This window comes from Hemiscyllium ocellatum, chromosome 2 (genome assembly GCF_020745735.1).
Source record: "Hemiscyllium ocellatum isolate sHemOce1 chromosome 2, sHemOce1.pat.X.cur, whole genome shotgun sequence".
In the NCBI taxonomy this organism is placed as follows: domain Eukaryota; kingdom Metazoa; phylum Chordata; class Chondrichthyes; order Orectolobiformes; family Hemiscylliidae; genus Hemiscyllium; species Hemiscyllium ocellatum.
In genome coordinates, this window is record NC_083402.1 from 49062903 (window position 1) to 49134991 (window position 72089).

The 72089-nt window shown below is 39.6% G+C and overlaps 1 protein-coding gene across 1 annotated transcript; it reads right to left on the minus strand.

The window, feature by feature from the left end:
• Nucleotides 1-530: 530 nt before the first annotated feature.
• Nucleotides 531-44374, minus strand: ccnh (cyclin H). Its single transcript, XM_060844137.1, has 10 exons — nt 44291-44374; nt 37282-37424; nt 30708-30824; nt 30289-30362; nt 28333-28543; nt 14832-14995; nt 11140-11210; nt 5813-5924; nt 2752-2812; nt 531-974 (listed from the first exon to the last, which is right to left on the minus strand). Exons 2-10 carry the CDS (start codon nt 37396-37398, stop codon nt 936-938), a joined length of 966 nt encoding a protein of 321 aa, XP_060700120.1. The 5' UTR covers nt 37399-37424; nt 44291-44374; the 3' UTR covers nt 531-935.
• Between the last annotated feature and the right edge of the window lie 27715 nt (nt 44375-72089).

A 72089-nucleotide genomic window follows, 5' to 3' on the forward strand; every position in this document is an offset into this window, starting at 1 on the left:
TTAAACAATCAATTTCACACAAGCTTGATTGTAAAAAAAAGTTGTGTATTATTTCAAGGATACAATTTGCATCCAAGCCAACAATTCTGTGGAATGTATATCTGAGAAAAGAACAAAAGCAAAATCCTTTATGGGTGGCACGGTGACACAGTGGTTAGCACTGCTGCCTCATAGCGCCAGAGACCCAGGTTCAATTCCCGTCTCAGGTGACTCTGTGTGAAGTTTGCACAGAGTCTGCGTGGGTTTCCTCCAGCTGCTCCGGTTTCCTCCCACAATCCAAAAAACAAATGTGCAGGTTAGGTGAATTGGCCATGCTAAATTGCCCGTAGTGTTAGGTGAATGGGTAAATGTAGGGGAATGGCTCTGGGTGGGTTGCTCTTTGGCGGGTTGGTGTGGACTTGTTGGGCTGAAGAACTGTTTCCACACTTTAAATAATCTAAAGTAATCTAATCATATTCTCACTCAATTTCTTGAAACAGAAAACAAAAGGGCATATTGAAAAAATGTTCCAAGCTTACGTCATGGAGATAATAATTTTATTTCAAATATGGGGAATGAAAATAGGACACAAAACATACTTCCAAACAGATTACATGCTGATATTGACAAATCAAACACCTCAGCAATGCAATCAATTAAAATTTCCTTTAAAGTTTGTCACAGTACATCCAGTACCTAATTTATTTTTTAAGTAAAAAAAAACAGACCATCAAATGTCAATTGCAGAAAAAAATCTTGTATCTTATGTATTGTCTGCTCATATGGTCTGCAGCTTCAGTTTACCTCATTAGGCTTCTGACTCTTCTTTCCAAAAGAACAACCTGGTTGTCTCCAGACTCACATCTGAATGTTATGTCTCAGAATAATTGTCAAATCAGAGTACCACAGCAGTTATTTCTCCATGAATATTTCCAAAATGCAAGTTAAGAAGCAATTTACATTGCATCAGCTAGATCGTCATCACTCCATTCTTCCTACAGATAAAACAGAAAAGAATGTTTACATGTCTGATGATACCAGAATATTAAAAGTAGATAAATAAAAGCAACAAATCATTAACATTTTACTTAAAATATTGATGGAGGAGAGGCAGTAGGACTTAGGAAACAAGACAAGTACAAATTGTAATACAGTGGGTCTGGATTTCAAAAATCCAATTTAGGCGAACACTCGTACTTACGCATGCAGGAGTATATGAATAGTAAATTTAAAAGGTCCGACATACAAATATTTCCTCATACATACAAGCGACAATTTTATATTGTCCCAAATTGAGTTTTAGCTGGTTTATAAATTGACTTATGAGTGGATTTAATAATGGAACTACTTGCAACTGGAGGCTGCCTATAGTGTATTATCCAAAGCCAAGGATAGTTGTTGAAACATGTTGTAGCAGTGAGAGCAGGGTTTGCAAGTGAAGACATTTTTTTCAATTCATTGAGGGGCATTGGAGATAGTGGTATTGGGAAATGTAACAATACGCAATCAACTTAGTTTGAGAGTAGTTGGAATCAGTCAATTCTAACAAAGAAAACATTTAAAAAATTAAACTAAAGTTTAACAAAGCAAATAGATAAAGATTTCAATAATTATGGTATGAGCAATATTTGAGATCATAAATGTCTAGTAAAAAACAATTTCACACAAGTTGATGTTTTTTTTTCCTAATCAGATGCAGAGATGGATTCAGAAGCATAGAAATTAGCCCAAATTATGATTTACTGAGTTAATAGAGCAAGTAATAGCGTAATTAGCTAAGTATAACCCTAGCAAAATGCACACAAAGGCTCAGCATGCAAATAGTCTAACATCCGAATAGTACTGACCTAACTTCTCCAATTAGTGTTATTCTATACAGCCCTAATTCGAGAGATTACTGCTGCTAATGAATGACTTGAGTAGTTCTGTATTAGTCCATCTCAGAAGCTTATTGGTTCTGTTCAATACAGAGGAACCTTGATTATCCAGCACTCGATTGTCCAAATTTCGGATTATCCAGCAAGATCACAAGGTCGTGATACTTGGCTAAACTGTGTTATCCAGCATTCGATTATCCGAACATTCAATTATCCGAACATTCAATTATCCGACAAAATACTCCCCACCTGTGTTACTCAGATAGTGGAAGTTCCTCTGTATAGAGGTAGTGATATATTAAACGTACCCCATAGCACAGTCCTCCTATAACTAGAAACTAAATTGTTTCCACTGCTGTAGTAATTTTTCTTCCTTGTCAAACCTATGTCTAAAGCTGAAGGACTTTGCTCATGATCTATCATCTTATGATGAGTGTTTTCCATTCACTTTTTAATCTAGTCAACAAAGCAATGCAATATGATTAGCAGTTTTGATGATCCCAAGGACCAGCCTAATCTGACTACTCACAACTGATGCTGTTTGATCTAAAGCATACTACAATGAACAAAGCATACAAACTAAGAAAACAAGCTGTCGATATTTCACATCATTTTGCACATTCTTTAGTGATACAATTTTTATGTTAATGTAAAAATACTGAGCAAATATTATAATTGAACCAAAACAGATTGCTGGAAGAGCACAGCAGGTCGGCAGCACCTTGGATAGAAATCAAAGTTATCTTTTCAGAGTTAACTCAGTTTTGAGGAAGAGTCACTCAACTCAAAATGTTAACTCTGATTTCTCTCCACAGATGTCAGACCTGCTGAGCTTTTTGCTTCTAATTTACAGCATCTGCACTTGACTTTTACTTTACAAATAAATTTTACTAACCTCTTCCATTTTTGGTTTTTTGGAAATTGTTCCATCTTCCTCATAACCTTTCCTCTTCTTTCTGTTTTCAACAGAGAAGCAGAGTTGGATAACAAATACTTACTAACTGTGCACTGTAATGTGTAAATGGAAAACAAGTATAAAAATCTCCTCCAGCTGCAGTCAAAATGTAAAGTAAATATAACTGTCTGAACAAAACAGTGCAATTATTATTTTATATGCCTCAATTGTAATTTGAGTGTCAGATAACAAACAACACAGATTTGATGGACAAGTAAAAGCCCCGGTGGTTCAGTGTCCCACACCTCATGCCAGTTGACGCATCATGACCAAGTATTTCCCATTCAATCTCTAACAGCAATGTAATCTCACAGAAATAAGGAAACACAAAATCTCATGACTGGCAGAAAATAAATTGGTTTTGATTGCTTAGAATTTTTAATCTAGACAACAATATATTAGTTATCTAGTCATCCACTAATTTTCTTCATGATGTAATCTTTGTTCTCGTTAAGCATTCTAAGAAATGCAGAGTCATCACTTTACATTATTCAGCATTAAATTGCTCCAATATGTACCCATTCCATTAGCCTCTGCACTCTTGAAGTCTACCATTACCCACTTTATAGTTCACAATACTTTCAAATATTGTACATCTGCAAATTTTGACAATCCCTCCTGCACCCACCTCTAGGCTGCTAATATACGTTGAGAAAGGTAGGGATTCAAATACCAGTGTTGAAAAATGTGGTGCTAGAAATACAGAGGCCAGGCAGCATCTGAGGAGCAGGAGAATCGATGTTTCAGGCATAAGCCCTTCTTCAGGAATCCTGATTCCTGAAGAAGAGTTTATGCCCGAAACGTTGATTCTCCTGCTCCTCAGATGCTGTCTGGCCTGCTGTGTTTTTCCAGCACCACATTTTTCAACTTTGGTCTCCAGCATCTGCAGTCATCACTTTCTCCTATTCAAATACCAGTAAATGGGAAACTTTAAAATATAATCATTTAACACCAACTTCTATTTACTGTCACTCTACCAACATTGCACCATGCTGCTACTGTTCATTATATTGTATGGACTTCAACTTCACCAATAAGTCTGTTATTAGGCACTTAATCAAATGCATTCTGAAAATTTATGTTCAAAGCCAGTGCAGGCATGAGCCGAATGGTATCATTTTGTATCAAATTCTGTGAATTGTGAATCTGCAATCAACGCACACAACTTTAATCAACATCTTGTTCCTTATTCAAAAAAAATGCAATGAAATTGATCCCTTAATAAATCAGTTCTGTATTTTCTAACCCTTCATGAATCTGAAGTTGCTCTAGTAACTTTTAATTTTGTGATGCATTATACTTTGTAAAAACTTCCTCATTACCCAGATGAAACAGCCTGGTCTGTTTCCTGGGCTATCCTTAACATCCCTTGTTTGAACAAACATGTAATTTTTGCATATTTCCACTCCTCTGACACCATTCTACATCTAAGGAGGACTAGAGGATTATGGCCAATGCCTCCACAATTGAATGCACCTCATCTGGTCTGGGTGAATGATTAACTTTTAAGTACAGCAAATTTCCTTTATCAATTTTTTAATCATTTCAGTACATGAATTCCAACCTCTTTCACTATGACTTTAGAAGCATCTTCCTCCTTCATAAAGGGAGATGCAAATTACAAATTATGCTTCAGTAATATTGGGCATTAGTAAGACCACATGAGAATATTGTGCATCATATTGGTGGAGTTACTGAGGAAGAACGTAAATGTGTTGGAAGAACACAGGGGCAGCACTGTGGATCAGTCGTTAGCACTGCTGCCTCAGTGTCAAGGGACCTGGGTTCAAATACAGCTTCAGGCGACTGTGTCTGCTGTTTGCTCATTCTCGCTGTGCCTACGTGGATTTTCTCCAGATGCACCAGTTTTCTTCCACAACTCAAAGATGTACAGGTTAAGTAAACTGGCTACACCAAATTGCCCATAGTGTTCAGGGATGTGTAGGTTAGGTGCATTAGTCAGGGGTAAATGTAAAGTAATAGGTTAGGGGAATGGGTTACTCTTCAAAGGGTCGGGTGCACTTATTAGGCCGAAGGGCCTGTTACCACACTTGTAGGCATTCTATGATTGAGTACCTCAGCAATGTCATCTGCTTCCATAGGTAACTCATCTTTTTGGTGATAACAGTTGGCAATATTCTTATTACTTGTATGTCTGTGGAAGACATTTAGATAGGTTTCTATGTTAGCTGCCATCTCCTCTCATATTTTATACGTGATCATATGAATTAGGAGCAGGAGGAGGCCATTTAGTCCCGAGAGTCTACTCTGCCATTCAATAATATTGTGAACTGCCCTGATGACTCAATTTCCATCTATTTCTGATATCTTTCACCTTGCTTATCAATACTCTATCCATCTCTACATGAAGAATATCAAAGATTCTGCAGCCATCTCCCTTTGAGGAAAATTTCCAAAGATGGTCAATCTTCAGACAAAATAAAAATCCTATGTCTGAAAACTGACAACCCTTATTTTTCATCAGCAACACCTAGCTTTAGATTCTTCTACAAGATGAAACAGCCTTTCCACATTCATTCTGCCAAGACTTGTCAGGTGCTTACATTTTCCAATTAAGACATTTCTTCTTCTTCTAGATTTCTAACACTACAACCCTAGCCTGACCAACCTTTCCTCATAAGACAACCATCCCATTCTAAGTATTACTCTATCAAACTTTCTCTGATATTCTTCTAACGTATTTACATTCTTCCTCTATAACTGAAGCGTAATCTACCCACTTTTGTATTGATTTACCCTCAAAATAAACAATAACATTCTACTAACAGTTTTTTTTCAAGCTATCTTAATTTCCTTTCATACTTCCCCTGACGTTCTATGTTCAGCCTGGTTCTCACTTAACTTTCTTTCTCTCTCCTCCACTGCTCAATTAGAATTTTGTCTACCATCTTTTACTTAACCAACACAGCTAAAATCTAGCTGACTTTCATGAAATCACTGAAACTTGACTGATTTTACTTTTTTCCTTGTTAATACTTACAAACTTGTAATGATGCCAAGATCCAAGCTATGTAAGTGTTCGAGTTTCTGCTTCAGCAGGTTTACTTCTTCAGGTCTGGGAGGATCATATTTCTTCACTAGAGTCTTTATACCTGCTCAGTATTAATCATCATACAATGTAATGGCATCAGAAGTCTTTCCCAAGTTTAAAAAAAATCATTACAATGCAAACTATAGGACTTCATTTTAAAAAATGGAATTAAACTACCAGATGAAAAATGGCATTTCTAAGAAAACATGTGCATGTGTTTTATATGGATTTGTTATAGTATACCATATGAAAAGACTTATAACAAAGACAATGGAACGTGGAATATAGAGTGCAAGTTGATGGATACTAGCAAAAGATAAAAAGCAAAACAAAAGGTTCCTCAAAAGGTGTTTCTCACAGGTGCACATTCTGGGTTGCCCTTATTTACAATATGAATAAATTATTTGGACATGAATATTGCAGGGTGGGAGAGGGCAGAAAGCCAAGATGTTCCAAAATGGTTTATGTAAAACTGCTGAATGTAGGAAGAATTGCAAGTTGAGCAGATACAATGCAATTTAGAAAACATGAATTCATAATCTCCATATTAGGTCTGAAATATATATAGAACAAGGTGACATTAGTTCACAGATAATACAACCTTCCAATGCATCGCATAGGAAAGGCAAATAGATTATTGGCACAGATTACAAATGCATGGACTTAATAAAACCACTCATGTTAGGTTGGCTGCAATTAGCATTACGATTGTTGGGAATCCACTGCCTGAAACAATGGACAAAGAATCAAACTGGAATTACAAAAACACAATGCAAAAGGAGGCTTTTGGTCCTTCATGCCTCTCCCAGCTTTTCTTAGTTTCACTCTTTTACTTTCTTCCCATAGCACTATTTGTATATTTACTTGAAAAGGGATGCAGTGTTTTTCCAAAAACTAGTGAATTCCAGATTGCATTAATATGTGGCATTTAAACAGTCATCTCCTCTCCAGTGCTTACTATGCAAAATGTGTATCCTTCAGTAATTGTCATCCTTCCACTTTGATAAAAAGGCTTCTCCTTTTTTTCCATTAAAATCCCTCACAATTTTGTCATGACCACAGATCATAACCCTGGACCACCTATGGACATACTGGACTTTTAATTACAAAACGTATTTTTTAAGAAGAGGAGCTACAATCAAAAGAGGACAACAAATATATCCAGCGGCCATCTGGGTGAGGCACGTGGTTTCCCCTTTGAAGAGTACACATGGATAGTGTTTCAATCCTGGTCTGTGTGAGATAGGATGAAGTACTCCTATGTACTAGCATGCATTCAAACACAAGCGTGCTGTGAAAGTCATACACTGGTCACCATGTGGCAGGTAAAGAACTCTCTCAATCAGTCCTGAAAGTCAACTAGAAGGTTGGTTAAAATGGAATTGGGACAAAATTTCAGCTAACAAGTGAAACATTTTGAAAACACATGCTCAATTATCAACATTCCACTATCTGCTGTCCTTGAACAACCTAGCAACTGACCTTCTAATTTAGCTTCTTTTGGACTCATTTTTCATGTGTCTACGTGCATGCACGTTATTTCTTTTTTCCCATTTTATGCTCTCTTTCATTGATTCAAGCAAGTTGGATAAAATTGGTTCCTTTTAAAACAGAAATTAACTTGGCCTGGAAGAAATGCATCTGCATGGGAGAAAAATTCCTTACAACCAATCTTGTTGAGACCAACCCAAACGGCCATGCAAATAAGAGTGCCAGTTCATCTCTCACCATTAATAACCTGAGGATTTTAATAAACTGGGGAACTTACCTGGTTTCTGGTCATTACAGTTTTGAACACAAGTATTAAAATTCTCCTTGATCATTTGTGCTCCAAGCACAATACAACTTCTCCAGTCTCTCTACTCAAATAAATACCTTCTTCCCTAATTCATCCTGATAAGCATTGTCTATACCTTATCAAAAGATTGTGATATCCTTTCTAAAGTGCAATGGTTTGAACTGGCCATATTAACACTAGCTGAGGCCTACCTGAAAAATTGTAAAGGTTTAGAATGGCTTCCTTGGTTTTATATCCAATGTCCCCGCTTACAAAGGTAAGCGCCACATTACTTCTACGTTAAAAATATCATCAGCCCTGTATTTGATCATTTCAACAGTGAATGCTCTCTTGAAGTCAGTTAAATCTCTTCTCACTGTGCAATATTTTTGAATTTCATATCATCCACAAAGCTTAAAATTGTGCCCTTTATATCTAAAGCCAGGACATAAATACATATTTAAAAAGAGCATTAATTTCTCTCAATCTCTTAGGAATGTCACTATAAACCTCACTTCTATTTATAAACAAATCAGTATTATTGTCCTTAATCTATCCCTACCCAAGCTGTCAATGCCCCAGTAATCTCACGGGCTTCAAATTTTCTAATGTCTATCGATTCATTAAAATGAGGATAACTAGGGAGAACTAGATAAATAGGACCACTCAAGGCAAAAGGAAGGAACTTACACTTGGAGGCAGAGATTGTAGGCATGATCCTAAATGAGTACTGAACTTTAGCATTCACACAGGAGAAGGATATGGAGAATAACAAGTGTTTGTAGGGCATGATAGGGTATTTTGAGATCAAGAAATTCATGGTGCTAGGTCTCTTGCAAAGCATTAAATGGGTACGTTCTCAGGGCCCGACAGATAATTGAGAGAGGCTACAGAAGAGAATGCTGGGCCTTGACCAAGATCCTCAATCCTCACTAGCCACTGGAGGAGTCCCAGAAACTGGCAAGTACCTAATCTGTTCCTCTGTTCAAGGAAAATAGGAACACTCCAGGAAAGGATAGACTAGTGAGTCTCATATCAGTGGTGGAGAGCTATTGGAGACAATTCTTAGGGATTGAATTTATACACATTTGGAAAAGCATAGCCTAGTTAGGGACTGTCAGCATGGTTATGTGCAGGACAGGTCATGTCTTACTAACTTGATTGAATTTGGAGAGATGGTGAATTCGGTGATCGATGAGGGTAAAGCAGAAGATGTTTACATGGATTTAGTAAGGTTTTCAACAAAGTCCATCATGGTAGGCTCATCCAGAAGATTTATGGGATCTATGGTGAATCGCCTGCGTAGATTCAGAATTGACTTGCCCATACAGGGCAGACGGTAGCGATGGAAGGGTGTATTACAGGCTGGAGTTTGATGATTATGGTGTTTCATAGGGATCCGTACTGGGACCTTTGCTGTTTGTTATATAAATACATGATTTAGATGAAAATGTAAATGTGAGAGTAAGTAAGTTTGCAGATGATATAAAAATCAGTGGACTTATGGATAGCATAGAAGGTTGTCAAAGCTTACAGTGGAATATAGATGAGTTGCAGATATGAGCGAAAAAATGGCAGGTGGAGTTTAATCCAGCTAAGTGTGAGGTGCTGCACTTTGGGAGATCAAATGTTAAGGAAAAGTATGTAGATGATGACAGGGCCCTGAGCAGCACTGAGGTACAGAGGGATCTTGGGGTTCAAGTCCATAGTTTCCTGAAAGTGGCCACAAAAGTAATAAAAGGAGGCATATGGGAAGCTTGCCATTATTGGTCAGGGAACTGAGTACACGAATCAGGACATCAGGTTGTAGTGTGATAAGACTTTGATGAGGCCTCACTTAGAGTACTGTATTCAATTCTGGTCGCCACATTACAGGAAGTACGTAGCGGCTTTGGAGAAGGTGCAGAAGAGGTTTACCAGGATGCTGCCTGGATTAGAGGGCGTGAGCTATAGGGAGAGGCTAGAAAAACTCAGATTGAGCTGGCGGTCAGTATCCTTTTCCCCAGTGTTGAAATGTGTAAAGCCAGGGAGCATGCCTTTAAGGAGAGAAGGGTAAGTTCAAAGGAGATGCGAAAGGAAAGTCTTTCTTTTTAAAAAGACAGCAAGTGGTAGGATTCTGGAACATGCTGTGAGAAGTGGCTGTGGAAGTAGATATGATAGGAGTGTTTAAGGGCCTTTTCAATAAGCATATGAATATGCAAGGAATACAGGGATATGGACCAAGGGCAGGCAGAAGGGATTAGTTTGATTTGGAGTTATGTTCGACATAACACACTCCAAATCAAACAGCATGGTTGCCCAGTGGGACAGCACAGTGGCTCAGTGGTTAGCACTGCTGCCTCACAGTGCCAAGGGCCTGGGTTCGATTCCAGGTTCAGGCGACTGTATGTGGAGTTCGCATATTCTCCACGTGTCTTCATGGGTTTTCTCTGGGTGCTCCGGTTTCCTCCCACAATCCAAAGATGTCCAGGTTAGGTGAACTGGCCATGCACAGGAATGTGGAGGTTAGGTACATTAGTTGGGGTAAATGTAGAATAATAGGGTATGGGAATAGGTTTGGGTTAGATAATTTTCAGAGGGTCAGTGTGGACTTGTTGGGCTGAAGGGCCTGTTTCCACGCTATAGGGATTCTATGATTCTAGCATCGTGTGCCAAAGGGCCTATTCCTGTGCTATGGGATTCTTTGTTGGAACATCTTTCAAAAATCCACATGTGCAATTTTTTTAATGCTTTCACCAACTAACAACCATCTTCATTGTGAAATATTTTTCTTTACACACAATTGTAGGAGTATAAGGAAAGAGCAGAGAGAGTAGGACTTATTGGATAGCTCTTTCAAAGAGCTGCCATATGTACCACAAATTTCATGGCAACCTTCTGATTCCATTGTAATCTGAGATAGGAAAGATATAAAAGAATTTTAATAGGTGCTGGGTAGATTGACAAACAAACCAGAGATAAAAAGTTATAGTTCTAAAGTTTGACTTGAAAAATTGTGACTGATTTCACTGGAGATGATAAAAGTTAAGAGTTTAAAACATTATGAAATTGGGATAGGGTAAATAGTGATAGTCAGTAAGACAATAATACTAGAAAACAAAGATATTGTAGTTGAAAAAAAGAATAAAGATTGAAACAAAATATTTATTCAAAGGATGTTAAAGATTTGGACTTCTCTACTGTAAATTGTTGTAGTAGCATCGTGCAGACATTCTATGAACACTGAAAATAATTTCTTAAAATCTAAGTGAAGCAAAGCAAAATAGAAATTAGGATTAGGCAGACTTTATGGCTCATTGTGCTTTAGAACTCTAATTCTATAACTGTTGGGAGGATGATATTCCAAATACTATAACTGAACTTTTAAAACTTCTCCACAAGATTAGTTTCCACTAAGCAAAACCTGTCAAATTACACAACTAATTAATCTCAATTTACCAATAACTATTTCAAGTAATATAAAATCAATCTACAATAGAAACTATGCAAGATTACTTACGCCTGATTACTTCAACCAGTTTTGACAGGCATTCATTGTTGTCTTTTAGCATAAGGCATTCTGTCAAGTAGCTAAAGAATGAAATACAAAATTAAAACAAAGTTCGATACAATAGTTAAATGATCTCTAGGATATGAAATTTAATTTACTCATGTCAATACAATACTGTCAAACACAGCAAGCCCAAATGCCTCCAACAGTGACAAATAACACAACATTATAAGGAAAGATTTCAGCAGATTGATCAGAATCTATTGCTTCCAAAACAAGGTTACATCTTGCAGCTTTTATACCCCTTAGAAGTGATAATAACTCCTTATAAAAATCCATCCACGCAACTTGCATTACCATTGTCTGAGTAGTCTCAGAGTAAAGAAGTGTCAGTTTAAGACTGAGATAAGGGGGGAATTTCTACTCTGATGGTTGTGATTCTTTGAACCTCATTGCCACAGAGAACTGTGGAGGCAGAGTCATTATGTATATTTAGGGCTGAGATAGACAGAATCTTGATCAATAGGAGAAATTGAGGGATACTGGGAAAACACAACAAAATGAGTGTGGGGAATGTTGGATCAGCCACGATCCTACTGAATTGTAGTGCAGGCTCCAGAAGCCAAATTGCCTAATCCTGTTCGTGTCTTTTATGATTTTAAATATTCTATAAATTCTTTTATTTAGCACACTGTTGTGACAGAGAATTATAAAAACAGTCCTATATTTCTTAGGTACAGTCATCCGCATTGTGTTACAACTGAGGTTGGAGGAGTGTATAGTTTCTTCTAGACTCACTACTTCATGGCTAACAATATAAATGCTTTACCCATTTCCTGAAATGGCTAATTTTTGACTTTAGCTGCATTAGGTGTATGACAAAAAGATCCACCAACTAGGTTTCTTTGACAAACAAGTGCTGTTTTATTGTGAAAACAAGACTTAATCAGCTTCACATCTTCGTTGAATAAGAGTTTGAAATATGAAAATAAAAATACTTGCCCCTCTAAATAACCCCATTGTGTACACACACACACCCACACACCCCCCCCCCCCCCCCCCCCCCAATGAAAAGAAAGACAAAGAACAACTTTCTCAGCAGTGATTAATATTGACTTTAAAAAATCATGTTGGCCAATTATGGTTCGTGTCTGAAGGAAAAGGTAAGATGGGCTTTTAGTCAGAGTTTGAGCACACATATGGTATTACAAAACAGAGACAGAGACAATCATCACTTGTTCATAGTTCATTCAAGAATTGTCAAGGAGTCAGTTTTTATTTTCCATGACAACGGTTGCATTTTTTTTTTCAGTCTCACACTAGATGCATCATCAGAAAAGCCAAGGATAAGCTAAGTAGCTTCTCTCTCTTTGTCCCCTTTTCACAGCAGGCTGTAGCAAATTTGAATTCTCAGCAATATAACAATCACCACAGCTCATGATAGCTATAAACACAGACATGTGATTTCCAATGAATCCAGTGATTCCATAGACTTGACTATTTAGTTAGCCTAAACCATGAGATTTTAATAAATGGTTCTGAAAAAAAAAGGAATAAAGTGTCCCAGCACCCTTTCCATGACCTGTTCAAAAAGCAGGTACTGTTCAGCACTCCATATGACCTAAATTCTTTAAACATTAATGATGAAGGAGCCTCATAACAATTAATAGTTCATAAATATAAGGGCGTTATGATCAAGCCAGGAACAACAAACCAGTAAGTTGAGGAAGTACTAGAAACACACAAACAAGGAACAGAAGAGTAGGCCGCTCAGTCCTTCAACCTTGCTCCACCATCCAATAAGATCACACCTGAGCTGATTTTTATTTCAGATATATTTTGAACTTTTGCCAAAATTACAATTTATTACAAATTTTCAAACCATTTGGAATTATCTACAACTCCAGAATTTCATTCATTAAATATTCTACAATGAATTGAGTACATCTTCCATTACCAATTCTCCCCTTGTATTTCCACCTTATTTAACACCTGACAACTTCCCAAATCATGGAAAAACAGCACTTAGAGTCAGAGAGTCACAGAGATGTATTGCATGGAAACAGACTCTTGGGTCCAACTCGTCCATGCCAACCAGATATCCCAACCCAATCTAGTCCCATCTGCCAGCACCCGGCCCATATCCCTCCAAACCCGTCCTATTCAAATACCCATCCAAATGTCTCTTAAATGTTGCAATTGTACCAGCCTCCACCACATCCTCTGGCAGCTCATTCCATACACGCACCACCCTCTGCGTGAAAAAGGTGCGCCTTAGGTCTCTTTCTTTCCTCTCTCACCCTAAACCTATGCCCTCTCGTTCTGGACTCCCCGACCCCAGGGAAAAAACTTTGTCTATTTATCCTATCTATGCCCCACATAATGTTGTCAACCTCTATAAGGTCACCCCTCAGCTTCCGACACTCCAGGGTAAACAGCCCCAGCCTGTTCAGCTTCTCCCTGTAGCTCAGATCCTCCAACCCTGGCAACATCCTTGTAAATCTTTTCTGAACCCTTTCAAGTTTCACAACATCTTTACGATAGGAAGGAGACCAAAATTGCACGCAATATTCCAACAGTGGCCTAACCAATGTCCTGTACAGCCGCAACATGATCTCCCAACTCCTGTACTCAATACTCTGACCAATAAAGGAAAGCATACCAAATGCCTTCTTCACTATCCTATCTACCTGCCACTCCATTTTCAAGGAGCTATGAACCTGCACTCCAAAGTCTCTTTGTTCAGCAACACTCCCTAGAACCTTACCATTAAGTGTATAAGTCCTGCTAAGATTTGCTTTTCTAAAATGCAGCATCTCGCATTTATCTGAATTAAACTCCATATACCACTTCTCAGCCATCTGGTCCAGATCCTGTTGTAATCGGAGGTAACCCTCTTTGCTGGCCAATACACCTCCAATTTTGGTGTCATCTGCAAACTTACTAACTGTACCTCTTATGCTCGCATCCAAATCATTTATATAAATGACAAAAAGTAGAGAACCCAGCACCGATCCTTGTGGCACTCCACTGGTCACAGACCTCCAGTCTGAAAAACAACCCTCCACCACCACCTCTGTCTTATACCTTTGAGCCTGTTCTGTATCCAAATGGCTAGTTCTCCCGGTATTCAGTGAGATCTAACCTTGCTAATCAGTCTCCCATGGGGAACCTTGTCAAACATCTTACTGAAGTCCATATAGACCACATCTACTACTCTGCCCTCATCAATCTTCTTTGTTACTTCTTCAAAAAACTCAATAAAGTTTGTGAGACATGATTTCCCTTGCACAAAGCCATGTTGACTATCCCAAATCAGTCCTTGCCTTTCCAAATACATGTACATCCTGTCCCTCAGGATTCCCTCCAACAACTTGCTCACCACCGAGGTCAGGCTCACCAGTCTGTAGTCCCCTGGTTTGTCTTTACTGCCCTTCTTAAACAGTGGCACCACATTTGCCAACCTCCTGTCTTCCGCCACCTCACCTGTGAGTATCGATGATACAAATATCTCAGCGCTTTTTGTACTTAAGGTTTTTACATCCAGTGTATCTGTAATTCAATTGCTATTTTCCTCTGTTCCTAACACTCATTTCAAGTTATTCTCAAGCAACTTTCATAAAATTTACAATTTTCACTGAATTATTTGTAGTCATCTGAATCCAATTATCTCAAGTTGAAATCTTCAAGGGTAACAGTACCTATCCAGATTAATGCCTGCCCTGGAGGCACTGAAATGAATAGCTGCTATTGCTATCTGTGACGGTGTAAAAAGAAGACCAGCATCAATTGTAGTTGCTCGGCTCAGAAATTCATCAGCTGTTTTCCGCAGAGCTTCTGGATTTTCTACCGCTGAGTATCGAGCCTGAACAGAAAGAAAACAGCAATAAATTAAGAAAAGTGTATTTTCACAACTTTCACTTCTTACCAACGTAGTAATTCACTTTTAAAAAAGAAATTTAGTTTCAAATTTGAAACTCAACAGAAATCATCCATTCTAATTTGAGGAAAAAAGTAATTTTTTTTTGCTGCTTTTCAAATGCAAATACAATTTGTAACCAATATACAGATAGACCCCCCAAAACTTGTAGATAGGTTGATAATGCAAAACTTTACATCTTATACAAAGAAATAGCCAAACACTTTGTTATAGCATTAAGGTTAATAAACAGCAGTAGGAACTTTCATACCTTGTAGTAAATTACTAACTGCAGACAGTGTTAAATTTGAAATAAAACAATGGTCAAGCTATCCACAGACAAGCCCCCTTACCAGCTTTGCAGCTCTATTGATGTCAATATTAACAACAAAAATTACATTTGCATTAGAGGTTCCTTTCTGTGGAATATGATGCTCAACAATCTGTGGAAGCTTATAGTCTCTATAAGAAAAACAAAACATCTTAAGATTCTTTTGGATACTACTCCAACAAAAGTGGGAGCTGTGGGAGGCAAAACGCACATCTCCTTTCTAGGCATTTTTAATCAATCTGTCTGTTGGATGTGTTGTGACAAAATTCCAGGTCATGTGGGACTTGAACCCAAACCTTCTAGCCCACAGACAGGACACTGTCACAGCAACACAAGATCTTTATTATCACCTGTCAATGTTATTACATAAGGAACATAGTAATTAACAGTAGGAGGTAGAATTAGAATCCCTACAGTATGGATACAGGCCCTTCAGCCCAACAAGTCCACACTACCCTCAAAAGAGTAACTCACCCAGACCCATGTTCCTACCCTATATTCACCCCTGACTATTGCCTACACATCCCTGAACACTATGGGCAGTTTAGCACAGTCAATTCACCTAATCTGCACATCTTTGGATTGTGGGAAGAAACCAGAGCACCTGGAGGAAACCCACGCAGATACTAGGAGAATGTGCAAAACTCCACACAGATAGTCAGCTGAGGCTGGAATTAAACCTGGGTCCCTGGCACTGTGACACAGCATACTAACCACTGAGCTACCGTGCCGCCCAGATAATTCAAACCTTCAAGCCTACTCTATCATTTTGATACAATCAGGGCTGATCCATCTCAGCCTCAACTTCACTTTGATGCCTCCTCTTCATAACGTTTCAATCTATTACTACTTCAAAATCTGTTTATCTTCCCTTTAAAGTTACTGACCTACTCACCATCCATTGCGCACCGGAGTATGGAATTCCACAGATTCATGACCCTTTGAGAGAAGTAATTTCTCCTCAAAAACTGAAAGAACTGCAGATGCTGTAAATCAGAAACAAAAACAAATGACTGGAAAAGCTCAGATCTTAGCAGCATCTGGAGGAGAGAAATCAGTTAACTTTTCAGGTCGAGTGACCTTTCCTCTGAACTCAGGGTTTGGAGGACATGTCACTCTTCCTAAAACATTAACACTGATTTCACTCCACAGATGCTGCCAGACCTGCAGAGCTTTTCTGGCAATTTCTGTTTATGTTCCTAATTTCTCCTCATCTCTGGTTTAAATATGTTTAAATTTAGTCAAAAGTTCTTTTCAGACTGAACTGGAAGTTAAACTTGCACATTTTTTATAATTAAGACAAGATTACTTAATTCTGAATTAAGAATGCCTGGTCTAAGTGGTTTATTCCAATCAACCATTGAAATCACACCCCATGAAACTGGAATGGGTTTCTCCACATGAAGCAAGAATAATATGTCAATGCTGTCTTACTGACTGAAAGAGACTGTTTGGAGCTCTGATCATGTTAAAAAAGCTAACTGAGGGACATAACCATTTAAACAGAGACAATAAATATCAATCCATAACATTAAAATCTTGAGTAAATCCTAAAAAGGTACAGGGACTAAGACAGACAATACGTTTTTTGTGCTAAAAAACAAGTTATACAACTATCGTGCTTTCAGTAAGAATTCCAATGTGAAATATTCTGGTAAACTGACAAAAGTATTAACCAGTTGAAGCAATATCAGCTAATCAATCAGTCAGTCAGTTTCATGATCGTAGCTTGGAGCAATTTATTTTTATTGCAGTCAGGTGGACAGGGATAGTGTCTTCACTTCTGTTGGCCTGTCTGCAAAAAAATACATCTCAAAAACTAAGAAGGAATTCAATGAAAATTGGTACACTTGTATAGGATATTTCCTGAGGAAGAATGGACTAGGTTTTGGCAAAGATGTGGATCAGGAACCTGCATTTGCTGAAGTATCCATTAACATGAGATATTAAAGGGCAAAACGACCTTTTAAAAAGTTGAGTGGTTTTACCGAGAACGTGGTTGATTATTTTAGAAGCTTTTAGATTGTCTCAGCTATGATACAGGAGTTTATCACAGCCGAACAGAGCTTTTAGAACAGGTTATTGGATGAGGGTGAATTCAGTGAGATTTTAGAATGAGAATTAGAATCCCTACAATGTGGAAACAGGCCCTTCAGCCCAACAAGTCCACACCGACCATCCAAAGAGTAACCCACCCAGACCCATTCCCCTATCCTTTGGGCAATTTAGCATAACCAATTTGCCTGACTTGCACATCTTTGGGTTGTGGGAGGAAAGGCATACAGATAAGGGGAGAATGTGCAAACTCCACACAGACAGTTACCCGAGGCTGGAATTGAACCCGGGTCCCTCGTGAGACATTAGTGCTAACCACTGAGCCAACATGCCGCCGCCCTGAACCACTTTTTTTTTAAGCTTTGTAGCTACAGATCCCCAATCAGGAAGAGAAAAACCTCAAGAGCTCTGCAACTACAAAACACATTTAATGGAGAAGTGCACTGTACTGAGTGTCCTCATGTGTTAATAATTTGATGGCCAGCTATGCATAAATAAACAAATAGTAAGTTAATTAAAAGTATTACATTGCAGCTCTTTAAAGATAAATGTAAAACATCACTTCATATCATGACACTGAACTGAAAGCTAAATGATTTTCCTAGTTGCTCACATTAATTCCAGCCTACCTAGTTGCTTTGGTCCTTTGCAGTTCACCTACTAGACCAACAGGTCCACAGTAGACAGCATCTCCTGGCCCTACACTCATTCCTGGAACATCTGGATAACAAGGAATCCCAAGTCTGACTCCTACCTATTGGTTATAGCTCCATCTTCAACACCACAATTCCAAACAAACTCATCTCTAAATTCTGAGACCTAGGTCTCAGCTCCCCACGAACTGGATTCTCAATTTCCAGACCCCCATAAACTGCCATTGGTAAGAACAGGCGACAACACCTCCTCCATCATAATCCTCAACATTGATGTTCCACTAGGCTGCATACTCAACTCCCTATTATACTCCTAATACAGTCATCATTTTGGCCAAATTCCACCCCAACTCTATTTACAATTTTGCTGATGACACCAGCATTTAGGTCGGATTTCAAACAACATCAAGACAGAATACAGGAAATAGATTGAGTGCTTAGTGGCATAGTGTAAAGACAATAATCACTCCATCAATGTCAGCAAAACAAAGGAGCTGGTCATTAACTTCAGCAAGGGGAGTAGAAGGTATGCCCATCTTCAAATGGTGCTGAGGTGGACATGGTCAAGAATGTCAAGTTCCTGGGAGTGATGATCACCAACAATATGCCCTCGTCCACCCATGTTGGCTCCATCTATACCTCTCATTGCTTTCCTGAGACAACGTACATAATCAAAGACCCTTCCCACACTGGCTATACTGTCTTCCACCCTTTTTTGTCAGGTAGGAGATATAGAAGTTTGAATACATACAAAACTAGATTCAAGAACAGCTTCTTGCCCACTGTTATCAGACTTTTGCATGGACCTCTCAAATGTTCATTCTGATCGCTCACTGCACCTTCTGTGTCTGAAATGCTGTATTCTATACTCTGTTCTTCTATTATGATGCACTATGTACAGTCTGCCTGTATAGCATGCAAATCAACACTTTTCACTGTATCTAAGTGACAATAAATCAACTTACATAGCAGAGTTTTTATTTTTATATTTTATCAAATACATCAAGTATAATTTAATTTCAAAGTTGCTGAACAGGGACACATTAGATTTGGTGAGTGGCAAAAGACTATTTCAAGGATTTGAACATAGAACTATAGAAAAGTAGAATTTAGAGAAAAGTTACAGCACAGAAAAGAGCATCCAGACCAATGTCTATGCTAGCTGAATAAATTAGAACCCAGTCTAATCCCACTTTTCAGAAATTGGTGCTCAAATGCACAGGTTAAAAGGGCTTCTGCCTCAACCACTAGACTGGGAGTTCAAGACACCCACCACTCTCTGCATAAAAATACCTTTCTGATGTCCTCTAATTCTTCTACCAATTACCACACATCTGTGCACCATAGTAATTGACCCCTCTTGTAAGGAAAACAGCTCTTTTCTGTCAACTCTATCCAAGTTTGTTGTTATTTTGTACAGTTCAATTAAGTCACCCCTTAGCTTCTCTTTTCAAGGAAACAATACAAGCTTGTCCAATTTTTCTCTAATGTCATTTCCTTAAGTGCATGATTTTAAATGTTAATATATCATATATTAGCAAGGGTGTCAGCTTGGTAGATGGCAGTCTTGCCAGGAAGGGAGTTATCTCAAGTGGCCTGAACTCTAATTTACAATGTCTCCCTCTTCCCAAACTTGTGACACTCAATCTCTTACCTTCACTAATCCACCCTGTTTACCAACCTCCGTCTGCCTGATTCCTCTCTTATCACTCCCCACTCTGGAAATTCCTTTTCAAAGATCAAGATTCAATCCAAAACTGGAAGTCTGAATGTAGCTTCCCTTTCCCAAACCCTCCACTGTCAGCAAGGAATCAAGAAGAGTTGAAAGAGGCAGGAAGAGAAGATTCAACAGTCATTTTAAAAAGGAAGATATTTAATGCCAGCTCGGCTACCTGTACCATCAGGAACTGCATTTTGACAATCCTGGAGCAAATCAAAGGGTCAGACATGTACAGAGGCTATAGAGGTCACAGAGGTCAGGAATGGATTATTTTGCAGTGAAGAGGAGGTCAGAGTGTGAAGTTCAACAAGTAGGATTGGGTGCAAACTATAAGTACTGTTAGCACAATTTACATATTTCTTGTAGTTTTTTTTTCAAAGTGATTTCATTTACCAATGGGACTCTATCATTGAAATTTAGAGGAATGAGAGGTGATCTAATTGAAACATAAGATTCTTTAGGGGTTTGACATGCTAAATGCTGAGAGGATGTTTCCCCTCATGGGAGTGTCTAGGACCAGAGGACCTAGTCTCAGAATAAAGGAACGTCAATTTAAGATTGAGTTGGTGAAGAATTTCTTCTCTCAGAGGGTTGAGTGTCTTTGGAAGTCCTTGCCACAGAGTTGCTTGGGTATATTTACAGTTGAGACAGGTAGATTCTTGATCAGTAGGGGAATCAAGGGTTATGGAGAAAAGGCAGAAAAATGGACGTGAGGAATGTTGAATCAGCCATGATTCAAATGAATAACAGAGCAAACTCGAAGGGACGAATGCCTTACTCCTATGCATGTTTCTTATAGGTAACTTCCTATTTGACCACAAGGTTATGGAGATTCTTTCAATGAACATTGAATGAAGTTTTCTTTTTCCAATATGTAGATCCCAGAAGAAACCCTGTTTCAACACAAGCTCCTCCAGGAATCAAAGCACAACTTATAGTGACAATTTTCAAGACTGCAAACAAATTACTATTCACAACAGAGGTCAATGGAGTTTAACATACTCAGGAAATTAAGGCGCACGTGAATTTTAAGAGAAGATGCAATGGAGAAAGTAGATCAGCCATGAGTGTTGACTGAATGAGCAGGCTCAGCAAGCCAAAAAAATCTATTCCAGCTCTAAATTCCTATGTCTCTCGGTGAGATGCTTGGAATGTCACATTTCATAAATAGTTGCACTTTAAAATGTTTAACTTGAAGTCAGAATAGAATGGGAAATGGAATTTTACCAGAATTCGACTAGGTGTCAATTCTTCATAGCCATAGAATCTCACAGCACGGAAACAGACCCTCATTGTCCGTGCCGAACATAATCCCAAACTAAATTAGTCCCATCTGCCTGCTTCTGTCCCATATCCCTCTAAATCTCTCCTATTCATGTATCTACCCAAATGTCTTTTAATTATAATTGTATCTGCATCCACCACTTCCTCATTAATTTCATTCCACACGTGAACACTGTAAAAAATATTTGCCTTGTCTTTTTTAAATCTCTCTCCTCTCACCTTACAAATATGCCTGCCGGTTTTGAATTTCCCTGTCTTAGGAGAAACACAACCACTCTCAATACCTCTTTGTATTTTATAAATTGCTATCAGGTCACTGCTCAACCTCCTATGCTCCAGTGAAAAACGTCCCGGCCTTTCTTTATAACTCAGACCTTCCATACCCAGCAACATCCCAGTAAACCTCTTCTAAACCCTCTCCAGCTTGATAATATCCGAGAATTGGATAACCAGAACCAGACAGTATTTCACATCAGCCTTCATCAATGTCCTGTACAACCCCAACATAACATTCTAACTTCTATACTCAAAGGACTGAGCAATGAAAGTGGAGGATTTCTCTCCATGAATCCAACAAATTTTCACACATCTTCCAAAACTCACCCACCTACCTATGCACCAGACCCCCATTTTCCCCGGCTTGTTGTATCCTCCCACTGACCACAGGCAAAGTACTGAAACACTGTGGGGTCCTCCCTGGTGTCAGTACCCTTTTTAAAAATACAGTAATTCCCCCATAGCCCATAATTACTCTGTACAGTGTGTCAATTAGCACCCTGCTTTGCTGATCTGTACCTGGAGATGGATGGCAGATGCAGCACAAGCAAGTGATGGGCTAGAGTTCCAAGTTATCACCCTGACTTTCATGTCAGGGATTGTCACTGTCTTATTTGTAACCTGCGGTAAGGGAAGATTGGGAAAGTGCAAATCCAAGAGGGGAGATGTAACAATGAGAATTCTAATTCATGCAAATTGGTCGCTTGCATTCAGCAGCAAAAATCATATTTAATCATTCACAGAATAAAAAAAAGGAACTTTCTTCTTCCAATGTCAGGAATCTTATTATTGCTGATTGCACATGATTCTCCCAATTTTTGCACCATTGCCCACTTTGCTCAGTGGCTGGTAACATTTCATACTAGGTACCCAAAAGGTAGCTGATTAGCATTTCTACAAGGATACATGGTTACGTGATTGATATTGTCAAAGAGATAAATTTTGAAAAGGTAGGGGCCATAATAAACCACCATTGTATCAGCTTACAGATTTCAAAGTAATCTTGAATGTCTTCCAGACGAATCTGTGAGAATATGAGAGGGAGTGAGCACAGAGTTAGACGCAGCAAGTTTCTATTGTTCATCATACAGAAGAGAGCTTAGCTGGGACTGAAGATGATTTAAACAGAACTGGAAGAGTCACCTAACTTTGACTTAAGGGAGGATCTCTGGGAGAATCTTCACTGTAAAAGGCAATTTAGAGATAATAAGTTATCTGACTAAAAGAAAAATAAAGCAAGCAATCATCAGGAGCCAAGAATAGTTTTGATCTGGTTGCTGGAGAATAAGTTTCCACTTAAAAACACAATCAAATATAATTGTAGGCCTGGTGTTTTAAAATTAAATATGGGATCTTTTCAGTCGATTAGAGTCTATGTTTATCCAAGGAATAGGATTTAAATAATGTTGCATTTACTTCACTACAATAAAATGTTTAAAACTTTAAACCTGTTTTGTTAATAGCAAAATCAATTGACTGGGTAGATATAATAGAGAAACAGGTCAAATTGGTGTAAAAGGAGTTGTAACATGATCAAGATTTAGGAGTAGATTTCCCTACAAGAAAAGTGATTTTGAAAATCTTAAGCTCTGTTCCAAATATACTCTAGAGATTAACGGATATATTTCTGGGTGAAAAGTTTCACAAGGACATGCTGTTGAAATAACATTAAGGATCAGGTGACAGAATGAAAACCACAGATATAAGCAAGTGTGTTTATGGGTTGAATACTACAGTGGAGTATAATATTTCTCAACTGGTCCATTTTTCTGAAAGTAGGTGAACATTCAACTTGAGGACAGGCATTAGTATAGTGGTAGCTTCACCAGGCAAACAAATGAAGCCCAAGCTAATATTCTAGAGACATGTGTTTATATCTCAATGGCAAGTGATGAAACTTGAATTAAATAAAAGCCTGGAATTAAAGCTGGTCCAATGGCAACCATTGTCATAAAAACACATTTGGTTCACTAATGTCAGCATGCTGGTGAAGTGAGGAACAGGGAGAGAGCAGAGCTGAACACGTGGCTCCTGGGATGGTGGAAGAGGGAGAGTATTGGATTCTTGGATAATTGGAACTCTTTCTGGGGTAGGTCAGACCTCTACAAACAGGTTGGTCTTCATCTGAACCAGAGGCGTATCAATATCCTGGGGGGATTTTTGCTAATGCTCTTCAGGAGGGTTGAAACTAATGCAGCAGAGGGGGCGGGAACCTGAATTGTGGTTCCATTGTAAAGGAGGTTGAGAGTAGTGAGGTCAGGGATAGGTTTACAAGGTCGCAAGAGGGCACCAACAATCAGGATGTTGGTTTGAAATACCAGGAGCATCCAGAATAAGGTGGGTGAACTTGCAGCATGGGTCGGTACCTGGGATTTCAATGTGGCCATTTCAGAGACATGGGTAGAGCAAGGACAGGAATGATTATTGCAGATTCTGGGATTTAGATGTTTCAGTAAGAACAGAGAAGGTGGTTAAAAAAAGGGAGGTGCAAGTGGCATTGTTCATCAAGGGTAGTATTACAGCAGACAGACAATGTTTGAGGATTCATCCACTGAGGTAGTTTGGACTGAAGTTAGAAACAGGAAAGGAGAGGTCATCCTGTTGGGAGTTTACTATCAGCCTCTGAATTGTTTCAGGTATGTAGAGGAAAGGATAGCAAAGATGAGTCTTGATAGGCAAGAATAGCAGGCTAGTTGTTATGGGAGACTTTAACTTCCCCAATATTGACTGAGAATACTAAAGTTCAAGTTGTCTAGATGAGTCAGTTTTTGTTCAATATGTGCAGGAGGGTTTTCTGACACAGTATGTAGACAGCCCAACAAGAGACAATGTCATATTGGATTTGGTACGAGGGAATGAACCCAGCCAGCTGTTAGATTTGGAGGTAGGTGAGCATTTTAGCAATAGGTAGCCACAATTCAGTTATGTTTACAATAGCAATGGGCAGGATAAGTATACAACACAGGGAAAGAGGTATAACTGGGGGAAAAGGCAATTATGATGCAATTAGACAAGATTTAGGATGCATAGGATGGGGAAGGAAATTGCAGGGGATGGGCACACTTGCAATGTGGAGCTTATTCGACAAACAGCTACTGCAGGCCCTTGATAAGTATATACTGATCAGGCAGAGAGGTAGTTATCAAGAGAGGGAGCCATGGCTTACTAAACAAGTTGAAGCCCTTGGCAAGAGGAAGAGGACAGCTTATGTGAGGATGAGGTGTGAAGGCTCAGTTAGGGGGCGTGAGAGTCATAAGTTAGCCAGAAAAGATCCAAACAGCTAAGAAGAGTCAGGAAGGGACATGAGAAGTTGTCTATAGGTATATCAGGAATTAAAAAATGACTAGAATAAGTTTAGGGCCAATCAAAGATAGTAATGTGAAGTTGTGCGTGGAATCTGAGGACATAGGGGAAGCGCTTAATGAATACTTTTCATCAGTATTCAGATTGGAAAAGGGCAATGTTAGTGAGAATACAGAGATACAGACTACTAGATTAGATGGGATTGCAGTTGACAAAGAGAAGTTTTTAGGTAAAAACAATGACTGCAGATGCTGGAAACCAGAGTCTGGATTAGTGGTGCTGGAAGAGCACAGCAGTTCAGGCAGCATCCAAGGAGTAGTAAAATCGACGTTTCGGGCAAAAGTCTTTCCCGACGAAGGGCTTTTGCCCAAAACGTCGATTTTACTGCTGTCGGATGCAGCCTGAACTGCTGTGTTCTTCCAGCGCCACTAATCCAGAAAGAGGAGTTTTTAAGCAATTCTGGGAGATATGAAAATAGATAAAACCCCTGGGCAGGATGGGATTTATCATCAGATTCTCTGGGAAGCCAGGGAGGAGATTGCAGAGCCTTTGGCTTTGATCTTTATGTCATCATTGTCGACAAGAATTGTGCCAGAAGACCGGAGGATAGCAAATGTAGTTCCCTTGTTTAAGAAGGAGAGTTGGGACAACCCTGGTAATTGTAGGCCAGTAAGCCTTACTTCAGTTGTGGGTAAGCTGTTGGGAAAGGTTATAAGAGATAGGATTTATTATCATCTGGAAAGGAATAATTTGATTACGTATAGTCAACATGATTTTGTTAAGGGTAGATTGTGCCTCACTAACCTTATTGAGTTCTTTCAGAAGGTGACAAAACAGGTGGATGAAGGTGAAGTGATTGATGTGGTGCATATAGACTTCAGTAAGGCGTTTGATAAGTTTCTCGGGATTGAAGGTGATTTAGAGGCTTGGATCATAAATTGGCTAATTAAGAAAAGACAGAGGATGGTGGTTGATGGGAATGATCCTGGAGCTCAGTTACCAGTGGTGAGCCACAAGGATCTGTTTTGGGGCCATTGCTGTTTGTCATTTTAATAAATGATCTGGAGGTGAGCGTAGAAGGATGGTTTAGCAAATTCGTGGACGACACTAAGGTAGTCATGACTTGGAGACACCAGTGTTGGACTGGGGTGTACAAAGTTAAAAATCACACAACACCAGGTTATAGTCCAACACATTTATGTGGAAGCACTAGCTTTCGGAGCGCTGCTCCTTCATCAGGTGATTGTGGAGAATAAGATTGTAAGACTCAGAATAAATTCTGTGTGGATAGTGCCAAAGGATGTTGTGGGTTACAGAGGGTCATAGCTAAGATGCAGAGCTGGGCTGAGGAGTGGTAAATGGTGTTTAATGCAGAAAAGTGTGAGGCAGTTCACTTCTGAAGAAGTAACAGGAATGTAGAGTACTGGGCTAATGGTAAAATTCTTGGCCGTGTAGATGAACACAGAGATCTGTGTCCAGGTGCGTAAATCCTTGGAAGTTGCCACCCAGGTTAATAGTGTTAAGGAAGCATATGGTGTGTTGGTATTTATTGGTAGCGGGATTGAGTTTCAGAGCCACTAAGTCATGCTTCAGCTGCACAAGAAACTGGTACGGCTGCACCTGGATTATTGCGTACAGTTCTGGTCACTGCATTATAGGAAGGATTTGAAAGCTTTGGAAAGGGTTCAAAGGAGATTTACTAGGATGTTGCCTGGTATTGAAGGAAGGGCTTTTGCCAGAAACGTCGATTTTTCTTCTCCTTGGATGCTGCCTGACCTGCTGTGCTTTTCCAGCACCACTCTGATCAAAACTCTGGTATGGAAGGAAGGTCTTATGAGGAAATGCTGAGGGAACTGAGGCTGTTTTCATTGGAGAGAAGGTTCAGAGGTTACTTAAATCGAGATGTATAAAATAATCAGAGGATTAGATAGAATGGAGAGTGAGAGCCGTTTTCCTTGGATGGTGAAGGCTAACATGAGGGGACATAGCTTTCAATTGAGGGGTGATAGATTTAGGACAGATATCAGGGGTAGTTTCTTTACTTAGACCGTAGTAGGGACTTGAAACAGCCTGCCTGCACCAGTAGTAGATTCTCTGATGTTAACAGCATTTAAATGTGCATTGGACATACGTATGGATAATAATGGGGTGGGTGGGTCAGGGGGTGTGGGGTAGACAGGTTTGGAGGTTACCGGACCGCGGGTGGGGGCTCGTGCACAGTATTCTGCTGCCTAGTCTCCTGAATGGGGAGCGGACTTAGCAAGTGCTTGCTGTGTTAATCTCATTGAACAAATTAGGGGGTAGGGGAGGGTAGGGCTTCAGCAATGCTGCAGGTCCCTTATCGCTGCTCAGAAACAAATCCTGAGACAGAGAGGGGGAGCATGGCAGGCAGAGCGAGGAAAAGGGAAACTTCAGAAAACTCCAAGCCCCAGAGGAGAGGCATTGAATCAATTAACCAAATAATCAATTCTCCAAACGAAATAGTGCCGCCCATCTTGTTCGGATAATCGAGATTCCTCTGTATATCCTGCTCAGGAAAAACAATGAATGCTATCTGTTGGTCAGAAAGGCTGAGAAAATAAAAAGGATTGTTAAAAGTATCTTAGTTGCTGAAACGCTGGCATGATCCGAATCCACATATCCAATATTCCAATGGAAATATTTAATGAGGGACAATTTGAGAAAATATTGCCAGAGAATGTTAAGCAGATAAATGTTCTCTTTGGGGCAGTGTACATTCAACGAAGGTTGTCACTGACAAATAGTTATTGATTGGCTTTGCTAGCATAAATGAAATGTTAGAAAGAAAGTTCCAAAATAAAGTGCGTTGATGCAAGCCACAATTGAGAGATTTTCACAAATTTAAAAAAAACATTGGAAATCCTTGCATGATAATGAGGAGTTATATTTTTTAAAAAACAGAAGAAAATCTATTTTTATTCCTGCCATTTTATGATTAGGCATATTATAACATGTTTTGTTCAAAGCACAGGAAATATGGAAGGTTAACTATCTTATGGATTGATAAGAAAATTATATTTTTTTAATAATCACTTTCAATATATAGAATATGGAAACCATTTTATTTAGTGTTATTCAAAAGAAAGGAAGGGAATCAGGTAGCTAGGTAACTTTTGTAGGTGATTGGGTTAATTGACAATTGAATTGAGTGGGAAATATACATAGCAAACAGGTGAGACTGGCTTTAAGACTGAGTAGATGCAAATGGGTCATTTAGTGGTGGGTTTTCAAAAAGAAAATTGAGCCATTAATAAATTCTATTCACAAAACAATGTGCCTTTGCTTCTACCTCAACAACTGGTTTGGATTTAATAGTCATTGATATGTTATCCTTTCATTCAGTCATGAGGAATTAGCTTTTCTCAAACAAAATAGAATCAATATTGACAAGGATTGTAACGATATTATTCACTCGCTAGCTTTTAATCATTGCAGTCATATGACCCTTCATATGAATGTTGACAGTGAGAATTAATTCTGGTTAAATTTTGCAAACTGAAATGAAATGGATGCTTACACATGCATACCAGTTACTGCTCTACTTTAGACATTTCTACATATAACGACAAATTGTGTGTTTCAAACTTGCAACATACTCGAGACCTCAGAATTATAAATTCAATCACTGTTGGCACGATACCTTTAGATCAATAAGAAAGCCCTCAAAAGGTCGAAATGGATTGTGGACAATGAGATGAAAATTCAGCTGCTGAATAAGCAACAATTCATACTCAAGGATCTGTTCCAAAGCCTTCTCTTGACCTGCAGGGCTCTCCCATAGATTAGCAACAAACTGAGAGCTGGAGACGTTAAATTCATCCACTTTACATGCTAAGTATACACTTGTCAACCTGAACCAGAAAGAGAATAAAAAGATTTAATGAAACAAAATTCCAAAATACAACTATATTACAGCTCAAAAGTCCATTCAATTTAGCAATTCTTTCTCAAAGTCTGCACAAGATATTTAATTTAATCTCATTTCTTTCACAATCCTTATACACTAATATTCTGCTTCAAACAGTTATATAATCTGATTTTAAAATATTGTATAAGTTTACTTCAACATTTGTTTATGGTCCAGAATGCCACATTTTAACCAGCTTCTGCACACAGATTTTGTGATTATCTTCAAATTGTGCCCTTTCATTTTGTCTTGCAAACCAGTGAAAAAAAGTTGTCTATTTGCCTCATCATAATCCTTCATTAACCTCAAGGCTTAAATCCTTTAATCTTCCCTACTCAGTAAAAAAGAACTAATGTCACACGGTTATGGCAATGATTAAAAAATGGACTCTCATTTTTTTGACTTCCATTTAATTCTCAAGACCTTTCATGACCTAAAGTAGATTCTTATTAAAAAATGCAAAAACAGTGAATTAAGATGGCCACAATGGTCACTAAACCAGGTGGCACAAACGTTATGATACCACTAATAAATAAGGTTCTATCTTAGCCATCATTATAGCAAAAGGCTGTGAGATCCCAATCTACTTCTGGTTGTATCACATCTTTCTGGAAATTTCAAGCACTGCATGAAAGTCTCCAGCAGTTATCCAGCTTGAACAAAAATTAAATCCAAACATGGTAATACATAACAGAAATACAGAACAGAAAAATGGATTTGTAAGAGTAGAACTGGAAAGTTCTTTTCTCCACCCCCCTCACCCCCCCCCCCCCCACCACCACCACCTCCACCCTACAGTTTCTCTTGCACTTTCTTGAAAAAACAATGCTCAATAATAAAGCAAATTGGAAAAATGTCCATTCAGTGAGAACTCAAGATGCAAGACATGAATTACACAACCCCAATCTCAGGTTACAATCTAACTCTTTAAAAGACTCTCAGCACTTCTCACATAATCATTTTTTGTACCAGACACTTTCCCCTTTTTCCACATTTCCAATGCTATGTTTGATGCCATGTTTTAATAATGTTTTTCAGGATTAGTAAACAATAAAATTCCTGTTATTACATAGAATCTCAATAATGCAGAAAGACAGCATACAGACCATAGAGTCTGAACCAACCCTCCGAAGATAATCCCACCCAGACCCAACCTGTAACCCCACATTTACCCTGGCTAACCACTGAGCACTATGCTACCCTCAAGAAAATCTTCTAATTAGCTCCTTCATTTCATCTCATTAACTACTTTAATTAATGTGTGATTATAGCTACTTGGTAAAAGCAAAACATTTCTTTATTATTTCGGCCAACACAGGGTTTTGTTTTGAAAAAGGAACCCATTCACCCTGCCTCAATGGTCATATCAACATAAAATTAAAACAGTGAGTTCTGAGCAGCAGCAATTACAGAGCAGGAATTAAGAAAAGGCTATTTTTGAAATACAAATTACAATTTATTTCTGTAATATTGAATCAAAAATGTATATTTACACCAGCATTCACAATGATCATTACATGCAATCTCAAGAATTTATGGAATTTGTTAAGTTTTGATAACATTATCTTATTACAGATAAAATAGGAATAAAATAAAACTTAAATTAACAGCTCTTTGAAAATTCTCAGTAACCTGGTGAATTAACAACTTTGGAAACAGTAAACCAGTCAGGAAACAGACAAAACTCACATAATAGTCCTTGGATGATATTCCATTACAGAATTATTCAAAAAGAATCTCTTGAAATACATACTTGCAGTTCCCTAAACAAAAGACACATAAACAATGCTCTAAAGATCAATTACAAATCCTTAACTATTGTGCATATGTGTAAGTGAAGATAATAGTTGGATTTTGAAAAAAACACATTTTACCTTTTATACAACCAATGTATTGTGTTATTTAAAGCAACTGTGGTAAATTGCACCCAATCACTTTCTTTAAAACATTGTTCTCATATTCAGTTTTCACATGAAAATCAGACCTTAAACAAGTATTGTTTCGCAATGAGGCAAATTAAACAGGCTGAAGAGACAGTTGACGTGTCGTCAATTAATAAATCACAAAAGGACTCTCACTTTGTGTAAACATGAGATATGTGTTCTTACCACCACAGATTTAGGCATGATGGGTTTAAATGCAGAACAGAATTCCAACAATCTCTTTTCATAGTATTTACGTAGTACCTCCTCTTCCTGAGGTTCCAGCAATGCCCCTGGAGAAAGCTGTTCAGGAAAACCAAAGCAAAGCAATCATTATCAAGGCAAACAACCAGTAAATAGCAACTCAATACACATTATATTTCTCTCTTTAACAAAAAGAGGAAAAGGCTTTAAATAGGTTTAACTTCATCTTTCTGAGGGAAAGGGGGTGAAGAAAATGGAGAGAGAGAGAGAGAGAGAGAGAGAGAGAGAGAGATGGTGAGCTCTAACAAAATCGATGCTGCCTTTTATAATTTTTTAAAAATTGATTGCACTAATTTTTCAAAGAGGATTTTTTTTTATTCTGACCAAGAGAAATAAGTCAGCCAAAAATAACATATCCTATCCAACACCATTTGAGGAAATGGAACAACAATAAGAACTGTCTTCATTCAAAGGGAAGATCCTCTAAATAATGGTCAATCTGCAGCCATATCAATCTCAACCATAGTCCAAAGCAAACATAAATAGAAAATCAATTCAACGGTGATAGCTTCAACTCCAAGTAATTCTGACTGCAATGGTCCTTCCTAAACAATTGCAAGTTCTTTAGTTGCACAATTTTCGAAAATTCAGTATATGCATACATTTTAAATTTGAGAAGAATCAATCTTCATTTATCAAGCTTATAATGTAAGTTGTTAGCTGAGGATATTAGATGTTAACTTTTCATTATAGTTGATACATCATATTTTTCAAATAATTCATTCCTAAAAATATTTTGAATTTCATGGGCTGCATTTGTGTACCTTTGTCTTGATTTAAAACATGAAGAAAGCAAGTCAAAATCAATATTTCCAAACCCCTCATAATCATATAGAATTTTGGAAACTGAAGTGTAATTTCTAAATAGGATCCAAGGCCGACAAAAGTCAACAAATGGAGCAGGTGGTTTTAACAAACTATGGTCTGAGTTTTGCAGTCATCAGCTTCAAAGATGGCACATATCACAGACCTCAAACAAAATTGCTCACAAGGATTTAATGCTTTTTGTGGCATGGATTTCACCTTTATCCCCAAAATTTACTTCTTATGCAATTTCTCCTCATCTCAGTCCCAAATGGCCAATCCCATATCCTTTAGATTAGATTAGATTATTATAGTTCTGTTTGGCGAGCTGGGAATTTGTGTTGCAGATGTTTCATCCCCTGTCTTGGTGACTTCCTCATTGCTTGGGAGCCTCCTGTGAAGCGCTTCTGTGATGTTTCCGCCGGCATTTATAGTGATTTGTATCTGCCGCTTCCGGTTGTCAGTTCCAGCTGTCCGCTGCAGTGGCCGGTATGTTGGGTCCAGGTCGATGTGCTTATTGACCGAATCTGTGGATGAGTGCCATGCCTCTAGGAATTCCCTGGCTGTTCTCTGTTTGGCAGGTCTTATAATAGTAGTGTTGTCCCAATCGAACTCATGTTGCTTGTCATCTGCGTGCTTGGCTACTCAGGATAGCTGGTCATGTCGTTTCGTGGATAGTTGGCGTTCATGGATGAGGATCGTTAGCTGTCTTTCTGTTTGTCCTATGTAGTGTTTTGTGCAGTCCTTGCATGGGATTTTGTTCATGACATTAGTTTTGCTCATGCTGGATATCAGGTCCTTCGTCCTGGTGAGTTGTCTGAGAGTGGCTGTTGGTTTGTGTGCTGTTATGAGTCCTAGTGGTCACAGTAGTCTGGCTGTCAGTTCAGAAATGTTTTTAATGTATGGTAGTGTGGCTAATCTGTTGGGTTGTGGCATGTCCTCATTCTGTTGTCTTTCCCTTAGGCATCTGTTGATGAAATTGCAGGGGTATCTGTTTTTGGTGAATACATTGTGTAGGTGTTCTTCTTCCTCTTTTTGCAGTTCTGGTGTACTGCAGTGTGTTGTGGCGCTTTTAAACAGTGTCTTGATGCAACTTCTTTTGTGTGTGATGGGGTGGTTGCTTTCGTAGTTTAGGAGGATGTCACCTAGACAGGGGACAAAACGTCTGCAACACAAATTCCCAGCTTGGCGAACAGAACCACAACAACGAGCACCCGAGCTACAAATCTTCTCCCAAACATAGATTAGATTATTTACAGTGTGGAAACAGGCCCTTTGGCCCAACAAGTCTACACTGACCGTCCGAACAGCAACCCACCCAGACCCATTCCCCTACATTTACTCCTTCACCTAACACTACGGGCAATTTAGCATGGCCAATTCACCTAACCTGTACATCTTTGGACTGTGGGGGAAACCGGAGCACCTGTAGAAAACCCACGCAGACACAGGGAGAATGTGCAAACTCCACACAGACAGTTTCCTGAGGCAAGATTGAACACAGGTTCCTAGCGCTGTGAGGCAGCAGTGTTATCCACTGTGCCACCATGCCACCCAGACTATGGCATCTTAAACGATGACATCTGATTCTAGACTCACTGGTCATTGGGAACATCTTTCCTGCATTTACCCTGCGTAGTCCTGTTAAAAATGCCAAGGTTGCTATTAGATCTGCTTCATACACCTAAATTCCAGTGAATATAATCCTAATCAATCCAGTTTCTCTTTATAATTCAATCCTGCATTCCAGGAATCAACCTGGCAAAATTTTGCTGTACTCCTCCATAGCCAGAATATTCCTCCTGAGAGAAGGAAACCAAAATTGCATACAATACTCCTGGTGTGGTTTCATTGAGGCCTTGTACAACTGCAGCAAGATATCCCTGGACAGTTTAGTTAGGGAGGGAGGTAGAGAGAAGACAGAGCTATAGACCGACTTCAACAGGAGAGAAAATGCTGGTTTATTATAAAAGATTTAATAGCAGAGCACTTGGAAAACAGTGACAGGATCAGACTGAGTCAATATGGACTCACAAAAGGGAAATCATGCTTGACAAACCCACTGGAATTTCTTTTGAGAATGTAACTAGTGGTTTAATAAGGTGGAGGACCTGGGTTACTTGGACTGTCAGAAGGCTTTCAATAGAATTCCCACATAAGAGATTAACATGTGAAATTAAAACACGTAGGATTGGGATAGTGCATGTTCACAGAACCATAGATGCCCTCCATTGTGGAAGCAGGCCATTTGACCCATCAAGTCCACACCAACCCCCCCTCCGACAAACAACTCACCTAAACTCACAGCCCCCCCCACCTCATCCTTATAACCTGCATTCCTCATGGCTAACCCACCTAGCCTCCACATATCTCAACACTACAGATAATTTAGCATGGCCAATCCACCTAATCCGCACATTTTTGGACTCTGGGAGGAAACCAGAGCACCCAGAGGAAACCCATGTAGACACAAGGAGAAGGCACAAACTCAACACAGACAAGTGTTTGGCAGACAGGGCAAAAAGAGTAGGATTAAACATGCATTTTTCCAAGTGCCAGGCAGTGACTGATAGGATATCGTAGGTCAGTGCTCAAACACCAGCTACCACAACATAGATTAATGGTTTAGATTAGGAAACTATACGTATTATCTCCAAATCTTCATTTCTATATAATGCCAGTTTGGCCACATTATGTACAGGTTTGGTCACAAGTCTTCAAAGGATGTCACTGCACCAGAGAAGGTGCAGGAGAGATAAGGCTGGAGTGATTCAGCTACAAAGACAGACTAGAGAGGATGAGGCTGTTTCCTTTAGAATAGAGAAAGCCGAGAGAGGACCTGTTGCGATGCACAAAATTTGACAGACATGAATAGGACTGATAGAGAGAAACTCTTTCCCTTTAGTGAAGGGATCAATAATCGAGGGCACAGTTTGAAAATAAAAAGGAGAATTAGAGGAGATTTGAGAAAAAAAAATTCACCAGCAGATAGTGGGTATCAGGTCTCATTCCGTAAAAAGGGGTGACAGGTGCAGAAACTGTCAAGAATTTATTTAGTTGAGCACTTGAAATGCCATAGTATACAAGGCTACTGGCCAAGTGATGGAAAATGGGATTAGAACTGATGTTTGATGACCAGCAGACGTAACGACTGAAGGGTCCCTTTCCATGATGTAAAAACTCCGACTCCTGGTTTCTGAACAATTTCATCTAAATATGGATAATTAGTTCAAGAAGTTTAGTATCTTCTCACAAATACCACCAATCTGAATTTTCTTTAGTGAAGATAGCAGTGTTGTGGAAAACATTGTGCCAATCCTGTGTAAGCACAGATTTCCATCCTGTTTGCATAATGGAATAATCTTGTTATGCTAACAAAGGAAATGTCATCAGATTGTTTCTTATATTTGGGTTCCATTATGAGCCTAAAAAACCCAATGAAATCTTCTAATGGTTGCACTTTAACTGGTTGGTCAAGACTGTTTTTTGTTTGGACTTGCTATTCTAACTGTTTTATCAGCTCTTTACCCACCTAACTTATTTATTATCCCTTTTTAGGCTCCTTATGCCTCTCACAACTTACTTTCCTGTCTACCTTAGTGTTATCAGCAAGTATACTAATCATACCTTTGGTCCCTTCATCCAAGTTAGCTACTCAAAATTGTAAAACGTTGATGCTCCAGTCATCTCTGTGCCACAGCATTTGTTACACCTTGGCAAAAGTGAGTACTGCAGATGCTGAAGATTAGAATCAAGAGTGTGGTGCTGGAAAAGCACAGGAGGTCAGGCAGCATCCGAGGAGCAGACAAATCGACGTGTCAGGCAAATGCCCTTCATTTGTTACATCTTGGCAACTGAATAATAACTCAATTATGCCTACAGGTCATTCTGCTATAACGCACATTCTGTCAACGCGAATTCGCTGTAACGCGATTGATGAAGAGGGGGCATTGTTTCTAAAGAGCAAACTTTTAAACATATGTTGGCTATAGTATATTCATATCACCAATATTTTAAGTGTTATTTGTACAGTGCAATTTTTGTATAGCATGGGGTCGCACAAGAATTCAACTGTCACGTTCTGGAAGAACTGCATATGCTCTGTTCACGAGACAATCTTCTAGCCCTCCCTATATCATACCACAAACTTTTATGTTCTGCAATAACCTTTCACGTATCAAATGCCTCTGAAAACTTAAGTCAATTTTCCCCTTTATCTCAGCACAAATATTTTCCTCAAATATCTTCAGTAAATCGATTAGACTTAATTTCCTTTTCACAAAATCATGTTGAATTTGCCCAATTACCTTGAATTTTAAAATTGTCCAACTATAACATCTTTAATAAAAACCTCTAGTATTTCTGGTGATTGTAGAACATAGGTCTGTCTTCTTTGAGACTAAAGGATATTTTGACTTTTTCCTGCCCAAATCTCTATAACATCACAAGGTTGATTGAAGCTTAAAGCAGTTTCTAACATTAATTCTGTCAGAACAATTACATGTCCAACAATTTTACACAAAATGAAATAAAAGATACATGGAATTTTATACGGTATTACCTACATAACTTCGTAGTGTTACACATTTCAGGAACACACCCTAGTGAAACAACACTAGATGCTCCCATCGTGATTAATGTAAATACTGCAATTAGCTTCTGTAGAAATTCTCTCATCAAAAAAAACCCTTTAAACATTATATCCTGCAAGTTATTACTTTGCTGAATTACCCTCTTCATAAATTAACATCTTTTTAAAATTAATTTAAAGTTAAAGGAGATATGCTAACTCCTTCCATTCACCTTAAGCTCAATATTTCTCAAGCTTCCCCTCTGGAACACTGCTGATCATGTGCAAAAAGGCATTAAAAAAAAACTCTTGATATAATAGGTCTGTATTCACCATTTAATTGACTGACATTAAATCAACTTAAAACACATGAACTAGTTATTCAGGACAGACAACATAGTCAATGGTAATTACAATTTAGTAGACCTCACTCCAAAATGTGCAATGTTTTCAAGGATTTTTCCTGTAACCAAAAGCTTTACAAAATGGAAACTCATCATGATGTCCAAGATTTGTATCTGCTAGGACTTCAACATTGCACGTGAAGGAGTGGAGAAGTACCAACAGCGAATTGTTGATGCCAGAGTTCAAATGCATATTGGCAAACATCACAGTTTTTGTCAATTTCACAGCTGTAATAACGATCAACACTAACAGTTTTACCATTTTTGCAAGAGAGTTTCATGGCTACCGAGTTTTTTTATTTATCATTGTTGGGATGTGGCATTGCTCACTGGGTCAGCATTTATTGTCCATTCCTAATTATGTTTGAGAAGATAGTGGTGAAATAGCCTTCTTGAACTGCTGCAGTCCATGTGGCTGTAGGTAGATCCACAATGCTGGGAGGGAGGGAATTCCAGGAATATGACCCTGTGACAGTGAAGGAATGGCAACATATTTCCAAGTCAGGATAGCAAGTGGTTTGCAGGAGGACTTGCAGGCAGTGGCATCTTCATGTATCTGCTGCTCTTATCCTTCCAGGTGAAAGTGGTCGTTCTTTGAAAGATGGTGTCTCAGGTTTTTTGGCAAATTACTGCATTGCCTCCAACCATTTTCTGATATCATGGTAACTCAATTCTACCAACAATTATTTCTAGAAATATCTCAAAGAATATATTTTACCTTTCCACATGGCAGAATCTTCATCTGAAATTTCTTATTGGCTTCAGTTCTCATATTTTCTAATATTTCTTCACTCTGAAAAATCCAACATCTCTTCTGTGTACTGTTGTTAAACATCTTTGAACATCATTTGGCATTCACTCCTGTTGTCAAATACAAAACAGAACAATATCATGAGTTGTTCAAAAACAATGGTTTTCACACAGTTTAGAACATGTCATTTCCATCTCTGACAGACAATTTAACAATGCAAGAACAATGAGAACACATGAGAATGAGTACAGATGAGTCTAACAAGGATATTGTTGTCCTGCCACATCTAATCGTGATTATTGGTGGTGGACAAAACAGAGGAGGTACCAACTCTACAAATATCTCCATCTTGAATAATGGAGCAGCGAAAGACAAGGCTCAAGCATATGAAATAATCAGCCAGAGATATCGAGTAGATTACCCATCTTAGCTCCTCCGGAAGGGATACCAACACAGATGTCAGTCTTCAGTAAACTCAATTGACTCTGCAAGATCAAGAAATGGCTGAAGGTACTAGACAGTGCAAAGGTAATGGGCCCTGACAACATGCCAGCAAGAGTACTGAAGATTATGTTTCAAAACCTGGCAATCTCCTAGCCAAGCAGTTCCAATATATATAGAACACTGGCATTTCCTTGGCAATTTGGAAAACTGTCCATCAACCTGTACACAAAAACCAAAATAAATCCAACCCAGTCAATTACCACCCCATCAGTCTAATCTCAAACATGAGCAAGATGATGGTAGAGGTCATCAACAGTGCTATCAAGCAGTACCTGCTGAACAATAACCTGTTCAATAACACCCAATTTAGGTTCTGCCAAGGCCACTAAGTTCATGCCTCATTACAGGCTTGACTCAAACATGAGAAAAGAGCTGAATGCAAGAGAGGAATTGAAACTGATATGAAGACCACATTTGACAGAGTGCGGCATTAAATAGCCTGAGCAAAGAAAACAAAATCAATGAATCATGAGGAAATACTTCATTGGTTGGAGTAATACCTTGCACAAATGAAGACAGTTGGACATTGCTGGAGGTCCGTCATCTCAGCTTGAGGATGTCCACTGTAGGATTTCCTCAAGCTAATGTTCTAGGCCCTACTATCTCCAGCTGCTTTACCAGTGACATTCCCTCTATCACAAAGTCAAAAGTGGGGATGTTCACTGATGATCATGCCACATTCAGCAACTTTTGCAACTCCTCAGTTGACCTGGACCAAATCTAGGCTCCGGCTGAAAAATGGGAAGTAACATTTGTGCCACACAAATACCAAGCGATGACCATCTACACCAAGAGAGTCTAATAAAAGCCTCTTAACATTCAATGGCATTACCTCACCGAATCTCCACGATCACGGAAGTTATCATTGACCATAAACTTTACTTGTCTAGCTGTATATAAACCGAAGCTACAACAGCAGGTCAGATGCTACAAATCGCGCAACAAGTGACTCAACTCTTGACTTCCATCCACAAATCTCTCCATCTAAAAGCACAAAACAGTGTGTGATGGAATACTCCCCATTTGCCTGAATGACAGTAGCTCTAACAATACTAAAGAAGTTTGATACAATCCATGAAAAGTAGATCAAGGAGGCTGGAAGAACAAGCAAGCAAGGCAGCACCAGGAAGTGAAGAAGTCAACATTTTGGGTATAACTCTTCTTCAGGAATGGAGGTGGAGATAGAGGAAGCTGATGAGAAAGATTGGGGGGGGGGGGGGGGGGGGGTGTGAAAGAGGGTTTTGGGTAGGGAGAAGGGTGGAATGATAAGGTAGTGATAGGTGAACACAGGCTGTGGATAATACCTGGTGGTTGATGGGAGGAATGAATCCGGTTGTTAACCGGAAGAAAGGGTAAGGCAATATCTACTTTACTTTTTCACTACCAGAAAAGGGTTAGAGTTAGGTTTGTATTTTAACACTATTCTAGTTTGACTGCCAATTCTATACTTCAATCTTTTTATAGCTAGGAAACATACTTCATAGAAACCTTTTTTTCAAATTTACAGTGATTTCAAAAATAATAAATGTTTATGGCACTGGACTAGCATTCCAGAAAATGAGAGCTCAGACTGTACTATGACAGTAGATATTACATTGATCTTAAAGTAATTTGTGGTCCATGCCACTCAGAAATGTTATAAAATACAATTGTTTTAGTCACACCTTTCATCCAATTTGACACACACTTAAGATCATAGAAAAGAGTGTGGGGCTAGAAAAGCACAACAGGTCAGGCAGCATCCAAGGAACAGGAGAATTGACATTTCAGGCAAAAGCCCTTCATCAGGAATGGGCTTTTGCCCGTAACATCGACTCTCCTGCTCCTCAGATGCCGCCTGACCTGCTGTGCTTTTCCAGCATCACACTCTCTAATCTTCAGCATTTGCAGTCCTCACTTTCGCCTAAGTTCATAGTCAGCCATTCACCCCATTAGGTTTGCATCACCAAAATCATGGCTGAACTGATAATCCTCAACTCCACTTTCCTGCTTTGTTCCCATAACCCTGCACCCCCTTAATGATTAAAAATCTGCTTCAGCCTTGAATATACTTAATGACCCGGCTTTGATAGCCTTCTCAATAAAGAATGCCACAGATTTACTTCCTTCCTATGGATTCTTAGTGCCACCAGAACAACAAGTTGGAGTTATTCACATCTATCGGGAAGAAGGAAAAAACATTTCTTTTTAAGATGATGGAAAACTATTAAATTAGATGTTTGGTGGAATTTGACTGTCCTTACCCTTGAAACAAAGTTAACAAGCAAATGCAGTGAGCAATTAGACAGACATTTTGCATTATCTCGTAATTCATGAGGACGGATTAGGTAAATTGGACCTGCACTTTCTGGAGTTTAAAAAGAGATTTATTATGATTGAAATGCAAAATCCTGAGAGGATGTTTCCACCTTACTGGTGAATCTAGAATGAGTGAGCATAATTGCAGGCGTTGACCAAGACAAATTTCTTCATTCAAAAGAAATTATGTAAACATTTGGAATTCTCTACCTCAGAGGCTTTTGATTTCAAATCACTGAATATATTCATGGTTGCAATTGATAGAATTTTCAGCTGAATCACATAAGGTTACAATAAAAAGTGAAGTTGTAGACCAGACACCTTCTTGTTAAATAGTGAAGTAAACATGTGAGGGTACATGACAACATAGTTTTCTATTTCTTATGATTTTTAAAAAAGACTGCTAGCTTTGGTCAAGTATCTTTGCTGCATGCTAAACGAAGCAGATTAAAATCAGTAATCATCAAATCTTGACAACACCAGGATAGATAAGATGTCCAATTGGTTCTACATGTCCATGCGTCATATTTTCAGTCAAATAGGTCAAAAAGCAGGTTGCAAGAGGGATACAAACACTTTAGAGATATTGATAGGTTAAATCAGTTAATAGGTTAAAAAGTTGGCAAATGAGGGAAGTAATGTGGGAAAATGTGGAAGTTGTTCATTTCAGAAGGGAGAACAAAAGAATACAATAACTTAAATAGGGGAAAAATATAACACAAAAGGGACTCAAGGGTCTTACTCCAACTGTACAAGACACTGATGATATCATATCAGTATTGGTCCCCTTATTTAAGGAAAGTTATCATTTCATTAGACGCGGTTCAGATAATGTTCTTCAGGATGATTCCTGGTATGGACGGATTATGTCATTAGCCAAGGGAGTCGACTCACTGGAACTTAGAAGAATGCGAGGTAATCTCATGGAAACATACAGGATTGTTAAAGGGGCGTTACAGTAAATGCTGAGAGGATGTTCTTCTCATGGGAAAAGTCTAGGACCAGAAGTCATAGCCTAAGAGTTAAGGGGTGCCAATTCAAAACTAAGAGGAAGAGGATTTTTTTTCTCTCAGGAGCTTGATTCTGTTTAGAATTCCTTGCTACAGAGAGCAGTAAGGCTAGAGTACTTGTGTATATTGAAGGTTGAAATATATAGATTCTTGATCAGTAGACGAATCAAAGTTTATGGAGAAAGAACAGGAAAGTGGACTTGAAGAATGTAGAATCATAACCCTATTGAATGGCAGAGCAGGCTTGAAGAATGGAGCAGCTTACTCTTGTTTCTATTTCTTGTGGTTTTATGGTGTCAAGATCATTCAAATCTCAGCTGTTTCAATACAGCATTGAGACAGTACTGCACAACTGAGGTACAATCTTGGATGAGATAACTAATCTCATTTGCTCTCAGGTGAACATAAAGAATGGATCCCATGGCATTAATCTCAAATAGAAGGGTAAAGATTTATTTCCTAAAATTACTTTTTTTTTAAAAACTTGACCAACAATTTTCCACAAAAAGCACATCCGAGCACTATGTTGACTCCCATTTTATAGAACATTTTGAAAGTTCAAGGTTTTGTGCATGGGAAATCATGTCTCACAAACCTGACTGAGTTTTTTTGAAAAAGTAACAAAGAAGATTGATGAGGGTAGAGTAGTAGATGTGATCTATATGGACTTCATTAAGATGTTCGACAAGGTTCCCCATGGGAGACTGGTTAGCAAGGTTAGATCTCATGGAATACAGGGAGAACGAGCCATGTGGATACAAAACTGGCTCAAAGGTAGAACACTGAGGGTGATGGTGGAGACTGGAGGCCTGTGACCAGTGGAGTGCCCCAAAGGACGGTGCTGGCTCCTCTACTTTTTGTCATTTATATACATGCTTTGGATGCGATCATAAGAGGTACAGTTAGTAAGTTTGCAGACGACACCAAAATTGGCGGTGAAGTGGACAGCGAAGAAGGTTACCTCAGATTACAATAGAATCTTGATCAGATGGGTCAATGGGCCGAGAGGTGGCAGATGGAGTTTAATTCAGATAAATGCGAGGTGCTGCATTTTGGGAAAGCAAATCTTAGCAGGACATATACACTTAATGGTAAGGTTCTAGGGAGTGTTGCTGAACAAAGACCTTGGAGTGCAGATTCATAGCTCCTTGAAAGTGGAGTCACAGGTAGATAGGATAGTGAAGAAAGCATTTGGTATGCTTTCTTTTATTGTTCAGAGTATTGAGTACAGGAGTTGGGAGGTCATGTTGCGGCTGTACAGGACATTGGTTACGCCACTGTTGGAATATTGCATGCAATTCTGGTCTCCTTCCTATCGGAAAGACGTTGTGAAACTTGAAAGGGTTCAGAAAAGATTTACAAGGATTTTGCCATGGCTGGAGGATTTGAGCTATAGGGAGAGGATGAATAGGCTGGGGCTGTTTTTCTTGAAGCATCGGAGGCTGAGAGGTGACCTTATAGAGGTTTACAAAATTATGAGTGGCATGGATAGGATAAATAGACAAAATCTTTTCCCTGGGGTCAGGGAGTCCAGAACTAGAGGGGATAGGTTTAGGGTGAGAGGGGAAAAATATAAAAGAGACCTAAGGGGCAACTTTTTCACGCAGAGGGTGGCATGTGTATGGAATGAGCTGCCAGAGGAAGTGGTGGAGGCTGGTACAATTGCAACATTTAAGAGGCATTTGGCTGGGTATATGACTAGGAAGAGTTTGGAGAGATATGGGCCGGGTGCTGGCAGATGGGACTAGATTGGGTTGGGATATCTGGTCAGCATGGACGGGTTGGACCAAAGGGTCTGTTTCCATGCTGTACATCTCTATGGCTCATTAATTAAACATAAAAAAAACTTCCAGATGACCTACTTTTGCCCAGTTTCAGACCAAGTGTGCAGCATTACTAGAGTAACAACCATTATTTGCAAATATAAACAACAAATTGCATTTATACAGCACCTTTTTATGTAAAACAAAATCCCAAAGCAATTCACAGGAGCATTACAAAATTTGGCACCAAGCTAGATAATCCAGTGTCCTGGCATATGACCACAGACTTGACCAAACACATTAATTATACAGGCATCTTAAAAAGATGACATAAGAAGTGACCAATCATTCAATTTTAAACTTTATATGGTGTTGCAATCTGACAGGCATTTAAAACAAAAGAGTTACAACATATCGTTTCTGTCTTCTTTATCAGGCCCATCACTAAATAACCTCATGATCACAATGTGAGAAGTTGTGTTTGTCATCATGCAACTTTAACTTACAGCCAAATAAGAACTTTTGAAGTAAACTGTGGATGCTGAACATCTTAATCAAAAACAGAAATTCCTAGCAAAACTCAGCAGGTCTGTCAGCATCTTTGGAAAGAAAACACAGATAATATGGCAAGTTCTGTGACTCTTTATGGGAAGCCAGTTTCTGACATAGAGTCACCAGATTCAAAACATTAACCTTTCTTTCTTTTCACAGCTGCTGCCAGATCTGCTAAGTTTTACCAGCAATTTCTGATTTGTTTAAGCACCTCTGAAGTGTGTAATATTGGGGAAAACACCAACGAATTTTCACACAGCAAGCTCCCACAAACAGCAATGTGAAAGAAGATCAATTAATTTTAGTGACATTGGGATCCAAGGCTAACTACACCATAAATATTAGTCAATGCACCAATATCCAGTCTTCTTTCCTAATATAAGAACGTGAGACAGAATCTTTTGTATCCATCTGAAAAGGCAGATTTAGGTTCAATTGAAAATCTCATCCAAAAGACAACTTTTCCAACTATCCCTCAGTATTAAAATGTAATCGCAGCCTACATTCACGCGCACAATACATGTAGCAAGACTTGAATTCTTAATCTTTAAATTCAGGACTAGGAAACATTAACAATGCACACTTGCAGGAACAGCAGACCAAATATGAAAGAAGCACAAAGAGTTTAAATCGATCTGCAGAACAGTCCAGATGCCACCTGTAGCTCAAGTCAAATCCCACGTCCTCTTTTACGACAACAGGAGTCGAGGGCTTCACTGGGACTCACCAAGCTGCTCACACATTCAAACTTCATGGTACAGGGATCAGCATTTAGCTGCTCCATTTCCGAACCATACTTTGCCCCCACTGCACACTGACCCACAATCACTCGCTATGAGAGGCACTCACTTGCACCAATATTAGTTGCCACTAACGTTCACACGCTGCTGGCTCGAGATTCCTTTCCTGTTTCCGCTGTTCAATAGACTCCGCCTCCTAGTGACGTTCGGCGGAGCGTTCCTCCAATGGGAGACTATGTTGGTCGAACGCCATGATCTCGCGTGAGGAGAGTCAGCCAGAGATTCCTAACGGTTTGGAACGTTGGAGGCCAGCTGTCATTTGCTCGAGACCGGGAAGGAACGGCGGAGGTAAACTCAGAGGGACGTGCAATGTCTTACTCTCCAGTCATGAATACCGAGCTATGTGACTATGAGAAACAGAATGCAAAGGTTAGAAGGGAAAGAATAATAAGGAACCTGAGGGACAACTTTTTTACTTTGAGGGTGGTACGCATATGGAATGAGCTGCCAAGGGAAATGGTTGAGACGTATATTAACAACATTTAAAAGGCATTTGGACAAATACATGGCTAGGAAAGGTTTGGAAGGATATGGGTCAAGTGCAGGGAAATGGGGTTAGTGTTGATGATATTTTAGTCAGCATGGGCCAAACGGCCTGTCTGTATGACTCTATAAACTAACCTCTCTTCACCAGTTAGCAGCCTTTGATGGGGTTGACCACACCATTCTCATTCTATGGTCTGCCCGAAACTTGATGGTCTTCCAGATTCCTGATGGCAGTGGTGAAAGTCGCTAAGCTACAAGACACCTTCAGCATCCACACAGGATGATCAGCAAGCTGGCAGGGGAATATGGAAGCTGAACATGAAATTGTTGACGTTAGAAAACATTGAGGAACCCCTCTTTGAGTCTCCAGCAGACTGGTGGGAACCAGTCAAAGGGAACATCAAGAGGTTCTTCATGCTCAAAGGTGTTTAGATGTGGGCAAAACTGTCCAAATTCCAGAAAAGAATGCAGAACCTATTCCTGCTGCAGAAAATGGGGATCAATGTCATGGAGGATCTCTAGGAAGTGAAGACATTGATTAGGCTACTTTTGAAATATTGTGTGTAATTCTGGTCTCCCTCCTGTAGGAAGGAAGTTGTGAAATTTGGAAGGGTTCAGAAAAGAATTACAAGGATGTTGCCAGGGTTAGAGAGTTTGAGCTATAGGGAGAGACTGAAAAGGCTGGACTCTTTTCCCTGGAGCGTCGGAGGCTGAGGGGTGACCTTACAGAAGTTTATAAAATCATAAGAGGCATGAATAGAGCAAGTAGACAAGGTCTTTACCTTAGGTTGGGGGGAGTCCAGACCTAGAGGACATATGTTTAGGATGAGGTGGGAAAGACTGAAAAGGGACCTAAGGGGCAAGTTTTTCATGCAGAGGTGGTGCGTGTATGGAATGAGCTGCCAAAAAAAATGGTGAATGTTGGCACAATTACAACATTTAAAAGGCATCTGGATACGTATATGAATAGGAATGTTATAGAGGGATCTGGGCCAAGTGCTGGCAAATTGGACTAGATTAATTTAAGATATCTGATCAACATGGACGAGTTTGACCGAATGGTCTATTTCCATGTTGTACATCTCGTTGACTCTATGACTGAAGCCTCGGAGACCTCCAAGATAATCTTCCAATCCAGGGTCTATCCCACAGAACAAGATGAGATGTGCTCACGTTTCTTCTTCCAGAATATTGCAGGGAGAGCTCTGTGTTCAACAGTCTGAAGGAAAAAGATGGATAGATAACATCATCTCAGGCTAACATACTGAGGATCAGCAAACCATTCCATGCCAGTCTGTATGACATGAAGCCCATAGACAGTACAGGCTCCCAGCCATTCTTGTCATCTATCACGGAGGTCTTAGCCATTATCTCTGATGACCTGACGAAAGCCCTCAAGTCATTAAAAAAGAATAAAACTCCCAGAAGTGATGGCTTTCCAACTGAGTTGTATACAGCTCTGTGGGGCTTGATTGGCCAGGATCTGCATGAAACGTATGACAGTATGCTTCTGTCAGGTTCCATGGGGAAAGGCATCAACAACCTCATCCACAAGTGGAAAGGACAGAGGGAGGAAATTAGAAATTGGCAAACAATCTCATTGCTGAGTGCAGACTACAAAGTCCTGTCTAAGATTATTGCCAGCCGGGTCAGATCTGTTCTCCCAACCAAACCTGTGCTCAATCAGGCAGGACGATTTCTGAGAGCCTCATGCTCATTCAATCAGACCAAGAGAATGCTAATGCACACGAAAATGTGGGACATGCTCTCCGGAATGGACTTTAGGGAGGGAATCCAATTGGATGCAACTGATCTACACAACCAACATTAGTGCGGTCTCAATCAATGGATGGGAATCAGAAACCTTCCTGATCAGGTCCAGAGTCTCACAGGGCGATCCTGCCTTGTTTGTGTGTTACACAGAGCACTTTGCTGAGTTCATTAGGAAAGCCTGAGAGGGGTGACTATTCCAGGCAGCGGCAGATTGTAGGTCAAAGCTTACCTGTACAATGATAACACCACCGTTTTCTGCTCGGATCGGCTGTCAGTGTGTAGATTCATGAGCATCTGTGACCAATTTGAACTGGCCTCAGAAGCCAAGGTAAATTGAGGCTAGTGTGAGGCAACGTTTTTTGGAAACTGGGCCTACCAATCTCTATCCTCTTCACCCTCAGGACAGATTAACTGAAGATGCTAGGAATATGTTTCAGAGGGAGCAGGGTGTGAGCAAAATCTTGCCAGGAGTACTTTGCCAACATGGAGCAGAACTGGTCTTTTCAGAGCCTCTCCCTCTACCTTATCAGAAAAACCTTGTCATCAAATGTGAGGCAATCTGTTGTATATGACACAGGTCTGGCCATTCCCCAAAATTGCACTGTTTTAGTCACCCAAGCATCTTCCACTTCATCTGGAGGTCTAAGATGGATTCTGCCTACAGAGACTCCAAATAGAAAAGTCTGGATAAGGGGAAGACCATCATCCTGATGACCAACTTTGTGTGCAGCTGTATAAAACTGGGCATGTACCCTCATTAGGCAAACACCAAATGTCAATATATACTGAAGTTCTACTTGTCCCCACTGTTTCGAAGTTTGGGACTGGCCTTGTTGCCATGGAACACCCCACATAGTTTGACTGTTCCATATCACCTGTCCTTAATGGATAAATTTGCAAAGGAAAGCACCTTTGACCACAGGTCCATCTGAAACTGGTCAGCAGGGAACATCCTTGAGATCTTGAGGGAAAAGAAGAGATGAATCCTGTTGGACTGCTCCCTGTGCAGACTGAAAGTCATTTAGCAGAATGCCTCATCACCAGAACTTTCCAACAAGCATCAAGACATCGCTTGGCTGGTGGTGAGAAGGGCACTACCTGTGAGATCCTTCATGTATGCTCGCTCAGTCTGCGCCACCGCATCCTGCCCTCAAAGCGACTGCGGCGGTGGGGAATTGAGACTTTCACACATCTCTTTCTGGAATATGCCTTTGCTAAGGAAATCTGGATAAAGATGCAATAATTCTTGTCCAGGTTCATCCCAGGCAGGTCCATGAAATGGAACTCTGTGGTTTATGGCCTATTCCCCAGGATGCACACCAAAACACATCAAATGCGCCTGGAGGACCATTAATTCTGTGAAAGATGCATTTTGGTCTGCCCTAAACTTGTTGGTCTCCCAGAAAAAGGTGTTAATCTCGACTGCGTGTGCAGACTGGCACATCCAAGGTCCAGGGATACGTACTGAGGGCAGCTCCTGCCAAGGCTCAATGGGTAAAGAACACTGTCTGAGGTCTTCCTGCTGAAGTTAACTGGGGGTCCGTTCAGGTATCGGACCCTCCTAGTGCCTCAGATTTATATAAATACAGTATTGTATATGTAAGAGATGTCTTGTTTTTGGATAAAGTTTCCTTGATAATCTACTGTAGAGAACACAATTGAGTTTATGACTATGTACATAGCCAATGATAATTTTTATGAATAAAGTATATTTTTGAAATGAAGAAAGGTCTTCCAAAGCAAGGAGTTAGCCTTGACCAAATGTTGCAGATTGACACATTCCAAGAACTACAGAAATGCTGAGGGATCCACTAAAGCCTGGAGCAGCTGCTGCTTAGGCGCAATGGGGAAAGACCACCATCTAAGGTCTTTCTGCCAAAGTACAATGAGAGTCCATTCAGTTATTGAACCACCCTGTTTGCTTCAAATGCATGTAAATATAGTCTTGTATTAGTAAGAAATGTTTTGGGTTTGTTTGTTCTACATTTTGAATACAGATTGAACTGCTCTAGTGACTATATATGTACATATAGACTTATATGAATAAAGTATATTTTTGAAATAAATAAGAACTCTGTCTGGAATGTGCCCTTGCAAAGAATGTCTGGAGAGGGATGCACTGGTTTCTGTCCAGGGTCATCCTGAACAGCTCCATGATATAGAACTCTGTGCTGTACAGTCTATTCACCAGGACACACACACACAGACCTGCAAGATCATCAACTTGGTAAAACTCTTTCGTCTGTCCAAAATATCTTGGCCTTCCAGTGTAAAGAGTTAGCAGGAGGGAATAATCAGGTTTTAACAACAAGTGTTCCTATGGCCCATCATGTCAATGCCAATCGTCAAACTTCCACCTATTCTAATCCCATTCTCCAGCACCTCGCCCATAGCCTTGTATACTATTGCTGTTCGAATGTTCACCTAAATACAGAGGACCCGCGATTATCAATTATTCGAATATCAAATTATCCGAAGGGGATGTCAAGGTCCCGATAGAAACATTACTTCAAAGACCCTGTTCGCGTCTTTTGTTTACAGGTACAATGATTAACAATGAACTCGACTGACTGAAATGGGAGCGGGGTAGGGTCAGGCAGAGGACAGATGTGGTTGTGGGGTAGGGTGGGTGCAGACGGGGTTGGGGGCAGTTGGATTTGGGGACAGGCAGGGGGTGGGGTCGGGGGCTCGCGCATAGTGTGCTGCTGCCTAGTCTTCTGCACAGGGAACAGACTTCACAGAAAACTCCGAGCCCCAGAGGAAATCAATTAACCAAATGATCAGTTATCCAAATGAAATAGTGCCGCCGAACTCATTCGGATAGTCGAGGTCCTATCCCCCCAGTCCAGGAACTCCCCACATACATTCGAGACACCACCCACACCCTCCACCTCCTCCAAGACTTCCGTTTTCACAGCCCCCAAAGCCTCATCTTCACAGTGGACATCCAGTCCCTCTACATCTCCATCCACCATGACCAGGGCCTCCAAGCCCTCCGTTCCTTCCTCGTCCAATGTCCCCAACAGTGCCCTTCCACTGACACTATCATTCGTTTGGCTGAACTGGTCCTCACCCTTAACAATTTCTCCTTTGAATCCTCCCACTTCCTCCAGACCAAAGGGGTAGCCATGGGCACCTGAATGGGCCCCAGCTATGTTTGTCTCTTTATCAGCTACATAGAACAGTCCATCTTCCATAGTTACACCGGCACTACACCCACCTCTTCCTCCGCTACATTGATGACTGCATCGATGCCACCTTGTGCTTCCACGAGGAAGTTGAGCAGTTCATCAACTTCACCAACACATTCCACCCCAACCTTAAATTCACCTGGAGCATCTCTGACACCTCCCTCCCCTTCCTAGACCTCTCCATCTCCATTAATGACGACCGACTTGACACTGACATTTTTTACAAACCCACCGACTCCCGCAGCTACCTGGACTACACCTCTTTCCATTCTACCTCCTGCAAAAATGCCATCCTGTATTCCCAATTCCTCCGCCTCCGCCATATCTGCTCCCAGGAGGACCAGTTCCACCACAGATCACACCAGATGGCCTCCTTCTTTAGAGATCGCAATTTCCCTTCCCACATGGTTGAAGATGCCCTCCAACACATTTCAGCCACATCCCACACCTCCGCCCTCAAACCTCAACCCTCCAGACGTAACAAGGACAAAACCGCCCGGTCTTCACTATCCGCTCTACTAACCTTTGCATTAACTGCATCATCCGCTGACATTTCTGCCACCTCCAAATGAACCCTACCACCAGAGATATATTTCCCTCCCCACCCCTTTCCGCTTTCCACAAAGATCGTTCCCTCCGTGACTACCTGGTCAGGTCCACACCCTCCCCAACAACCCATCCTCCCGTCCTGGTACCCTCCCTTGCCACCGTAGGAAGTGCAAACCCTGCGCCCACACCACCTCCCTCACATCTATCCAAGGCCCCAAAGGAGCCTTCCACATCCATCAAAGTTTCACCTGCACATCCACCAATATCATTTATTGTAACCATTGCTCCCGATGCAGTCTCCTCTACAATGGAGAGACTGGACGCCTCCTCGCAGGGCGCTTCAGGGAACATCTCCGGGACACCTGCACCAATCAACCCCACCGCCTATGGCCCAACATTTCAACTCCCCCTCCCTCTCTGCTGAGGACATGCAGGTCCTGGGCCTCCTCCACCGCCGCTTCCTCCCCACCAATGCCTGGAGGAAGAACGCCTCATTTTCCGCCTTGGAACACTTCAACCCCAGGGTATCAATGTGGACTTCACCAGTTTCCTCATTTCCCCTTCCCCCACCTTACCCCAATTCCAACCTTCTAGCTCAGCACCATCCTCATGACCTGTCCTACCTGCCAATTTCCCTTCCCATCTATCCGCTCCACCCTCCCCTCTGACCTATCACCTCCATCCCCATCCCCATTCACCTATTGTACTCTTTGCTACCTTCTCCCCACCCCCACTCCCCTTATTTATCTCTTCACCCTGGAGGCTTCCTACCTCTATTCCTGATGAAGGGCTTTTGCCCGATTTTCCTACTCCTCGGATGCAGCCTGACCTGCTGTGTTTTCCAGCACCACTCTGATCTAAATTCTGGTTTCCAGCATCTGCAGTCCTCACTTTTGCTGAGGTTCCTCTGTCGTCTAAATTTTGGTATTGCTGGTTCTGGAGCACAAGTCCTCAATACTATTGGTAGAATGTTGTCAAGATTCATATCCTTTGCAGTTCTGGTTTTTTTCAGCCATTTCTTGATATCATGTTGAATGTATCAAGTTGTTAAAGACTGGCATATGTGATAGCAGGGACCTCAAAGAGCAGACCAAGATGGATCATCTACTCAGCTCTTCAGGCTGAATATGATTATAAATTTTATCAATTATCTTTGGGATGTTTATTGTGACTCCCACTATAAAGACCAATCCAAAATATTGATTTAAATTATCTGCCATTTCTTTCTTCCCCATTATTGATTGTTCCATCCTCAAAAGGCTGGAGTTACATCCATCAATGTAAGTGGAATTTATTCCTTCAAACTTGAGACTTGGAGACAGTTTCGTGTGTGTGTGTGTGTGTGTGTGTGAAGGCAGAATGTCGTACTGTTTGATTTTACGACAGTAGTCCTGTGTTGTAGCTTCATCAGGTTCATTTACCATTTGGGTGTGTCAACTGCTACTTTTGGTATGCCTCGCTGCATTCTTCTTTGAATCACAATTGATCTCCCAGCTTGCTGGTAATGATAATGGTCATGAGGTTGCAGATTGAGGCTGATAACAAACTTGCTGATGACTTTCTGCCTCACTCTAAATAAAACTCTCCATTTGTCGAGCCTTCTCCTCTACTATCCTGGAGGGGATACTTCTGGCACTGACCCTTTTGCCACCTCCGCTCGCTCATGATTAGCAACTTCCCTTGACATCATTTTTGCTTCCTGGTGTCCTTCTTCACCAACATCTTTAATTTAGTACCAGAAATGAGGGTGCATATGAATTCCTCTGTACCCATAGTTAACCATAATCTTAATATACAATGTCTTGTAACCAAATCCTTTTGAATTGTGAAGAATGTCAAGCAATATCACCCAATAGGTAAACCCAGAGAAACCAAATCTATCATCTCTCAAAATCAACAGATTTGGTTATAAAAATCATAAGACCTAAAAAAATGTAAGAACAGGATAAGGCTGTTCAGCCCTTCAAGTCTGCTTTGCCATTCAACAGAATCATGGTTGATAAGTTGCTTTTTCTTGAACAAACCAGGGGACATTGACGGTTCATCATCTTTTTGTGGAGTCTGGGTCACAAGGGGAGGGTGTTAGAAAGCAAGGGCAAAAAGGGTGGTATCAGAGACGACCAAATTGTACCCATCCATTCTTCTGATTGGCCCCCAAGATTGGAGCAATTTGAGGACATCCCCAAAACTTGGTGTGCAGTTCACCATGATTTCCCAGTCACAAAACTAGCTATCTTGTTCACGTGTTTGGGAGGTTGTAAGTTAAGGCCCCTAAATGGCCATTAATTGACTACTTAAGGGCCTTAAATGCTGGTGAAATGAAGAAGTATCCCATGTACCTTCTCACTCAGCACTTAATTGCAGAGATGTTAGAATTCTACCTCTGATCTCCACACATATTAAAGGATCCAATTTCCCACCAGATTAGAAAAGTAAAGCACAGAAAGATCCCGTACGTGATGTTTTAACAATCTATCCAATTAGTAACACTTACCCACTTTGTCCCTATAGCCCTGTAGATTGCTTTTTCACTTTCAAGTGTTTATCCAATTCTCTTTTGAAAGATACTTTTGAATCTATTTCTACCACCTTTTCAGACAATATATTCCAGATCTTCTTAATAATTTGTGAAGCAGAAATAAATAGAGGGCTATGTTGAAAGGTTTAGATGAAATAAGATGGGAGGAACCTCTTACGGTGTAAGGTGGATTTCACCTGAGTCATAGAATCCAATTTATGCTCTCCAATTATTATTTCTTAACATCACTTGAGTTCTTTTCCAGATAAATATACTTTTTACATTTAACATTGAACAGATGTCGGTAGACCAACCTAGCAAATAGAAAAATGAGTAACCAAATTGCATGTTTCTGCACTAAAATATCTTAAATCTGCAAATAAAAATCATTAGAAAAATCTTTTGTCTCAACTATTATCTTATGTTCACAAACACAAAATGCAATTACATAAATAACAGTAAAATGAAACTAAACATTTTAACATTGTACTGCAGAAAATAAATTGCAACTCCAAACTAGACTCAGCCAGATGGGCCAATGTAATATTTTGCAGTCCTGTATCTTAGTACATTTCTAAATGTCAGTAAGGCCACACAAGTTGTGCACCATTATGAAGGAATAGTGCACAGAAAATGCTCAAACCTAGTTGCCATAACTAGAAGATAAACTTCCTTACACGATTCATGTAATGTGGTTCAATAACCTGTCTACTACTGGAAAATGCACTTGCCTCGATTTACGAAGGCTTGTGCCAGACAACCCTATTTCAGAAATGAAGCATATCCAAGATTATTTTTGGCATGCTGTGAAATGTGTAGGTACAGTTGCTACTATTCTGCAATGTTTATTGTGCAGCAAGAAAACTTTAGGCTTAATTTTAAGTTTTGTATTCCTGTTCCAAAAGAGCATCCTACCTGCACCATTATGTTTCCCACTTAGTATAGTCACTGGTTTTTCTTTTGAATTTTACAGACAATGTTCTATCCACAGGAGAAGCAGGACTTACAAAAGTGCCTTTTCTAGGGCCTATCTCAAGACTTTAGAATCCTCTCACAAGGTGGCAAGTGGGGCTTAAATTTACCTTAAAATGTAAGCCTCTTGCAAGAATGAACGTGCTCATAAACTGCCAATAAACAACATTAGTAGCAGTGGCAATGTAATTTTGAGGTGACCTAATAACATACTCATCTGTTTATTTCCCTGGGCATTACTGATTTTTGTAAGGTGTAATATCTGTTTATCCATGGCACAGATATTCCATGCCCTGATAGTTTTTGGAGCAGTGCAAACTGGAGTTGAGCATAGGACCCTGCAGATTTCCAGATTAGCTGACTCTGTGGGAATTGCCTGGGAAATTGAAGATTCTAAAAGGGAATTTCCTTGTATTTGGGACTCTGAAAATTTCTTAACATTTGAGAATTCAGAGAGTTTTGCTTTCATTAAGCTACTAATTACTCAAGAAAAGGTAGACACCTAGTCTATCTCCTGGATATCTATTAATCTGACATCCCAATTTATGACTCTGTCTCCCCAATGACATCACTGAATCCTTGCACCTTCAGGACTCTAAGCAACCACCACCAACCCCCTCCCCACCCCACCAAGACCAGCAGATTCTACTACCCAGAAACCTGAGAAATTCCTCCATCTAGAGCTGATACACGCCTCATCTGCCAACCCTAACATTTTCCCTCTATTGCTGGACCTGGCATCCTACTCCACCTTTCAACTTCAAAGTCCCATTTGCCTCCCAGCCCTAACACCTAAACCCCTTCTCTTGCCATCAGGCTGAGAGTTAACATTGATCAGAAACTTGACTAAACGAGCCATATAAACACTGTATCCACAAAAGCAAGTCAACGTTTATTGATGAAATATTTCATTATCTGGGTAATCCAAGATGGAAGACAGGAAAAAAATGTGGCTCTAAGAGCTGCTTCTTTTTTGAGGTATTTTAGGTGTTGGAGGTGATTTTCTCGAATTCCAGAACCAAAAATTATTATTTTATATGCTGTTTCATTGTATTGGAACTTTGGGGAAAAAAAGATCAAAAGAACAGCACTTTTAAAAGAAGGAAGACAGACAAAAGGCAGCAACTTTTTGACTGACCTGCTAACTGACACAGCAGTGAACCTGCACAGTTGCTGCCTTTGCTGTTTGAGTTCATGTATCTGTGGACATCACAGTGTGTCTCGTAAAAGTTAACAAATAGCAAAATTCAGAGCTGACCTTAGAGGAACCTGTGTAGGAGAGCTCAACAGATGAACAGATAAGTGCGTTGTTTTTAATGTAAAACCTTGCTGTAAGTCTACATTAGTGAGTAGAGTGGGTTCTTTCTTGATTATATGTTTTATTAAGATCTGTCTCTTGATTACATTTTAGAAATATAAACCATAAGTATGAAGTTAGTCTGGAGCACTTTTTTAGAGCAAGAAGATAGTGATTTCTGGGTCTGTAGATTGTGAAGGAGCAATGATAGGCTTTAGGAGAGTGATATGCTCTACCTGTCAAATGTGGGAATTTAGGGAGAGTTTCCATGCTACTGATGATTATGTCTGCAGAAACTATCTTCGGTTGTGAATTCTATCAAATCGCATGGATAGGCTGGAGCGGCAATTAGAGGCACTGAGGAATTTACAACAGCTAGCGGGTGTGATGGGTGGCAGTTATAGGAAGAGACAAAAGCCACAGATACAGTCAGGTAAATGGATTAAATGCAGGAAAGGTAGGAGGGATAGGCAGGTAGTGCAGAAGTCTTCTGTGGCTATGCCCATTTCAAACAAATATGCTGTATTGGAAAATGTAGAGGGTGCTTGGGTCTCAGGGGAATGTAGCATGAACAGCCAAGTTTCTGGTATCAAGACTGGCTCTAATGTAATGAGGGGTGCGTCAGGTTCTAAGCAATCGATTGTGATAGGGGACTCTTTAGTCAGAGGCACAGACAGATGTTTCTGCGGTCAGTAGCAAAAAATCAGAATGGTGTGTTGCCTCTCTGATGCAAAGATTAAGAATATCTCAGAGAGGGTGCAGAATGTTCTCAAAGGGGAGAGTGACCAGCAGGAGATCATTGTACAAATTGGAACTGACGACATAGGAAGAGGAAAGGATGAATTCTGAAGGGAGAATATAGAAAGATGGTAGGAAATTAAAAAGGAGGTTCTCGAGGACAGTAATATCTGGATTACTCCCAGTAATATGAGCTAGTGAAGGTAGGAATAGGAGGATAGAGCAGATGAATGCGTTGCCGAGGAGCTGGTGCAGGGGAGAAAGGTTCACATTTTTGGATCATTGGAATCTCTTCTTGCATAGAAGTGACCTGTACAAGTAGGACGGATTGCATCTGAATTGGAAGGGGACTAATATACTGTCAGGGAGATTTGCTAGAGCAGATTCCCAATCTGCAACCTCTCTCACTTAGAAGGATAAGGGCAGCAGATATGTGAACATTACCGCCTGCAAATTCCCTGGCAGGGCACATATTATCCTGACCATTCCTTCATAGTAACCAGATCAAAATACTTCTTGGTAACTGGGTCAAAAACCTGGAATCTTAAGGCAGGCAATCACCATCACCCAGAAGAACAAGTCAGATGAGGATCTTGTGACAGCAAGTTAGGTAAAGCAAGATGAAGAAAGTGAGGACTGCAGATGCTGGAAATCAGAGTCAAAAAGTGTGGCGCTGGAAAAGCACAGCCGGTCAGGCAGCATCAGAAGAGCAAGAGAGTCAACATTCCTGATGAAGAGCTTATGTTCAAAACCTCGGATCTCCTGCTCCTCAGATACAGAAAATCTGCTGTGGTGAAGAGACTGTTGTACATCTCCTTTGGACTGTGTCTTTGAAAGAAAGGCTGGAAAAGTATAGTATTTTTCTTTTGAGGCTTTTCCTCAGCAGCGTCTGATACAGGACTGTGCTCTGCAGGCCGTTCCCCGGGATGCATACTGAAATAAACATCAACTGCACTTGGTGGACTATCAACTCAGTGAAAGATATTCTTATCTGCCTGAAACTTATTGGTCTTCCAATGCAAAGAGTTGACCTCAAGCAAGTATAGACTAGTACAGTCCAAGGTCTAGGACTACATGCTGAGTAGATTAGATTACTTACAGTGTGGAAATAGGCCCTTTGGCCCAACAAGTCCACACTGGTCCACTGAAGCGCAACCCACCCATACCCCTAACTTAACACTACAGGCAATTTAGCATGGCCAATTCACCTGGCCTGCACATCTTTGTGTTGTGTGAGAGGAAACCAGAGCACCCGGAGGAAACCCACACAGACACGGGGAGAACGTGCAAACTCCACACAGTCACCTGAGGCGGGAATTGAACCCAGGCCACAAACCTGCTATATCTCAGAGAGGGAACTATGTCTTGGTGCAACTGCTGCCAAAATGCAGTAGGGAAGGCCATCATGTCCTGCCTGAATATAAGAAGAATCTGTTAGGTTAAGAGATCCTCATGTAGCTTTAGTTGTACTATAAATATGTCCTTGTCTTGTTTATAAAATGCCTTTTTGTTGCAACTGGATTGAAGCTGTAATGGGGAATGTCAAAATTTGACTACTTTCTGCAATTAGTACTAATCATGGATACTCGCAGTGTCCAGGTGGCCACTTGTGTAGAAGACATATCCAGTTGCAGCTAGTAGAAATCCATATTTCAGATCTGGAATACCATCTGAAGTCACTGCGGAATATCCACAAGGCGACGATCTTTATGGATAACATTTTTAGTGAGATGGTCATACCGCAGGTAAAGCATGCCCAGGCAGAAAGGGAATGGCTGACCATGAGACAGAGTAAAGACAGCAGGCAGGTACTGCAGGAGTCCCCTGGGGCTATCTCTCTAACAAATTTTCTGTTTTGGACAATGGGGAAAATGTCAGGGAATGCAGTGAGAGCTACATTTGTGACATGAGCTGCATGGAAGTGGGGAGAAAAAGAGCGCAAGATCATTATTAATAGGGAATTCTATCATAAAGAGAACGTATGGATGTTTCTATGGTTACACACAGATTATCAGGATGGAATGTTGCCTCTCTAATGCCAGCATCAAGGGTACCACTGAATCGCTGCAGGGCATCCTTGAAGTGAATGGAGAACAGCCAGAGATCATGCTTCATTTGCTACTAACGGTACAGGTAAAATGAGGGATGAAATCCTATAGCCATCATAAAGGGAGCTAGGAAATAAATTAAAAAGCAGCACTCAGAAGTAGCAGTCTGAGGAATTCTCCTAGTGCCATCTATTAGTGAGATAAGGAACAATCTACAAAGGTAGTTAATACTTAAATTATACATGATTTGGAGATGCCGGTGTTGGACTGGAGTGTACAAAGTTAAAAATCACACAACACCAGGTTACAGTCCAACAGGTTTAATTGGAAGCATTAGCTTTCGGAGCGACGCTCCTTCATGGTTCATCGAGCTTTACAGCACTTAACAAATTCACTTTTATAAAATGTATGTTCATACTGCTTCCAAACTTCTTAACTTTTTTTCTCAAATTAAGTTTGAATCTTTAAGACTTGCAAAACAACATCTTCTGTCAGTAAAGACTTGATTTGTGGTGAGCTTTTAGCAGAGTCAGACCAGGATATGGTTTTAAGGAAGTCATGTTGCTTTAATTGCTGAAGATCTCCACCAGCTGCAGTGTGAACTACTGGTCTGCCACAACCATTGTATCCACCACAGAACACACCAGATGGCCTCCTTCTTTAGAGACCGCAATTTCCTTCCCATGTGGTTAAAGATGCCCTCCAACACATCTCATCCACATCCCGCACCTCTGCCCTCAAACCCCACCCCTTCAACCGTAACAAGGACAGAACCCCCCTGGTGCTCACCTTCCACCCTACCAACCTTTGCATAAACCACATTATCCGACGACATTTCCGCCACCTCTAAATGGATCCCACCACCAGGGATATATTTCCCTCCCCACCCTTTCCACAAAGACCATTCCCTCCGTGACTACCTGGTAAGGTCCCCGCCCCCCCCCCCCCCCCCCCCCCCAAACAACCCACCCTCCATTCCTGGCACCCTCCCCTGCCACCACAGGACTTCAAAACCTGGGCCCACACCTCCTCCCTCACCTCCATCCAAGGCCCCAAAGGAATCTTCCACATACATCAAAGTTTTACCTGCACATCCACCAATATCATTTATTGTATCTGTTGCTCCCGATGCGGTCTCCTCTACATTGGAGAGACTGGACGCCTCCTAGCAGAACGCTTTAGGGAATGTCTCTGGGACACCCGCACCAATCAACCCCACTACCCTGTGGCCCAACATTTCAACTCCCACTCTGCCGAGCACATGCAGGGCCTGGGCCTCCACCACCGCCGCTCCCTCACCACCCGTGGCCTGGAGGAAGAACGCCTCATCTTCCACCTCGGAACACTTCAACCCCAGGGCATCAATGTGGACTTCACCAGTTTCCTCATTTCCCCTTCTCCCAGCTCACCCCAGTTCCAACATTCAAGCTCAGCACCATCCTCATGACCTGTCCTACCTGCCTATCTTCCTTTCCACCTATCCACTCCACCCTCCTCTCTGACTTATCACCTTCATCCCCACCTCCATTCACCTATTGTACTCTTCGCTACCTTCCCCCACCCTCCTCTCTGACCTATCCCCACCCCCTGCTATGTTCTCCCCACCCTCACCCCCTCTCATTTATCTCTCCACTCTGCAGGCACCCTTCCTCTATTCCTGATGACGGGCTTTTGCCCGAAACGTCGATTTTCCTGCTCCTCGGATTCTGCCTGACCTGCTTTTCTAGCACCATTCTAATCTAGACATCTGCAGTCCTGGCTTTTAACTATGCTAGCATAGATCCCTGTGACACTCTATTCATTATATCTTGACAATCCAAAAGATTACCCATTTATACCTGTACTTTTCTTTTTCTTACTGTACATCTTTCCTTAAAATTCTTAAATGGATAATGACCACATTGCTCATGCAGTACCATATTGCAAAATGTGAAGTTATATACATGATGTGAAAAAATGGAAAGAACATGTATTATGGAAATGGTGTTATATTGGGAACTGTGAATTTACAAAGGGACCTGGGGTGTCCCTGTACACCTGTTAATGAAAGTAGACAGGCAGGTTCATCAAGCACATTAGGATGACAAATGTTAATTCAACCTTCATTGCAGCAGGATTTGAGTTCAGTGTAGGGATGTCTTACTACAGTTAGACGGCCTTGGTCAGATCATACCTGGAGTATTGCATGCAGTTCTGGTGTCCCTAACTAAGAAAGGATATATTGCCATAGAGGGAGTGCAGCAGAAATTCACTGGGCTGACAGAACTGCACAGGCTAGATGCAGGGAGAATGTTTCTCTTGGTTCAAAAGTCCAGAACAAAGGGACACAATCTCAGGAATAATGGTAGAGCATCTATGACTGAGATGAGGAAAATATTTTTCATTCAAAGGGTGGTGAGTATGTGGAATTCTCTTCCATTGAACAATGTGGAGACCAAGTCACTGAATATATTCAAGAAAGAGACAGATACATTTTTAGATTTCATGGACATCAAGAGGTATATGGAGAAAGTGGGGATATGGCATTAATACAGAAGATCAGCCATGATCAAATTGAATGGTGGTACAAATTTGAAGGGCCAAATGCCTTCTTGCTGCTCCTGGTTGTTATGTTTCATAATATATCTCATCAGACAGGTAAAGCAGTACTGAGCTAAAGGTCAGATTGTATAGAGATACTGTAATAATAAGCTGGGACAACAGAGTGTAATCCTATTCTGCCATACAATTTCTGATTCCACTGTAGAATTTCCTATTCTTTGAATTTCTATCTCCTTTCTTTACCAAGTGTCTCTTTCTCTCTAAAACCCATGCACCGCCATTTCTCAATCACATGCAGATAGTTGTGAAGCATTGGGGTCAAAACAGATTTTTTATGTCATGGCTTTTTATCCTTCCCAGAGTAAACCCCTACTTAGTAGAGATGTAAACAAATCTGTCAGGTAAGTCAAAAGATTGCTGAAGTATTTTGAATGAATGAAGTTCAGTGGTAGATGGTTACTGTACTTGTAAGGACTCATTCTTCTAATTTTTTTCCCAATAATGGTGAGAGCCATGCTCTTTTCGAGATATGTTAAAGTATTGTGCACTTACATAATTTTTTACATTTTCTCATGCTGATTGGAATGATGTGATGGACATAATGATTTATTATTCCTATCATAGTACATACATTCAAATATTAAACACACTATGCATGCAAAGATATGAAACAGTGCAACATAAAAAATTGCTCCAGTGTTACACATGATGGCATATTATTTATTTACCCTCTGTCATGAAACACTGAATTAAGTTATATCTCGAAAGGAAAATGCCAGAGTTTTCTATGAGGGCATTTTCTATCATTTTTAACTGAAAAACTACGCACAAATATTCTGAAGGGGATGCTACATCTTGCCATTTAGAATTAGACATTCTAAATACATCTAATGATGAATGAATTCTACAGTCTATCTGTGGATGATTAAATTATAAATTTGTACTTCTGATTTTTTACTATGATAACTATTTTAATTCTTTATAACTGAGCACTGATTTCTAAACATGCATTTTATAATGACATGCAGTACATGAATTTAACTATTGCATTTAAATGTTAGCTGTGAAATGTTCAACTAAAATTTCTTTCAATGTTTGTAAATACAATGAATATAATGTACAGTATTCTTATGGTTTAGCTATCATATATATTGAAAGCTATCACATATATTGAATATCATATGAAATTGCTTGAATGATTGATGCTAAGATATTTGTGCTTAATTTGACTCTGACAATGGATGTAGATCTTCATTTAGTTTTTTTTTCTCAGTTTAGATCTTTTTCTGACAATTGATTGTAGAAAATCCAAATGTATTCTCATGAGAATCAATTACAGTTTTTTAAAATTGGTTTCTCATGAATATATGCTTTCCCTAGATATAACTTATTATGTCAACCAAATGGCAAATAGAAGGCTCACGAGAACTAATTTCAGGAGACATATTCTTTGACACTATCTTTATGATAATTTTTTAAAAAGTGGTATTCCAGGACAGCAGTCAAAGTGAATCTTGTTGCACAGTGGGAAAATAATTTAGGGATAGCTCATTGAAGTGAAAATAATTTTACCTGAATAAATCTACAGTTAAAAAATATAGCATTATCAAAAGCATGTAATAATAAGAAACCTTTTTTAACACGCTGTGCTGTGCATAAAATACTTGAGATGTAAAATCTGGGAGAATTGTCTCTGCTAGTTAAAGCATTGCACACTGTTGCCATGGATATGTTTTCCCTGTTGGTTATGAGATTGGCAGAGTTGTATGCTGGCAGCCAGAACTCAGCTCAGTTATTTCCACTAGAGAGTTACAGTTAAATTCACTATTTGTTTATCACAACCTATTTAAAAATAATATGATTTATCAAAAATAAAGATTCATTTTTCAATTTCTTTATATTATTTGAAAATGAAGAAATATTTTGTTGATTTACAGTAGACTGAGGTTAAGTAGTGTGCTTACCATATATTTATTTGTTACATTGCCAACCATACCTTCCAATAACAAAACCTCTGTAATTCCAAAAAGTCATGCACCATAGTACAAAAGAAACCAAACTGTTCCATTTTAATAGTATATACATTGTTCTAAAATCCAGGGTTGTGCTACAGTGCTTTTTGACTTACATATGTGGAGGAAATGGCCAAGTGGTATTATCAATAGATTATTAATCCAGAGATCCCAGTAATGATCTGGGGACCTGGGTTCAAATCCAGATAACTTGAAGGCCAATGTTGATTGTAAGGACAAAACCCATCTGGTTTGCTCATGCCTTTGAGAGGAAGAACTGCCTTTCTTACCTGGCCTAATGTGATTCCAGACCCACAGCAATGTGGTTGACACTTAACTGTTCTCGGGACAATGAAGAATAGGGATGGGCAATAAATTGTAGCCTAGTGAATAATGCTTATATGCTGTGATTGAATACAAAAAAAATTGCATTATAGCGTGATTCCAAAAATGTTAATTTCATTTCCTAAAGTATTAACTTTAATAAACAAAGTTACAGCACAAGGTAATTCAGTACAAGAGAGGTAATGCAATAATTGAAAATCAACCTAGACTGATGATTTAAATAATGAAAGTACTTGGATTTGCACATTGCCTTGGGACACTACTACCACAACCAACACCACCAGCAATGCCAAAGCACTGATACAGCCAAAAAAACTTTTGAAAGATAAACATTTGTAGTATTGCAAATGCAGCAGTACATTTTCATAGAATAAAGCCGGACATAAGCTGCTGTTTTTCAGATGTTTATACAGAGATAAATGTTAGCCCAGGACCAAGAGACTTTTCCTGCTCTTTGTTGACTGACAATGTGAGATATTTGAGCCACCTAAGAGGACAGGCAAGATTTTGTTTTAACGCCTCATGTGGAAGATGGCACATCATATGGTCTTCAGTATTGCCAACCTAGACTCTGTGCTTAAGTCTGGCTCAAGGGTAGAAGACAAAGGGTGGAAGTGCAGTGTTGCCTTTCAGACTGGAGGCCTGTAACCAGCAATGTGCCTCAAAGATTAGTGCTAGGTCCACTGCTTTTTGTCATTTATATACTCGAGTTGGGTGTGAACATAGGAGGTATGGTTAGTAAGTTTGCAGATTACACTAAAGTTGGAGGTGTAGTGGACAGTGAAGAAGGTTACCCAAAAGTACAACGGGACCTTGATCAGGTGGGCCAGTGGCCTGAGGAGTGACAGATGGAGTTTAATTTAGATAAATGTGAGGTGCTGCATTTTGGAAAGGTAAATCAGGTCAGGACTTATACAGTTAATGATAAGGTCCTGGGGAGTGTTGCTGAATAAAGAGACTTTGGAGAGCAGATTCATAGTTCCTTAAGAGCGGAGTCCTGGGTAAACCGAATAGTGAAGAAGGCATTTGGTATGCTTGCCTTTACTGGTCAATGCATTGAGTGTAGAAGTTGGGAGATGTTGTTTCAGCTATATAGGACATTGTTTAGGCCACTTTGGAATACTGTGTCCAATTTTGGTCTCCCTGCTATAGGAAGGATGTTGTGAAACTTGCAAGGGTTCAGAAACTATTAACAAGGACGTTGCCATGGTTGGACAGTCTGAGCTATAAGGAGAGGCTGAATAGGCTGGGAATATTTTCCATGGAGCATCAGAGGTTGAGGGATGACTTTATAGTGGTTTATAAAATCATGAGGGGCATGGATAAGGTGAACAGCCAAGGTCTTTTACCTGGGCTGGGTGAGTCCAAAACCAGGGCACAGGTTTAAGCTGAGAGGGGAAAGATTTAAAGGAGCAACATTTTCACACAGAATGTATGAAATGAGCTGCCAAATGAAGTGGTGGAGGCAGGTACAAATACAGCATTTAAAAAGTATCTGGATGGGTATATGACAAGGAAGGGTTTGCTGGGATATGCGCCAAATGCTGGCAAATGGAACTAGATTAATTTAGGATATCAGGTCGGTATGGATGAGTTGGACTGAAAGGTCTGTTTCCATGCTGTACTGCTCTATGACTCTATGACTGTAAGTTCTTGGAGAACAATCTGAATGCATAGCTTTCAAGCTCAGAAGCAAGAGTGATAACCATGACCTAAGACTGAAAATTTAGTACCAAACCAAGTTGACAGAGTCTTTAAATTAGTTTACTAAGTTTACCTTTTGGTTATAAAATTGACAGAAGTTGTAAGGGAGGGTTGAGGGTAATTGAGCAAAAACATGTTGTCTAGAGTTTCTGTCTGATGGTTGTGACCAATAATATGGGTAGTCACTGTCACTGTCAAATAGGTAACATTCTTGGCTGAAAAAAAATGTACATGTATCACAGCAATATAATGAAAAATAATGCATCACTACATGTTTTCGGAGTATATACCATTTTTGGTGATGTAGCTATAGCATTAGTAATACAGGATGTTTATACAGGAATAACTAACAATTGAAAAAAAAACTTTTTTTGCATAGAATTTTGGAATACCGGTATAATGTAGTGTCCTGAAGTGATGAGCTATTTTTAAATTAATTGCTTCAGTTGGTCCATGAGAAAAGTAGGAGCATCTACACTGGCGGAGGCAGTATTCTGTGTTTGAGTGAATTATACTCTTTAAAAACTGAAACTTATCATAAAATACACTTGTTTCTTTGAGTTAATAGAAATGCTCACTGTATCCTATTTGAATGAACAAAATGAATTCACTTTAGAAAGAAATTTACATAACTTACAAATAATATTGTCATTTTACTATTTAGTGATTATTTGAACCCATGTCTAATGGTCAATTGCACAAAAATATGCATTTTTACAGAAGTATAAAATATAGTACTAGCTCCTGAAGTATGACATGTCACGAATACTGTTCCAGATCACAGGGAAGTACAACTTAATTCATTATTGTTGTAACCAGAGTTGGATAAGGTATATATACAAGGAACAGTAAAAATGTTGCTGTGTGACAGAATGTGACAAAATATCATTTCTATTGCTTGTCTAATTCTGCACAGCATCTTTATAATGTACTTGAATCATGGGAAATTTTCAATTTTTTGTAATTTGGACACAAATTTTTAATATTTAATTTATGCAAAATAATTGCAGTGCTTAGATTAATCCTGAATTGATTAATGTTGTTATGAAGTTTCACATATAGAGAACTCACTCATTAATGTCTATACTGGAAGAGTTACAGAATGGAAAATTAATTTCGTGCAACACAACTATTTTACATCTAGACTCGAGACCAGAATTATCAATGAAGGTTGATAAACCTACACCCAGATCATTTCCAGTACACCTCACCAACCATGCAATGTGATTTTGAAACTTTTACTGCTTTTTCTCTCAAATCTTGACTCTTCTTTTCACTTTGATTGAATCTGCCATCACACACTTCAGCAGACTATTCTAGTTTATAAAAGCAGAAATTGCTGGAAAAACTCAACAGGTCTGGCAGCATCTGTGAAGTGAAAGCTATGTTAATATTTCAGGTCCAGTGACCATTCTTCAGAACAAATAGGCTAGTAGAGTGGTGAAACTATGAGTCATTTTGGATTTTCCCATGCTTAGTATAAAATGTGAAATTTTGCATTATGTTGGCATGAGTAGATTCTATTCAAAGTTTGATCCAAACTTCAGCATTGTCATTGCATCTTTTGCTGACTTGTTGAAGAAAAGCAGAAAATTTGAATGGATGCAGGAGTGTCAAAGTAACCTCACACCTTTAATGCATTGTCTGAGTTAAAATGTCACTTTTTAAAAATACTGATACTAAATTATCTCAGGGCAGTTACTTGAAATAAATTCTGTGATTTACATATTAATCAATCGAAACCTGCATCCCCATTCTACATGATTAAAGACTGAAGAGCCATCTAGATTTGTCTAATATGTCCCATCAGTTATATGACACAGTTATATGATCAGTTATATCAGTTATCTTTTACTTAAAAACTCTGTGTCCTATGTATCCTGCCCATTAGCTACCTGACAAAGGAGCAGCACTCCGAAAGCTTATACTTTCATATAAACCTGTTGGACTATAACCTGGTGTCATGTGATTTTTAACTTTGTCCATACTAGTCCAACACTGACACCTCCACATCTTGAAAATTGAAAGCTGTGCTGATAAGTGCGTTTTTTCCCATTTCTAATTTTAGGAGGCCATTCAAACTGTCCTTTGCAAGCAGTGATATCAATGTGGGGGCTGTTTTTCTGTAAGACGATGAGATGGGCATCAAGTGGTCTTTCAGTTATTTTTCAAACTGATTGCATGTCAGCAAAAATATTCTATAGTGGAGAAGGTGACATTGAGTCTTCTGCTGGCTCTCAATCATTTTGAGATTTACATCACCAACAATGTGGAAGAATCTGTTGTTTATTGACCATAAAAATCCTTTAATATTCTTAGAAATATTTTGGGTAGAGAACTTATAATTATTTTGATGGAGCTAAGTTGTCCCACTGTATAATTTTAAAATTGTTCATATGCCTGGAAAAGAAAATCTTATACCAGACATTTTATCTACAGCACATTTGAAGGACACTAAGTGATATGGTGCTCATGAACTTATGTAAAATATGGTTGCTGTGTAATTCACTGTATGTTTAATGTCAATATATTACTACTGTTAGAAAGGTGACTTTGAAGTACTGTGAAGGTATTTTTTGATGAGTAATAAAAATAACTCTTAAAGATGCAGTTTCATTGTTCTTGGGGGGCAAAATTTGATTGATGGTGTGTAATTTCTAAATGTTTAATTATGACTTATTTTGGGATTTTGAAATTTTAGCTTTTCGCCTGTGATTTTTTTTGTGAGTCTAAAGGGATTTAATATTTAACCTCTAACTGTTCCTGTAGTCACGATAATTTCTTTTTAAGCACTGTACTAGAGGAAAAACAAGGCACAGGCACAAGTCAGGAATGTGATGGAATACTCTTTCCTTTCCTGGATGGTGGCATTTTAAACAACACTCAAGAAAATTGTCACCATGCAGGACAAAGGAGCCCCCATGTGATTGGCACCCCATTCACTATCCTCAACATTCATCGATAAAAGAATAATGTGGTGTGTACCATATACTGAATGTTTTCCAGTAACTCAGCAAGGTTCCTCCAACAAAACCTTCTGAACCCACAACAAATACCACATAAGAAGGTCACATTCCCCTCCAAGTTACAGATCATCCTGACTTGGAACTATATCACTGTTCCTTCACTGCTGCTGGATCAAAATCCTGAAGCTCCTTTCATAATAAGACCATGGGTATTTCAACACTCCAAGGGCATAGTAGTTTAAGAATGTGGCTCACAACAATCTTCTCTGGGACAGTTAGGAATAGGTAATAATTGTTGGGCTCACTGTCTAAATGCACATCCCATGAATAAATAATAAAATAAAATTGCTTGTAACTCTTCGTCCTAATCACATTTTCACAAACCTAATGTTGATTAGTAAGTGTGCTGTTTCATCTCTAGGCTTGAGTTCTGCACAGCTTATACAAATGCAATATGCATAAGTTCAGTGAACAACTTCATTTTCTCCGTCATCATGCATTCAATTTGTTCTGCTGCAGCCAAATCTAATACCATTAAGAGTCAGTCAGTACCAGTTATGACTTTACCCTTTTCTTGTATTTTTCAGACTGATTCATGGATCACTTATAATACTTTGCTCTGCAAAGCCAATGCCAACATAATAAAACATAAGGGCACCACATTTCATACAACAGCGCCATTTCTTTGATTGTCTTTCCTACTGGTGTCCCACCAATTTTCAGGAGAACACTATGAAATTTAGGCTCAAGGCAGTTTCTTCATTACCTGAGTTCAATAACCAGAATTGTGAATTGCCTGCGAGTTGCACAACTAAGTTAGTAGTTTAAAAATTATCTGTGTGATTTCATTCAAATGCCTTTATCTTGTATCCATGCTAATCACCACATTCATTGATATCACCACTCAATTAATTTAAACATCTAGTGTTTGAGAAAGCTATCATGAACATTCATTCACTGCCACTATTTAATTCTAGTATTGCTTATACCCTACTCATAGCAATGAAAATATGTATCTATAAAGTTAGTTTTGCTTCAACATTGTACATCAGGTCTATAGTTGAGCTTTTGGTCATGAAATTTTAGTCATTAAGAATAATACACAAATATAACTAACAGGCTTGTCCTGAACATCACAAATGAAACTTAATAGTGCACATATCTGAATGGTTCTACAAATAGTTCTATAGCACATGCTTGCGTTCTTGTGCAACCCCACATTATGGAAAAATCGCGCTTTAGAAACAGCAGTTAAAGTGTTGATGATGTAATCACTTTACAGCCAACACACATTTTAAGTGTTCACCAAAAACAGTGACCCCCAAGTTGGCAATCGCATTGCAGTGAATTCAAGTTAATGAAATGTGCGTTATAGCAGAGTAGCCTGTACATTATAGTAGTTTGTTAATTAGATTTGAGGAACACAACTCTGTCATATGACAAGACAGTCATAGCTCTGAAAGTTTAATTTGTATACTTCTTCATATAGAGTAGTTGCAAAATCACCAAGGTAGATTTTCACAAAATTAGTGCAGAGTTAGTTTGTTTTTGCAATACAGTGAATGTGATAATAAATATAATGTCATACAGAAAGCCAGCTGACTGATGTTGACTTACAATTTTGACAGTTTGGCCCATCACTAATAGCTGCATAAATTGTAGCTGGAGCAAGAGCTGTTTGTTGTAGGATTTAAACCCTATCATTTTCATTTGTATTTTATCTAAAAGCAGCTTTCAAAAACAATTCAATGCATATGTTTACAGGCCAATTTAAAACAGGTGAGAGGTAACCTTTATCATTAATTGTTATTTAGCCACTGACAATTACAGAATTTGCTTTTTGTGGAGGAGAATTTTGTCGCCCTGTTTGTGTAGAAATATTTCCTAATGTCAATCCTGAAATTTCAGGCTATAAATTTTAGATAATGCCTACAACCAAGACTCTAAACCAGCAAAAATAGTTCACCTCTGTTTCTGCCATTTGTCTCAGGACCTGTCCAACCGCTCTTACCCCCTCCACCCCTTCCCCCCCTTCCCCCCCCCCAGCCAAATATATCAAGAAGATAGCCCAGACCCTAATTTTTATATTATTTATAGACAAATGTAAGGTGCTGTATTCCAGATTTAATTTGAATGGTTGCACTACTCAGCTTCAAGCAACACACATTTTATTCCTACCCCACTGTTAAAATATAAACACAAGAAGAAGAATTGGAATAACTTAATTAGAAAACTTAACAGAATAATAGATTATGTAACTACTAAACAGGAACTGTTTCAATATAGTAACATCCCATAAACACACCCATGGCAAAGGCAAATTAAGTAAAATTGATTGTCTCACATGCAATCCTGGCAGCAGAGAGAACTCCTGCTTTTAGCTGTAACAGATAGAGAAATAATAGAGTCTACATCCATCTTCAAGACTTCAACAGCAACTGAAAGCTAAACTAAAACTGGGTTTTGTGGGAGCCCGACTCCACCCATTCATGCTCCTTCTATTGTTCCAACTTTTAAAAAACATCCAGATCCTTGCAATCTATTGGCTTGGAGCAGACCGTTCACACCTTTGTCTCAATCTCTTCATTTAAAAAAAAGTATACCTCTTAAAGCCATTGTATCATCAGACATTTTAGGAAGTTTTGATTAAATCATACTTAATCTTCTTAATTCAGGCAATACTGGATTTCCCTGTACTTCTTTTGAATGTAGCACTTCGAGTTCTGGTAGCATTTTGTAGCATTCTGGTAAACCTCCAGGATCAACATATGTTCATTGGTTTTTGTGATTAGAATTGCTCCTAGTACTTCAAGGAAGTGTATAATTAGGGTTTACAGAGCTCAGTATGATATCTACACCATTGTATTCCTGTTTGTTAGTATAAAAGCAGGAATTTAATTCATCTTTTTGTTATTTTCCATATCTGTTCCAAACATTTTTTATCAATGTGCATGGGCCGCATTAATTGGAGCCTCTATTGTTTCACCATTTAGGAGGATGGAAGTGAAAAGGTGTTACTACCACCATCTGGTTCATAGAATCATACAATCATACAGCACGGAAACAGGGTCTTCTGCCCACCATGTCTATGCCAACTAATAAACTCCACCAAACTACACTAACCCCATTTACCTGCACTTGGTCCGTAACCTCCTCTGCCCTGGCATTTGGCGTACTCATCCAGATGTTTATTAAAAATTGTGAAAGTGCCTACCTTCACCACCCTCTTAGATATTCAGTATATTCCATAATTCTAGCCTCTGAGTGAAAAAAAAATTCTCCTCAGATCTTCTCTAAATCACTAAATCCTCACCTTAGACCTGTGTCCTCTGGTCATAAATGCATACGCCATGAGGAAGAAAATTCCCACGATCTACCCTGTCTATGCCGCTCATAATTTTGAATAACTCAATCATATCCCCCATCAGTCTCCTCTGCTCCAAGGAAAACAAACCCAACCTATTCAGTCTCTCCTCATAACTGAGACTTTTCATCCCAGGCAATAACCTGGTGTATCTCTTCTGCACCTTCTCCAATGCAATCAGGTAGTTCTGATAGTGTGGTGAGCATAACAGTGCACAGTATCTATCTGTGGCCTAACTGATGTTTTATAAAGTTGTAACAAGACTCCCTTGCTCCGACATTCCACACTCTGGCTAATGCAGGCATCCTTATGAATCCTGATGAACAATCCCATATGCTTTCTTCACTATCCTATGTATCTGTACTGACACCTTCAGGTATCTATGGACTTGTACACCACAGTCACTTTGTTCCTCAGTACTCCTTAAGGACCTACCATTCATTGAGGATATTCTTCCCTTATTAGACCTTCAAAAATGCATCACCTCACACTTGTTAGGATTAAATTTCATCTGTCATTGCTCTGCGCAATCTACCAGATGAACAATATCAGTTCATTTTCACCACTATCAACAACACCATAATTATACCATCTATATATACATCTAAATCATTAACAATTGTATATAAACAGTAAGGATTCCAGAAGCAATCCCTGTGTTACACGGCTGATCACAGGCTTCCAATTATGAAAGCAACACTCCACAATCTCCAATTTGTAAGACAATTTTGTATCCAGTTTGTCAACTTGCTTTGGATCCCATGGACCTCGTAACTTTTGAACTAGCTTCCAATGGGGGATCTTGTCAAAGGCCTTACTGAAGTCCATGTAAACCACATCAATTGCATTACCCTCATCAGTATATTTAGTCACTTTTTTTCAAAAAACTCAACTCAGACTGGATCTCTCTTTAACAAATCCATGATCAATCCTGCCTTTCCATGTTAATTTATGTTGTTCCTCAGAACTTTTTCCAATAATTTCCTTACCAATGATATCAAACTAACTGGTCTGTAATTACCTGACCTATCCTTGCCATCCTTCTTGTACAAAGGAACCATGTTAGCTATTCTCTAGTCATCTGGCACTTCACTTGTGGGCAACAAAATATTAAATATCTCAAAGGCCCCGGAAATCTCCTCCCTTGCCTCCCAAACTAACCCGAGATACATCTCATCAGGCACTGGGGACTAATGCACATTTACCGTCTCTAAAACAATATTATGCCAGGATGATGTTTATTACTGACCATTGGAGCTGCATCCGTTTCCTTCCTTAGTTCCAACCAGATTGATTTTGTCCTTGGACCCTCTGTGACTCCTTCATTCTCCAGCTTTGTAATTT

Excerpts from the sequence above, each read along its gene's own strand:
- ccnh (XM_060844137.1), bottom strand. The coding sequence starts at position 37,398 with ATGTTTAACAACAGTACACAGAAGAGATGTTGGATTTTTCAGAGTGAA. Across the intron at positions 30,825-37,281 it reads AGATTCTGCCATGTGGAAAG|CTTTCTCCAGGGGCATTGCT; the intron begins GTAAAATATATT and ends TTTCCTGAACAG. Across the intron at positions 975-2,751 it reads AAAAACCAAAAATGGAAGAG|GAAGAATGGAGTGATGACGA; the intron begins GTTAGTAAAATT and ends TTTTATCTGTAG.